This window comes from Coffea eugenioides, chromosome 10 (assembly GCF_003713205.1).
Source record: "Coffea eugenioides isolate CCC68of chromosome 10, Ceug_1.0, whole genome shotgun sequence".
NCBI classification, from domain to species: Eukaryota; Viridiplantae; Streptophyta; class Magnoliopsida; order Gentianales; family Rubiaceae; genus Coffea; species Coffea eugenioides.
Genome location: NC_040044.1, coordinates 35,765,854 through 35,836,045, shown reverse-complemented (window position 1 = coordinate 35,836,045; position 70,192 = coordinate 35,765,854). Strand labels below are relative to the sequence as shown.

At 37.9% G+C, this 70,192-nt stretch overlaps 8 protein-coding genes and 3 non-coding genes across 12 annotated transcripts; 8 read left to right on the top strand and 3 right to left on the bottom strand.

Annotated features, from left to right (window-relative positions):
- The first annotated feature begins 13,031 nt into the window (after positions 1–13,031).
- LOC113749041 lies at positions 13,032–15,493 on the top strand. Its single transcript, XM_027292681.1, has one exon. The coding sequence runs from the start codon at positions 13,190–13,192 to the stop codon at positions 15,350–15,352; it is 2,163 nt and encodes a 720-aa protein (XP_027148482.1). The 5' UTR covers positions 13,032–13,189; the 3' UTR covers positions 15,353–15,493.
- Positions 15,494–15,605: 112 nt separating this feature from the next.
- LOC113749042 (cyclin-A1-4-like) lies at positions 15,606–19,907 on the bottom strand. The gene is made up of 11 exons (XM_027292682.1): positions 19,471–19,907; positions 18,438–18,807; positions 18,216–18,352; positions 17,772–17,864; positions 17,445–17,578; positions 17,190–17,265; positions 17,036–17,112; positions 16,917–16,956; positions 16,413–16,562; positions 16,168–16,302; positions 15,606–15,953 (listed from the first exon to the last, which is right to left on the bottom strand). Exons 1-11 carry the CDS (start codon positions 19,699–19,701, stop codon positions 15,882–15,884), a joined length of 1,515 nt encoding a protein of 504 aa, XP_027148483.1. The 5' UTR covers positions 19,702–19,907; the 3' UTR covers positions 15,606–15,881.
- Positions 19,908–25,234: 5,327 nt separating this feature from the next.
- On the top strand, positions 25,235–28,204 carry LOC113750768 (putative nuclease HARBI1). The gene is made up of 3 exons (XM_027294710.1): positions 25,235–25,756; positions 27,224–27,452; positions 27,738–28,204. Exons 1-3 carry the CDS (start codon positions 25,235–25,237, stop codon positions 28,202–28,204), a joined length of 1,218 nt encoding a protein of 405 aa, XP_027150511.1.
- A 4,409-nt stretch (positions 28,205–32,613) lies between these two features.
- On the bottom strand, positions 32,614–32,997 carry LOC113750767. The gene has a single exon (XM_027294709.1). It carries the CDS (start codon positions 32,995–32,997, stop codon positions 32,614–32,616), a length of 384 nt encoding a protein of 127 aa, XP_027150510.1.
- A 21-nt stretch (positions 32,998–33,018) lies between these two features.
- On the bottom strand, positions 33,019–33,360 carry LOC113750766. Its single transcript, XM_027294708.1, has one exon. The coding sequence runs from the start codon at positions 33,358–33,360 to the stop codon at positions 33,019–33,021; it is 342 nt and encodes a 113-aa protein (XP_027150509.1).
- Positions 33,361–35,122: 1,762 nt separating this feature from the next.
- On the top strand, positions 35,123–35,195 carry TRNAF-GAA. Its single transcript has one exon. It is a non-coding gene; the product is annotated as a tRNA-Phe (tRNA).
- A 1,378-nt stretch (positions 35,196–36,573) lies between these two features.
- TRNAF-GAA lies at positions 36,574–36,646 on the top strand. Its single transcript has one exon. It is a non-coding gene; the product is annotated as a tRNA-Phe (tRNA).
- A 147-nt stretch (positions 36,647–36,793) lies between these two features.
- Positions 36,794–36,866, top strand: TRNAF-GAA. Its single transcript has one exon. It is a non-coding gene; the product is annotated as a tRNA-Phe (tRNA).
- A 3,850-nt stretch (positions 36,867–40,716) lies between these two features.
- Positions 40,717–47,434, top strand: LOC113749503 (replication factor C subunit 2). 2 transcript variants are annotated; one of them, XM_027293261.1, is made up of 12 exons: positions 40,717–40,807; positions 40,942–41,020; positions 41,156–41,235; positions 42,710–42,829; positions 42,964–43,033; positions 43,106–43,179; positions 43,616–43,736; positions 43,852–43,914; positions 44,634–44,693; positions 46,356–46,481; positions 46,560–46,643; positions 47,154–47,434. In XM_027293261.1, the coding sequence occupies exons 1-12, from the start codon at positions 40,764–40,766 to the stop codon at positions 47,250–47,252; spliced, it is 1,020 nt and encodes a 339-aa protein (XP_027149062.1). In that variant the 5' UTR covers positions 40,717–40,763; the 3' UTR covers positions 47,253–47,434. The 2 variants fall into 2 exon arrangements, with proteins under 2 accessions (XP_027149062.1, XP_027149061.1); XM_027293260.1 differs by having other exon boundaries at positions 47,135–47,434.
- A 2,280-nt stretch (positions 47,435–49,714) lies between these two features.
- Positions 49,715–50,561, top strand: LOC113750178 (chromatin modification-related protein eaf1-like). The gene has a single exon (XM_027294136.1). The coding sequence runs from the start codon at positions 49,722–49,724 to the stop codon at positions 50,355–50,357; it is 636 nt and encodes a 211-aa protein (XP_027149937.1). The 5' UTR covers positions 49,715–49,721; the 3' UTR covers positions 50,358–50,561.
- Positions 50,562–68,235: 17,674 nt separating this feature from the next.
- LOC113749782 (pentatricopeptide repeat-containing protein At1g77405) lies at positions 68,236–69,869 on the top strand. The gene has a single exon (XM_027293631.1). It carries the CDS (start codon positions 68,349–68,351, stop codon positions 69,732–69,734), a length of 1,386 nt encoding a protein of 461 aa, XP_027149432.1. The 5' UTR covers positions 68,236–68,348; the 3' UTR covers positions 69,735–69,869.
- The last annotated feature ends 323 nt before the right edge of the window (positions 69,870–70,192 follow it).

Genomic DNA, 70,192 nt, shown 5'->3' with positions numbered 1-70,192 from the left:
AATTAACAAATAATCACAAGAAATGAAAATAAACATGAGAATGAATCAATCAAAGCATTCAAAATAAAAGTAAACAACCCCTAGTCAACAAATTAAAACAAACAAGGATTCAATTGAAAGAACTAAAGAAGGTTTAGGGGTCAAATCACTATTATTGCAAATATTAGGGGTCTAAATTAAAACAAAATAAAATTAATGGCTTAATATGAAACCTACCAAAATCAAATGCTAAAATTCCCAAAAATGAATGAAAAAACCATTTGTTATAATTAAACAACAAAAATACCTATAATTCCTAATTATTTACTAAACACCAACTCAAAACTATAAATCTATCAAACAATTATTAAACCTTCAAAATTTCATCCCCAAACTCGTGAATATTCTGTCCAAGAATCAAATTAAAGATGCCAAAGGAAAACAACATGTTGAAGGGGTAAAATTGATTAGTTTTTTCAATTTATTTGGTCATAGTAGAATAAGGGGAAACTTTAAGGGTTAAAATGTAATTTCTCTGAAGTTTCCATGCAAGCTATGAAGAAAATGAGCTTCTGCAACTTTTCTTATGCTTTTAAACCTCAGCAACCTCGCGCGGCAGATTTTCACAAACATCTCAAATCAAAACCCAACCACAAGTTCTTATTCTAGGGAACAGACTCCTAGCAGAATCACTAAAACATCAACAAGACTTTCTCATTTTAGTTCAAGACAACAGATTTCGGGAAACAAAAGAAAGAAATGAAAAATAGATACAAAACTGCAAACTTGCTCAACTAAAGGAAATCTAATGTTAGTCAAATCATTCACATGCAAAGCCATGAGCAAAGTGCAAAAAATTTTTGGAAAATTCCATACAAAGCCACGAGGAAACTTTCTTTTTCAGCAACAATGTTTCTGCAATTCTGATGCAGAAATCCCATGCGAAACTTCAAACAAAACCAGCTAACCTATCACCCAAACACCCCTTAACAACTGAACACTTCAATTAACAAATGAACCCAGTGTTGATTACAAAACTTGGATTGAGGGCATGACAAAAAGCAAGGGAAAGAACAAGGAAACTTTAAAGAGGGGGAAGCTATACGCATTCAAAATAGATACTATACCCGGAGCTATTGCCTATGAACACAAACTTCAGAAAATCACATCTTGCGGCCAAATAATGTTTCAAACAGAGCTGGAGTAAATAATGTTTCAAAGTTGCAAAACAATGTCAATGTTGCGGCTTGCCGTTATACCGCATCTTGCTGCAAGTTATTCATGATAACACATTCTAAAACCAGTAGACTAGAAGTTCATGCCAACCAAGACTTCTTGTGACTAAGCAACGCATCATTTACCACATGCTGCAACAAAGCCGAGAGCTTCAACCCTGTTGCAGCAACTCTTGGCCTCTCATAAGCATTCTAACATGCTCAAACAAGAAATGACTCATTGTATCCAGACCACGAAGCTTTCTTAACCATTCTTATGCGGTTTCGTTTTTTCATATTCAGCCTAAAAGTGTTCATGCAAAATGACTCAAAATCAACCCATTGTTACCATTACCCTAAGAATACAACTACATGTTTCCTCTCTTGGCCTCTTCCTTCTCTCAGTTTCTCTCTTTGTCTTCTCCTCCAAAACCCTTGGTTTCTTCCTCACTTCCTTCTCAGCCGTAGCCTTTCTTTTTTCTCCAGCCGAGCCCTCCTTCTCCACCGCCAAGTCTTTCCTTTTTATTTTTTCCTCTCAATCTCCTTGCTGCTTCCAGATTCCTCTCTCGGTTTTTCTTTCTCTTCATGTCCCCCCCGTAGGATTTTTCTTCCCTTCCTCCTTGCTACCCAAGACCCTTTTTCCCCTATTTTCTTCTTTTTGTGTTCAGCCTTTTCTTTTCTTGCTCTCCATTTCTTCCTCTCTTCCCGTAGCCTCCCTTCAACCCTAGCCGCCAAAGCCCTTTTTTTCCCCTCCTGCTTCTTACCCGAAGCCCTTTTTTTCTTTCTCTCCTAGCCTTGTAGTTTTATCTGGTTTTCCTCACTCTCCTTCTTTTGTTTTTCTTCCTTTCTCCCTCGCAAATCTCCATTCTTTCTATTCCATAAACTCTTTTTCTTTTCTGTTTTCCCAGCCCCCGAAGCTCCTGGTTTTCTCCTTAGTTTCTGGTTTTGCCTCTGTTGCTCTGTAGTCGTCACCTTCCATCCCCTATCTCCTCCTTCCGCGGCTCTTTTTGAGGCTATTTATATGAGATAAGGGTTATCAAACCCTCATCTTAATGGTCCTCCTAAAATCTATTTTTTTGAAAATCTTAGAGCCCTTAGATTATTCTTGCCACACAAGAATTTAGAGTTTCTGGATTAAGGCCAAATGGCCTGTACTAGATTGATCCAAGGGAGCCAAAAAAACGAGTGGGAAAAGAGCTGGAAATTTGCAGCTGTATTTTGGTACTGTAGCTTTGTTCGGCTTGTACAATGAAGAAGAAGCAGCACGTGTGCATTGCACGTGCGCGTGACTCCCTTTTTTTTATTATTTTGTCTTTTTTCTTCAAATATCAATTTAGGTAAACAAACAAAGTTAAAAAAAACAACTTAAAGCAAATTGAAAATTTTCAAATGTCAATTCTATATTTTTTTTGTTTTTCAAATTGAATCTAAGAGGATTAAAACAACTTTTTTGTGAAAATTTTCTTTTTTTTCAGAAATTTAATACAAAATATCTCAGAAATAAAATAATGAACCCAATAAAAAAAGTAAAAACAACACTAACTATCACTTAATAAAAATAAAATAAGATAAAAAATAAAACTAATAATAAATTTAATAAATGAAATTTTTTTGGTGTCTACAAATTGTAGTCAAGCAAAAAAAAGTATTATTAAAATAATGTCAATTTGATTTAAGAGGATTCCAAACTTTTAAAAATGCTCTCACTACTAAAGTCAGGAGCTTGAATTTTACCTTTAGAAATAATTTAGTATTTATCCTACTATGTATAGGTTGTTATTCCTATCATTTGTGTGAATTACTTGTGGTGTAAATGAGTTCCCTTACCTTCATTTTCTCCATCCATCCACCTGCCTCGTTGTTGCCAGCTTAGATATGGACCAAATTTAGTTCAGAAAGGGTATGTGAGAGTGTAGCTGTGTTTGGTCCAAAAGAATGGATGAGAAGTGGAGAAAAGGGAGAATAGAAGGTGGCAAGTTAGGGAGACGAGAGAAAGAGGAGACAGGGGAAGGTGGTGGCTAGTATTGACGTATTAATGGTGGGAGAGAGTGGTGATTGTGGTTGTGGGTGTCTTTTGTTGTATTTTTTAGGTGTTTTTATAAAATTTTTATGTGTTTAACATATTAGTATTGTAGATGGTTTTTTGATAAAATCTTTGTTAATCTAAAACAAGATAAGAAAACAGCATACATTTGTATTTGATTCCTTCTTAAAAGCAAAACAAACATTTTAACTTTTGCACATATGTCATGAATCAAACGGTGATAGTGTATACACTGTCAATGTATATAAGATTTACTCTTTATGGATTAATTTTTTCTACACTGACAGTGAGCGTTAGATAAATGACAACTATGCAAAAATTAAATTAACTTTTGCACACATGTCATGAATCAAACGGTGATAGTATATACACTGCCAGTGTATATAAGATTTACTCTTATTTTATTTATTAAAAAAAATAAGTTGAAAGTCACAAATGTATAGCCTCCCAGAAAATAGTTATTGGAGTCAAAATCCTTAATTAATACCCACTAGTAACTAGGTGGAATCCCACGCATTTATACCCTACCTTATTCAATTTCATACGCATAGCCAACTGTCAATAGACAAATGATCAAAAGTTAATTAAGGGTCTGTTTGTTTGGGTGGAAAATGTTTTCTGGAAAGAAAACATTTTCCACATTTTCCAGTGTTTGGTAACCAAATAATTGGGGAAAATAATTTCTCAGGAAAAAATTTTACTCCAAAGCGATGGAAAATAACTTACCTTTCCTCTAACTGAAGTTATTTTACTCCAATCGAACATCTATCGAGCGCCTCTCATGTCAAAATAAAACCACTTAAAAAAAAAGGCAAACCTGAGAGATAGATGGAGACGGAGAAAGAGGGAGATGTCGGCAACAATCTCTGATGGCGAGATGACAGGTTGGCAACCATTTCCGGCAACGGGATTGCGACGGCTACGTGTTTCAGGTGAGATTCTAGTGCTATACCAAGGGTTTTTTCTGCAGAATAAATCTTTTACATCATCTTTAGAGCGTTATGCAAGTTTCAAGGTTTTTGACTCCTTTTTTTTTCAATTAAGGATTGAGAAAGAGAGGAGTAGGAGAGATCACCAGGGCGAATTCTATACTCGGTAATACTGACTTGTCTCAAGTTAGCTTCCAATTTTATTCGAGTCTCCTAGACACCTTTCTTTTTTCACTACTAGTGCCACCAAATAAGAGGATTCATTATTAATTGAACCATTTTTTGGAGTGAAAAAAAAACCAAAATTATTGATGTGAAGATGGAATGTTATGACTTGAAAATCAATTATTCTAGTAATTAATTAAGTATAATAGGGACATTCTTTTCTAGAGAAGTTTTCAGCAGTGAGAGTAAAAGATACATGTCACAATTAGCATGGCGTGTGATTGATATTTGACAATGAATGGCCAGCAATTTGTTTATTGCTTGAGGAGAAATTTTTTATTCATATATACATTTCTGTAAGATTTTTGTAAAGTTAAATAATGAGATAAATTTTTTTTAAATTTTGCATGGAAGGAGTATGCGATTATGTAGAAAATAAAGATAAAGAGGTAAAAGTGACAAAAAAGTTGGAAAATATTTCAAAAGTTAAACAAATACTAGAAAATGAAGTAAGAAAATATTTTCAATTGGCTAACCAAACACCTGAAAATGATGAAAGGGAAATGATTTTCCTGAAAAATTACTTCCATAAAAAATATTTTCCCAAGGAAACCATTTTACTCCCAACCAAACGGACCCTAAATGTGAAATTGTAAACTGAAGCATGAGTGAGAGGCAAGAAGAAAGAAATGAACAAGCATACATCACATCTCACAAGTTCGCAAGTCCAATAGCGAAAAAAAAAAAAGAAAAAAAAAATCTTCAGTACACGATTTAATTTCAAGATAGCCAAAACTAAAGTAAACTTTGATTATAGATGCATCATGAGATATGCTAAAAAAGACATGTACCAGTAGCTATGATGATGAGATCTATCTTCAATTCTTCAATTCCATAATGACTAATGAACTGATGGCTAAAATACTAGCCAGATGCAAGTAACATTTCGACAAGAAGTTCAAATCTGCAAAAAGCTGAAAAATTTAAAATTTCATAGCCAAGTGTTCCCTGTTTTTGGAGTATTTTTCAAAAACTAGTTTTTCAAATATAATAAAAAATTTTATAAAGTACTCTAAAAGATAATCTAAAAATTAGTTTAAAATTTTAAAAAATTTTAAAAAATATCTCAAAATATATTCTAGAAACTCTTCTACTCTTAAATATTCCAAAATATTTTCTAAAAATATTCCAAAATATACTCTAAAAACTATGTTACAACAAAGTTTTTCAAAAATATCCCAAAAAATAGCTAATCCAAACGGAGCTGGACCTAAAATTACTTTTTCGTGTAACCGTGAGATCTGCTAACCAATTGCTAAAACCAACATCAATTGATATATTTCTTTCTTCTCTTTGAATTAGGCATGAGTTCCTTGTTTACATTAGATCACATTCGCGTTCCATTTACCCTTGTATTCCTATTGTAGGTTTCAGTTGTAACTTGATCTTATAAGCTTGTATTTCTATTACTAATAAATAAAAGTTAATGTCAATTTCTATTTGGGATAATTTTAAAAATTTCCCTAAGATTTTGCCTAATATCACTTAGCACATCTAGAGTTTCAAGAGTATCATTGAACTTCTCTAAAAGAAAACCTTTTGTAGCAAATTCAACCCTACATCATAAAAATATTCTTCAATTAATCATTTAAAAAGAGATGTATTTTTGTTCCAACTTTATACTTTTGTGTTGTCTTATCTTGTATTTTTTACCAAATTGATTTCTATCATCTATTTACATGGGAGAATAAAAAGATTAAAAGGGAGTATTAAATGCAACAATAATTGGTAGAATAGTATTTTTTTATTTCTTGCTTTTTCTGGATTTTTATTGGCTTACATAATTGTTAGAATAACAAAAGAAACTTAACTACAGATTGGCGTATGAAGACTATGAATGTGGCGAAGAGAGACATTTGCATTATAGAAGCTACGTCAAGAATTGTACAGCCAGACCAGAGAGGATGATAGTTATTATGTGTATACGGATACAGTTTTACTTAACAAGGTACGTTAAGCCCTTTTTTTCTTTTGGTCATTTCTAATACGAGCTAATAATAATCACATGTTAATCACTTACACGTATAGTTGTATGGGCATATATAATTAGTCATCTTTTGTATATAAAGAAAAGGGTTAATCACGAAAACTCCCCAAAAATTTAACCAGTTTTGCATTTTATCCCATAGCGTTTTTTTTTCCACTTTTTTCCCTAAACCATTAGTTAACTTTAATCTTGTGTAACGGAAATATCAAAAAGACATTTTATACCTAGGGGTTAACTCTAACAAATTCACTTAAGATATAATGCATTTTACACTTTACTCTCTAATATTATTTTTCTCTTAATTTGTATGCCTGCCCCTAAAACCACTCAATACAGAAAATATTTAAAAATATCAATATCCTTAACATAATAATAAAAACTATTATATATTTATGGATATAGGTCTTCTTAAATTTTATCTCCATAATTATAGGTTTTTAGATAGAACAAAATATCCTACTCATTTTACATACTAAGGGGAAAAATAAAAATTATTAGTGAAAAACTAAACTATAAAAATTATTGAAGATTATTTGGAATTTTTATAAATAATATTATAATACTTTTTATGATTTGATGTTTGTAAAATAAAAAGGTGGTTAACAAATAAAAAGATGATTGAGAATTGTGCTTGTGATGCAGAAAAAATTAAAAATTTAGAAAAAAATGATGTTAGGGGATAAAGTGCAAAATAAGTTCAAGAAATTACTGCCTTTAACTATTAAGAGTATAAATGTCTTTTAGGCATTACCATTACATAACATTAGTGTGAGAACCCGTATTTTCCCCTAATGTTTTTCCTAGGGTTTTCCCCTTTTATTGCATGTTTTCTGCATTTTCTGGCTTAGAAAAATTTTCTTGGTGGATTTTTATGAGTAATTATAGTTTTTAGATGATTTTTCTAGCATTGGATAGTTTTTGAAAAATTAAGTATATAGAAAGGACGTGGGACCCACTAGTGCGGAAAGTTCGGAAAAATTCGGCCAATAAGGTTAGATTCCGGATACTGTGTAAAATGTATCGGGTGTTAATGGATAAGTAGAGGAGTGTGAAGTGATTGATTTGAGAGGTGAACAAAGGATAGAAATGCAATTAATGTGATGCCAAGTGTCACCATGATATTGGTTAGGACTTAAGAGTTACTATTCATTTTCTTGACTATTTTGACTAAGTGGTTAATATCTTCAAAAAAATCACAAAAATTCACCATTTTCACCTCTTGATGGCCGAACCTCTCTAGCAAGAAGAAAGACAAAATTCTTCAACTTTCTAGCTTCCATTACACTCAATCTTCCAAAACCAACCACATAACTTAGATTCTACTCCATAAAATCTATCCTTTGGGTGCTTGTGAGTGGTCTATTGAAGTTTGTTTGAAGGTTTAAGGTGGCCAACATCTCTACATCTCTTGTCTCTTAGGTAAGTGATGTTTGCCTACTCCCTTACACTTAATGATGCTTAAATTGTGCCTATTGGAAGTGATAGTGAAGTATTTGGTGATTTATTTCTTTATTTGACTTGATTTGGGAAGTTTTCAATTTTATGAGGAATTTTCTGGTTTCATATGATCTTGATGGTGTGGTTGTTTTTGATGATTGATAATAAGGGGCTTTGACTCTAGTAGGTGTGAATTGTTGATAAATGCAATCAATTTTGGATTTGGATTGAATTGAGAAATGTTAGGGTTTCAAAACCCCTAATTCTGTCCGGTTTTGGATCATAGGGTTAGAGGCCGAATTGGACTTTTCTCAAAACATGAAAGTTGTAGGTATTGATGAGTTTGAAGTGCCTATAAAATTTCAGGGCATTTGGAGTAGTATAGAGTGAGTTATGCCGTTTTTACTGTTGCTGTTTTTGGTGAACAGAATGTGCGAACTGCGATAGTAATTGTCTGTTTTGACTGGAATTGGTTTGGATTTTGTTGTTGATGTCTTCTGATGAAATGTATCTTGATGTCTTAGCTTTCATATGCCTTTGGAATCAATGGATTTGGACCTGTATAGACTGAATTGGACTGATTACAGTTTTGTGTGATTTGGGAACCTGCAATTGCGATTCTGGCTTGGTTTTCTGCCTTTTGACCTAGTTGTGCTAGGATTTGGACTGAGTGGCCTTCTACATTGTTGTAGCCCTGTCTTTTAGCTTCGAGATGGTGGGTCTTACGGCCTCATCCGATAAGCGTAGCGCATTTTGTGCCATTACCGCATTAGGAGGCCAAAACTGTTTTTGTTGTTGGGACAAATGAGTTCCATTTCCTGATTTTCTGGTTTGCTTATATGCTTAAATATGCATAGGAAACCCTTTTGGGGTTGTTATTGACTTGGCTTTGTGACTCGTTATCGAGTCTTATGGTAATTTTTTACATGTTCTAGGGCGTGACGTTAGTGCACGACGTACTTGGGACGACGGTGCATGAAACCTCACTTGCTTAAGTGGTGAGTATACTACTCACTTAAATGTTACTACGTGGCTTTGTTATATGTGAATGTGATGCCTTGAAGGCTTATTTGGCTATTGGAAGTGATTGAGGTGAGGGTGTACTTGACCGCCCTCACCCCCTTGTGATTCCATTCATGACTGTTTACCGTTTCACTGAAAGACTGCACTTGCTATATGAGATATTGAATTCCATTCATGGAAAACTGATTTGGTGTCGTTTGGACGAATATCCAACGGCCTTACTGTATTACTGAGCTCAACCCCGTAGGTAGTCAATTGAATCGAGCCGGCGAGGGCTTGGTCGTGAAAATTGACATGCCACGGGGACTGTACTGGGGAATCTTGTAGTAATGAGACTCTTGGTTCCGGTATACTCGAGTATTACCAAAAGCTACTGATTGGAGTGCGGGCCCGGTTGGGGTATGTTTGGTGGAAGGAATGGGAGTGAAGTGGGTTCTACGGTTGGTACTCATAAACGTTGACGGAGAGTCAATGAGATTGGATCAAGAATATAAGCGTGGAAATGGGCTCTTGAGAGCCGTCCGTATCCTTTTACTGATTTGTTTTATGCCTTAATTGTGTACTTGAAATGAAAGATTATGCTTAAGTGATCTTTGTTGCTTATGTGGTAGTAACTCACTGGGCTTAAGCTCATACCGTTCCATTTGTTTTCCTTACAGGAAATGACCACTTTTGGAAATGACCACTTTTGGAAAAGGTTGTGTTAGTTGGTTGTCAAGTTGAGCTCCTGTAAATGTTTTTTTGAATGAAACCCTAATGTGTATTGGGTTCAATTTCTTTTGATTGACAAATCGATCATGTATATCCATGATGAATCGTTTTGATATGCCGCTTTGGCTTTTGGCTTGTAAATGTCACATTTCACTGTATATATGTTTGGTTGACATTTGGTTGGGTTTCGGATTAACTTGTATTTCAAACGGCAAAAGAAAATTTTTGGCTACCTTCGGCCTAGTATCCGGATTCGGACATGGCCGGCACTGTTCATCATCGGTTTCAATTTTCGTTTTTATTTTATGATTTTGTCTTGTTTACGCACGTGGGTATGTTCCGGAACGTATTAGATCGACGTGAACTGATCCGTAGTCCTGGCGAGAGCTGGGCAGGCAGTCCGCTAACCCCTTTGGTTCGCCTTAGGGGAAAGTGGGGCTGTCACAATTAGAGTTAACTAGTAGTTTAGGGGATAAAGTGAAAAAAATAACATTAGAGGATAAATGGCAAAAATAGGTATGCCATAGGGGGAGTTTTTGTAGTTAACCCTAAGAAAACCGTGAAATATGAAAAAAGGAGAGGCTTGAAACGTAACCAAAGAGAGCAAAACTAAAATAAAATTTTGCATGTAGCGACATATTTAAGGCTTTGATTTTTTATTCCTATCCAAAGTTTAGTCTCAAAATTTCTTCGAGGACATGTCCGATAAAATACTCCACTTGAAATCAATCTACTTAATCAACCTTCAAGCTCAATGTATTAAATTCCTAAATTTGTGAATCCTTTTCTTTTAATTTTCTAATAAGAGAGGGATGGAATTTAAAAAATAAAGAGGTAGAAGGGAAATTAGAGCTTAAGACCTTTTAAGTCCTAAGGTTGTGAATCAATCATATGGTTTCTCCTTTACTTTTTTCCAATTTCCCAAAATAAGGGTTACCAATTTGAAGCTAACACAAAATAGTAATTTCTTTTCAATTTCACTATATCAAAAGTAACTTTTCCAATTCCTAACACACATATATCTAGTGCATATTTTGATTTTTGAATTCAAAATGTACACTTATAAATGTATCCACTATCTTCACTTAGGTGTCATAAAAAGTTAGGCTCGCTAAATATGACTTCCGCGGCGCAATTTCAAATCCTTCTCTTTCCTCTTTCTCCGTTGCTGGTATTCTTTCTTTCTTTTTTTTGGTCTTTTTTTCAAAGGACAACTCTAATCTTGAAGTGGAGGGTTTTTTTTTTTTTTTTTGTCGTTTTAAGTTGTTAAAATACGCAATAGGACAACAATAGAATACATCTCACTAACTTAAGACCAAACAGAAAAAAAAGGGTTAATCACAAAAACCTCCCCTAAGGTTTAACTAATTTTGCACTTTACCCTCTAACATTATTTTTTTCTCACTTTACTCCCTAAACCTTTAGTCAACTCTAACATTGCATAATAGAATATTAAAAAGATATTGATACCCCTAAGGATTAATTATAGTAAATCCCCTTAAGCTATAGGATTAATTTGTTTATTTGTCCATAAAACCATTAGTCAGTTCTAATATTTTGTATCACTCAAGACAAATAATGTTTAAAAAAAATTAATATCCCTAACATAATAATAAAAATTATTAGATATTAATGATTATAGGTTTTATTAAATTTTATCTCTATAATTACAGGCTTTTTAGGTAAAGAAAAATATTTTGCTCATCTCACATGATAAGGGAAAAATATTAGTGCAAAACTAAACTATAAAGATATTATTAAAGGTTTATAGATGGGTTTGTTTGGATTGGAAATTATTTGAAATTTTTTTTTAGAATAATAGCACTTTTGGTAATTTGATATTTTTCAGATAGAAAGGTGGTTAAAAAAAGATGACTAAAAATCGTGTTTAGATGCAATAAAAAAATTTTCAAAAAACTTAGTAATCTGAATAAATTTCAATTGCGTCTAGCATGGTATATTAAAAGATCAACTCTGGAAACTTTAAACTCCAGATTAACTATGTTTTCATTTTTTGGTATTATAAAAAAATGTATACTTCTATATAAAAAAACATCTAGCTACTTAAAGAAAGGCTTAGTCTTATGCACTTTTCCAAAGAGACAGTGACAATATCCTCATTATTTTTAGACTTTTAAAAATATTTTTACATTTTATTTTTTAATAACAAATTTTGTTTGTTTTTTCCCATAATTAAGCCAAATAGCAAGATATTCTCCTCAATTTAAAAAAAAGTGCAATCATAGAATGAAATTTAACCAGGACCATATAAATAAAAGTAGGGATAATTTAGAAACCTCCCCTGAGGTTTTTCTTAATATCACCTAGCACCCTTAAGGTTTTAAAAAATCACTTACCTCCCTTACTTTTGTTATTTGTGTAACAAAATTTTTAAAAATTCTAAATTACCCTTCTACTTCTTAAATGAAAATACTCCTAGATCACTTTGCCTATTTCAAGGAAATCATCATTTAAAAAATAATTTCTAATAGTACTATCACATCATAATACTATACTACATAAAAATATATATTTAAAAAATAAGATATTTGTAAAGAAATACAATTGACTAATTTAACTCTATATGCTCCAAAATCAATTTCTTATGAACTTTATCTTTTTTTTCCAACTTCTTCTCAACTCGTGGCCAATCCTTTAAATTGTACTGATCATTATAAAAAAAACTCAAAATAAGCAAATAAATCATACTCCACTCTATCACAATTATAAAAAGTAAAAGATAACAAATTTCAATTTATTATAATTTACAAATAGAAAATTGCATAGTCATCCAAAAAATGAGTAAGAGAGAATATTAGAGAAAAGGGAAAAAGAAGAAAATGACTTTTGTTTCCTTTTTTTAAAAAAAAAAATTTAGCTCTGTTTATTTGATATGTAAATTATGTTTCAAGTGAGAGTTAATATAGTCTTTTTGCAATTACTAGAGGAGGTAAGTGATATATTTAAAACCTTAGAGGTGCCGAGTGGTATTAGAAGAAACCTCAAAGGAGGTATCTGATATTATCCCATAAAATTATTATTTTTTATTATTGTGTTAGGAATATGATTGTTTTTTGGATCTTAATTACCTTGGATGTTATCAAATATTAGAGTTTACTAATGATTTTAGTAACAAATAAATAAATTGATAAAAAAAAATTATGTTAGAATATAAGATGCAAAACAAGTTATACTTTAAGATAATTTATCATAGTTAGCTTTTAGAGGTACAGATGTTGTTTTGACGTCATCATTACACAACGTTAGAATTGACTAAGGACATAAAGTGAGAAAAAAACAATAATATTAGGAGATAAAATACAAAAGTGGCTAAAAAAAAAATAATATTAGGAGTTTTTTTATTAACCAAAAAAAAAAAAGGTGTAAATGAGAAGAGGCTAGAAGAAGTAAAGAAGAATAGACAAAGACGTGGCACAAGCATACAAACATATTATTCGGATAAAAATCGACCTTTTCACTCAATTTGGCCCCTCGTCTCATTCTCCAATCACTCACTTTCACTGAACTCCTTCAATCGTCAGCTCTTACCTTAGCAATTGCCTTTACATATATGATATGATGATGCAAAGCCCATCCATCGTTAGGTTACTTGAAGCACCATCAGACGACAGAAAATAAAATGAAACCCACAAATCCCTTCAACCTCTTCTGCTTCTTCCTTTTCATTGTTCTTGCAGTTTTGGAATTCCCTGTATCGGCGTACCATGACAGCCCATACAGTCGCAGTAGCAGCATAGTCTTTGCTACTCTGGGAAGATCAAGCTATCATTTTGATATCTATTCTCTTCCACTATGGGTCGCACCCGCTAGCTCTAACGAACTTCGGCTGACTGATGGAGTTTCCGTTAATTTCAACGGCTATTTTCCCTCGCCCTCATCAGTCTCCATGCTCTTCGGAGCACCTGATTGGACCCCGGCTGATGTCTCTCCTCCTCCTCTCCATCTCGTCTATGTTACGGAAAGAAATGGTAATTCGCATGTATTTCTCGACTCGCTTTACTACCGTGGACGCGAGCACACTGGATCGAGATCAATTCTCGAGGAAGACCCATCTGAGCCAACTCGGAGCGAGCTGACTCGTTTTCAGTTCCCTCTGGTGGGTTTGGAGGAGTCTGATGGGCGGGTTTCGATGAAGGATAAGCCGACTCTGGTGGGTGAGTATTTGATTTACGTGTCGACTCATGAGAACCCGGGTGTGCCTCGGACGAGTTGGACTGCTGTGTACTCTACCCACTTGAAGACCAGGTCGACTCGGAGGTTGACGCCGTACGGGGTGGCGGATTTTAGTCCAGCAGTTTCGCCTTCCGGGGTCTGGACTGCGGTGGCGTCGTACGGGGAGAAGGGGTGGGGCGGTGAAGTTGAGGAACTCGGTACGGATATTTATCTGTTCCTTACCCGGGACGGGTCAAGCCGAGTCAAGGTGGTTGAACACGGTGGATGGCCGAGTTGGGCTGATGATTCAACTTTCTACTTCCACCGGAGGTGCGAGGATGGTTGGTGGAGCGTTTTTAAGGCTAGTATTCTGAAAAACCGAAAACGCGGTGTTGACTCGGTGGTGACTGAGCGAGTCACCCCACCGGGTTTCCACGTGTTCACACCTGCAGCTTCGACGTCTAATGAGAGCTTTATTGTTGTGGCAACAAGAAGACCAGATTCGGCGTTTCGCCACATAGAGCTGTTCGACGTCGTTTCGAAACAATTCGTCGAATTGACCCGACCCATTTCGCCCAACGTCCACCACTTGAACCCGTTCATCTCTCCGGACTCAAGTCGGGTCGGGTACCATAAATGTAGAGGGTCAAGCAATGGGCACAAGAGTACCAACCTTATACTTGAGAACCTTAAGAACCCCCTGTCCGAAAAAATCACCCTTTTCCGGATTGACGGAGATTTCCCTTCATTTTCACCCGATGGATCGCGGATCGCGTTCGTGGAGTTCCCGGGTGTTTATGTGGTAAATAGTGATGGGTCGGGTTTGCGGAAGGTTTTCGAAAGAACTGCTTTCTCAACTGCATGGGATTGGAAAAGAAAAGGGGTGGTTTACACTAGCGCAGGACCCACATTTGCCAGTGAAAGCACTGACGTGGACATAATCTCTATTAATGTTGATGATGAAAATCTTAGCTACAAACAATTGACTAGAGGAGGCAAAAATAATGCATTTCCATCCACGTCGCCCGATGGAAAATGGGTCGTGTTCCGGTCGGGTCGATCCGGGCACAAGAACTTGTATATAATGGATGCCTTGGAAGGAGAAACGGGTGGGCTTTCTAGGTTGACGGAGGGTCCGTGGTCCGATACCATGTGTAACTGGTCCCCAGATGGCGAGTGGATAGCCTTTGCTTCAGACCGAGAAAATCCGGGTTCGGGTAGCTTTGAATTGTTTATGGTGCATCCGAATGGAACGGGGCTCCACAAGTTGATCCAGAGTGGCTCGGGCGGGCGGACGAACCACCCGTGGTTCAGTCCAGATAGCAAGTATGTTGTGTTCACCTCAGACTATGCTGGGGTGTCAGCTGAACCAATATCAAATCCCCATCACTATCAGCCATATGGTGACATATTTGTGATCAAATCAGACGGTTCTGGGATACGCAGATTAACACATAATTCATATGAAGATGGGACTCCTACATGGGGCTCCACATACATGAAGGATGATGATGTTGAACGGCCTAATGGCGGAACAACATGTTCTTTCGAGGATTGTCACTGGCTCAATATAAGCCCCAACTCTTCAAGCCTGTACTCTGCACCTGTTAAACCTCAGTGTTCTCATTGAGTGGACAAACACTTGCTTTTCTTGTAATCATGTACTCTTGCACTTAGCGCTTGTTCTAGTTTTTGATGAGTACAATGATGTACTGATGAGCTTATTTATGTAAATGTTGTGCATTACAATAAAGTAGATTGTTGTCCTAAACTACTTCATGTTTTGCTGCAATATGGAAACTGGAAATGACTCATGGAGGGATCAGTTGGTATCTTTCCACTTGTTGCAGGAATGAGTTTCATCTCATAGAAGACAATCAAACTAACAAACCCTCTAAAGAAAGGGGCATTACTCAAGAAGCAATTATATGGCTAATCTGTACATCAGATGTCAGAAAGAAATCTGGACCAAGTTGTTTGGTACTCGTAACAAAGATTATAGCATCGGTACAAGGCACCTGCTGGCTTTCCATGAAAAATGCCAGATTATCAGAGCACAAATCATATCCGAGAATCTGCAAAGGAGACTAATGAGTGTGATGGAATGCACTCAAATTTCGTCCAACGGATGGTTGAACGGTTAAATGTTACCCTCTCAGCTAGCTGCTCACATTCTGGAAGAACTCCGGAGGTATTGATGGCGGGCAGTACTTCTTTGCAACAAATTTGTACTGATTCAGAAAACAGAATATCAGTCAAAAAGCCTGGCAGCATTATGCAAATACACAGATTTTCAACCCTGTTTGGCTTATATTTGATGTGAATGTTCTTGGCTTATATTTGATGTGAATGTTCTATCCTACCGCTTTACTAACATCATCAGACGAGCATTATTTTTGTGCAAGCGAAACAAAAACCTTGTTGCGAGAGAAAAAACATGCACACCTTATGCTGACTGTATTTTTCTCTGATTGCAGGTAAACTGGAGTTGTGACTGCCGCTACAAAGGCTATGCAGAGCCTTGACACAGTCATGCAAATCAGAGGGCTGGTACAGAGTGTAATGCCGCAATGTGGAGTTCTGTAACAGACAACGTACCAAAAGTCAAGCAGAGAAGACGTTTACGAGTCAATAATTAGTATCTGTAAGACAACCTGTAAGTACTCTATTTTTCGCTCACAATAACATACCCAAGGTCTCTTTGCAGGGACAAGTATGTATTTGGCCAAGAAAATGGTAGAAGCTGCTATGAGTGACGGTGCATAACACAGCATACTGTACTCGAGAAGAGATAGCTCTGCAATGTAGTTGGCCAAGCACTCCAACTGTAGTGACTGAGCCTGCGACCATAAAGGGCGCACACAAAAAAGAAAGAAATGTAATTGTTGTACAAAAAGATATGTAATTTGATGGAATAGAAATGTACAAGGAAGCTTTGGTGCAAAATACATGTAAGGGTGCAAGGAAGCTGAGTTTTACTTAAATCCAAAAATAATTTAACAAGTATGAACGAGAAAGTTTTCTGGGTTAAGAAACTCTGCTCGAATTTCCTAACGAACCATTTGACAGTTAATAACTCTGCTCGTATTACTTGAGGTGTTCAAATAAGCTATACATTGGGAAACTATAAGCTGAATTCAATAGAAAAATTCCACATCCAAAATATTGTAACTTGTTTTAATATAACGACATACCTCATGGACTACCAGACCCTGAGCAGCACGAACAAATCTCCTGCAAAATAGTGCAAAATAGGGCAAAGTTAATAGCAAGATCAGCTTAATAACAATTGAGTATAAAGCATAACCATCACCTTAGGAAACATTTAACTGTAGGGGCAGTCATTTCAAACTTCAAGTAATTCAGGACAGCAGATTCCATTTCCAAAACCTGCAGAATAGACAGTGCTTAGAGGAATTCTAGAACTTCAAATCATAATAAAAGCCAAATCATAATAAAAGTCAAACCTCATCCTTAAAGTATGTGTTATCAGTTATATAGCAGAACTCTTCTACCTGAGGTGCGCAAATCTCTTCATATTTCCTGGCAAAATTAAGCATAGTTTCCTCGGTTAAAGATTAAGAAGGCTGCATTATGCACTTACAGCATAATTGCTACAGCAAAATGACATGGAGAAAAGATAGGACGGGTCTTGATCAAATAGTGCATCAGATCCAAATAAAATAGATAAAACAAGAGAAGGCCATGATGTCTTAGCATACGAGGCAATCATCATGCAAGCAACACCCAGCAACTGCAATCTTTGTCGGTCCATCACATTGCCAGATAGATAACGATCAATGTAGTTAATCGTAAGATACAATGTCTCGGGAACCAGCCTGTACTCCTCAGCAACCTATAATAAAGAAAAAGTTGTAAGAGAGCCACTTTCTTGTCACAAAACATATAAAGGCCAAGAAACATCCTATGATAGATAACGATCAATGTAATTATTCGCTATTTAGACAACTCATTCCCCTTAATGCATGAACTGAGGAAACAAGAGAAACATAAGCTAATAGGTTATCGAGATAAAAAAAAAAATTTACCTCAACAAGCCAATCTATGAGAATTGCACGCATGCTGGCATTAATGTCTTTCTGTACTCTTTCCATGAAATCTATAGCAGGCCTTTTCTTCACCTAAAATTGCATAATGAAAGAATAAGAAACCAGACATAAGTGGCTCATGAGGAAAATATTGAATTTTATATTCAAGTCAGTTGCTGAAGAGATGTCAAAAAGTTCTCTTATAAATAATATGTCTTTAAAGCTGAAGAGATGGCAAATGGTTTTATCAAAGTTGAATTTTATATTGAAGCCAATTGCTCATGAAATGCATATTACTGCAGAGTACAGGATTAACTTGAAATAGCTGATATGAAACATGCCAATGAACAATTAAGGGTCCAGCATAAGCATCTAAGTAAAACAAGTATCTTTGACATTGAATCTTTTTACGTCTTTATTTGCTTCCAAAGAAAAATTTCAAACCTCAGATGCTCGCAAGTGTTTGTATATATCACAGGCTATGGTTGCACATGACTGTGGGTCCATTAGATTGTCATCAACATCAATTATGTCATCATCTGATACCACCTCTGAAAGTGCCTCTCTTTTACATATAATCCCTGCAAGGATCAAGACAGTAATTGCTTAAGCTACCCCACAAAAGCGGTGCATTAATTTCTCATGACCACAATCAAGAAATCCAACCTGGAGATTGGACATGATCAGAGATGCAGAGTTTGGTTGATGCCTTCTTCTCTATGGAATCAACTGCAGTTATTTCATTGTTGTCCAGATACTCAACTTCAGGACTGTTCAAGGAATCACAAGTAGACATTGACTCGTCCATCGAAACAGAAAGTCCCTCTGATTGTGTTGGGGATACATCCATGCTGCAAGGGACAGGGCCGGCAATTGCAGGAAGAATTGCATCAGTTAATGCACTTTTACTGCAAGCAACTATGTTTGGTTTCATAAAGGAGGAAGCTGGCAGAGTAGCCGCTGAGATGCCTGCATTACTAATATTGCTCGTAGGAGCCCCCTTCTTGATGCTCACGATTTTAGCAGTACATGGTGCCTTCAAAATGCAAAACACATAATATTAGATAAACTGTCTTTTCTTGATCTGCATATCTTTATCGGCTGTATGACCTAGAAAAGATAAGAGTTGACAGACGTAGTTAAGGTCAACAGCTGCTAATCAATATGTACATTTTCTTCACCTCCAGCAAAATATGCTCAAACATCAAGAAACAAAATCAAGGAAAAGGAGTTGACCAAAAAAGCAGATACTAAAGTGAATAATTTTAATTAGTTTCTAATCGTTGTACACTCTACTCATGATCGCATTGAACAACTGAAACACTTTGTAGTCATATAAAAACAAAGATATTTATACATCTTTCCCGACAAATGTGGAGAAAAACTTCATCATACAAGTTTCTGCAGACTAAATTACACGCGACGCCAGAGACGGTAAAACAACCTTCGTTCTTTGCCCTTAATTCACAGAAAATCACACTAATAAATCTTCTCTATAATCCCAATTCAATTCACTCCATAATTCATCAACGTTCCTTTTTTTTTCCACATAGTTCACCTACATTCAACCCCAAAAAAAATCAGAACTTATCAAAATTAACCCAAAAAGACTAAGGACAAACCCAAGAAACTCCCATAAAACTCAAAGAAAAAGAAAACCCAGAAAATTAAATCCAAAAAAATACCCATAAAAACATACAATTTTGGAGGGCTCCGAAAGCGTGCTTCGGTTATTACTGAAATTCCCCTGTGCCCTTTGATTGGTGACGTTAGCAAGAGCTGGCCTTTTCTTGGCCAAATGTTGCTGAGAAGGCAATCCTGACGCCACCATCTTCCCCACATTGTCCGACGATGAAGACCTCTTTGCCGACGATGACGCCGTCGACGACGTGAACCGCCGGCTCTGGTTCTGCCCCGCCGCCGTCGACATCTTTTCCCCTCAACTCAATTTCGTTCTAGTGGCGAGAACGAAATTTCACGAAAAACTTGGTGCTCTTTTTTCTTTCCAAGTAAAATTGAGTAAGAAATTTACAGAGGCTTCCGTTCAGTCTAGTGTGTGTTGTGCGTGTTTTTCTGGGGAAGGAAAGTGATGAGGGTGAAATAAGGAGAGATTAGTGCGTGTCGTGCGTGTTTTATTTTGGGGAAGGGAATATCTGGGTGTTATTTAATGAGTTATCGATGATGCTTTTGAGGCGGGGAAAAGGGGTTGATTTGAATTGAGAAGAGATCTGGACCGTTGGATCAACAGGCTTGGGTATTCGTTGGGAGCGGACGACGAGTGGGGGCCAGAAGAGCTTTTTCTACAATTGTTTGAATTTGGGGAGTAAGGGTGACAGGCTGAAGAGTGACTGACCAATTATACGGAAGCATGATTCGACCTTTGAGAGTTTGTCTGTGTGGTTTTAGACTTTTAGACGGGAAGCTGTCGTTTTAGCAAGGGAGGGTTTGAAGTTGTTTAATTTTTTCTAATTTGTTTAATTTGAGGATTTTGAAATTCGAATTTTTAAAACGTTATGAGAATTGTGATTGTGTCAGGGACATATATTGCCGAGTTGGCACTTTTGCAGAGGATATTGAAAGTCTCACTGGACTTGTTTGGACAGTACTTTTGCTTTGCGGAGTTTACTACAGCAAGTTAATTTTTGAAATTCTTGTTTGGACACGTCGGACTACAAGTTTTGGTTAGCCGCGATGGTTGACCCCACAAAAGCCATAAAAGGAAGAGAAATTCTACTTGTTCACGTGAAGTGCCAGATAAACGAATTTAATGTCCCATCTAGGGCCAGACACCCATGCTTTGTCTGGCCCGTGATCCGTCCGTTGGTCTTTGTAACAAAACGACCTGCAAAACCTTCGTTTAACTCTTTTCTCCCTCAAAACAACTCTATGCAGCTCTGTCCTCCTGCAGAATCATTTCACCCCAAAATCTTAAATTGCCTAACTTGCTTGTGCGACCAAGTACCGAAGAGGAAGATTTGCAGAAATCGGTTGGCTGTGAAAGTGGGTTGATTAAGCGCTTGGTTTGTTCTAAAGGGTCTGAACGAAGAAGGAGATCGTCTGGGTTTTGGCAAGCCATAGGAGCAGACGGCGTTGTCAATACCGAACACAGAAATCAGAAATCCAGAAATCTTTTGCGGAAAATCGGAAGGCCAGACTTCTCTATCCAAGTTAAAATCAGATTTGGCAGGTATAATTTTGATATTATCATTTCCTGTCTGAGATTGGTAATATGGTTTAACTACTCAATTTCATGATTTGGCCGGGATTCTTAAGTGTGTATTTTGTAGGTCACATATACCCAAAGCCCCTCCCTCGTTTGCCCAATATATATTCACCCGCCCTTCAAAATCCTTTTTGGTTTACGCATATATATCTACATTCCCTAATATTCACAGATTACGTGTAATTTGGAAGCCAATCCCAATTCAGTTTTCTTCTTAATCAGTCGGCCCTTTTTTCTAATGTTTTGATCAGGCCATTCACTAGATTTTCAAAATGCTGAAAATGTTGGTGCTATTGCTGGTATCCGTACTAATAGTTTACAAAATTATGCTCTTCTGATTTCATATATGTTGTCAAATAGGTTTCCTTTATATAATTGAGATGAATATATTGGATCTACTAATCATGTTAAAATTTCATATTTTAAAATTAAATCCCCGATCACTTAGAAGTACCAATGACGCAGAGGAGGTTCTGCCATGCTCGTTACTTTTTGGTTGAAGCTGCTGGTACAACCTTTTCAATGAATAAAAGGAGCTCCTCTTTTCAATTAATGTCTGCATTAAGAATATACTACTCTTGCCCTGGCTTAGAATATTATTGATTAGCACTCCTAAAACATGCTAAGGGATCAATAACTTACATCATTAAATATAATTCTAAGGGATCAATTCTGTATACAGAAAAGTATCCAACCAATTCTAGTCATAGATTACCATCCGGCAATTAATTAGCTAATTGAGCAAATAAGGGGACTATGATCAGAAAAATAAAAAACATGGACGAGAAACCCTAAATCCATGTAGTTATCTGGCAATTTGTAGCATAATTTGTTTCTTAAAAGATCCAAAGGCTTATAAATAGAATGATCTTGTATAAATTTTATAGAAAACTCGACTATATCCTTTTAACGTTTTGAAGACTTTGCCTTCTATTGCCGGCCATATTCATCAGCTTACAAAGCGACAAAATGGTTTCCCAACTGATCCAAAATATCGAATGGATGCATAGGGAAATATTTTATAACCCAGTAGTAGTTCCCCATCCTTTCTTTATAATAATTGCTCATTCTCGGATATTACCTCCACATGTACCAGTGAGCATATCTGCCTGCTGCAATAAATATTCCTCAGGTGGTTTATGATCTAGTCCGAGGTCCGTGCGTGCCATGACCTTTTGGCCGAAGTAGAGCACCAGTAAATGCCCAGCAAGCGGAGGAGATCACTGTCCGGCCCTACTACTCCACCCCGTCTTTCTGAACCTTCATCCGTCCACTCCGCCACAGACTCGAACGACTACATCCAGTCCCTCGTCAACTATTTCAGAGTAAGTTTGGACTCTATCCAAGTTAACTGGCCTCTGTTCTCAAATCAGTCCATTCATCAATCCCAAATAAAAAATTTTGAGTAGTAAAAGCTAATTACCTGCGCTCTTATATTCTTAGGCAGACCAGATTGTATCTCGAACCATTCCCGAGTCCATGGATAAGTATTTGCTATTTGGTGTATACGACCATGATCTCTATTATTTTTACCGTATAATATAGTTTGTATGAGTACTTGTACACGAGCTCTTTTAAGCCTTAATATTCTTATCACTTTGTCCCATATTTAAAACATGTCTATGAATTATAATGGGTTTAAATTTATAGAGCTCGTGTCACTGGATAAATCGTATTTCTGATTCGGTGGGCATTGAAATTCGTGGATCCAAGCTTTGCACTTGCTTTGCTGCAGTGGCTTTGATAAATAGGATTTTAGCCGTACAATGAATTGCCATGATCTTGTAATCTGTCAATTGTTCTTCCTTCAACCAGATTGTTATTAATGCTTAGCAATCCGTTTGGTTTCCTTGTTTCAGATGCCACGAGACCACACCACGGCAAAGGCCCATTGGGATGAAAATATGGAGATTCATTTCTGTATGACATTCGTCGAGTGGAAAAGGAGTGGGGAGTGGAATCCAAACGTTGCATCAGAGGCCAATTGGATGAAGCTTGCTGCGCACTTGAATGCCGCCTGGGGGAAGCAATATGCATGGACAGTGTACCATTCTAAACTGGCACGGTTGAAGAAGATTTGGCGCTGCTTTGCCAAGTTAAAGGGTCTGCGACAAACTTCCGAAACTGGTATTGGTTGGGACGAGAATAGGAGGTGCTTCTTGGGAGAACCCTCTCAATGGAACAATTTGTGCCTGGTATTTTTTAATTTCGACGTAAAATTCAGTTCCAAAGCAGAACTAAAAACTTTGGCCTTATCTTTTTGCCATCATTCACTATTCGGTTACCTGTTCATGATATATTTTGATTAAGGGAACATATACTACTCTTGCCTGGTATCTATATGTTGATTAAGGGAACATATACTACTCTTCAAATGTACTTGTTGTCCTCTCAATTATAAAAAACCAGTTTACATCAGATTTGCATACTCTTGTTTCTCAGTCCTTGTTTTGTCTTTGATTCAGGAGAATAAGGATTATGGATACTTTAGATCCGGCCAATGTGTCGACAAATACGCAATCCTGCACGAGGTCTTTGAAGCAGAAACCGCCACAGGGAGTCAAGCGCAGGCATCTTCAGTACCGCCTTCAATTTACAATCCACGCAAACGAGCTGGCCAAAGTTCTGGGCAGGTTTTCTCATCGCCCCTGGGAGATGAAATCTACAATGCCGGGCAGGGGACTGGTTTCGATGAAGATACTCCAATTGCTGGAGTGAAGCGAGGTTCAAGCAGCCAGGGGATAACGAGCTCGGGCCCGAGTGCATCCCGGGGAAGCAAGTCAAGTAGAACTTCGTCTGATCCATTCGTGGAGTGTGCCAACTCACTATCCACCCTAGCGAATTCTAAGCTGCATATCAGGAGTCGCCGAGAATCTGAAAAGGATAAATTTGGACCGGAAATGGGAGCCCAGGTTGTGGAATCGTTCAAAGAACTGGACAAAGAGGTGAAGCTCGCTGCAGTTTTGGCACTCCAAGACGACAAGTGGCGGAAGACTTTCCTGAGTCTTAGTCGCGAGATGCAGGAGTTTTGGTTGCAGACTCTACAGAAACCCCCTCCTAAGGGACCCGATGGAAAGTAGACTTCACTTGGCCTTGCTTGTGTCCCTTCGGCTTAGCTTACTTTCGACTGATAGATTGGAATGAAATTGCGCTATTCATTTGACTCTTCTGGACATTGAAAAAAGATTTGTATTGGGACTTTTGGTACCAAAGCAAATTGGCTACTGCAATTTGGCTACTGCAATTGATTTTCTATGTACTGCCAATATGTATTATTTAGTTTGCATACTCTTGTCGATGTTGAGTTGTCTTTTTCCCGGTGGAATGAATTGGAACTGTTTCATTTGTAGTTATTTTGGCTTGGAGTTATATATATTATCGTTACTCCTGTATTAAACATTCAATAAGTAGCTAGCAGTTGCAGGTTGAAAGCTATGTACAGGAGTAAACCACGAGAGCTTGTCGGACTTGCCGTCTGACATATATATACTGGGTTCGCATATGTAGAGAAGTCGAAACGCATTGAACATATCATGCCTCTGGCATTCATCAGGAAGGAATTATATTCATTACTCAATTGCCGGTTACATTCTTTGGTGGTTACATATCATGGTTACTCAATTATTGACGTGCAACATTCTTTGCCAATTTTCATATACTACTCTTCTACTGCCAAATATAGATGCTCACAGATTTCGTTCCTGTCCTGGTTGGAAAAAATAACTCTTCAAATGTTAGGACTTGGTACGCAGGAGAAAATAGCAAATGAAGCACGAGTGATTTGTAACAAAAGCAAATGAAGTCATTTCTCCTCTTTTTTAATTGATTTTTCATATAACTGAAAAGATCTTCAACATATGAGTCAAGCATATGTACAGAACCTCTACACATACCATATTCATTATGCAAGGCCACCATCTACACAAAACTCCAAAAGAGAGGAGCAAGAAAGTAGATACTCCCACAGGCCTTTCCGATTTGTGCCTGGCAAAAGCTGCCCACAGGTCATTTGTTTTGGCATCCAAAGATGACCTACCGACACGGTGAAATAATTGCAGACAATAATTATTCACGTGATGTCAGGCCATTGGACCCCATGCAAAAAATACCATAGTCCGAGAATAACATACGGAAAGAGAGCATGTGATAACTCAGACCTCACACAGCTCTTATATAGCATCCTCTATTTGGGCTAAACACTACTTGTTCCTGGCAACATATTTGGTGGGAAAGGTTCCAAATGAGCGACTTCGGAGATGAGCAGGGGACCAGCTCGTCTTCGGACGAAGACGATGTTCTTTTTGCTGCGGGTGCTGCGCTGCTATTTGGACCAAATGCAGAACCATACGGAGGTCCACTCCAGAAGGTGCCATGCAGGACGTCTGCGCTGTCAGGACGACACTGGGTTGAGGAAGTGCTGTCAGGCCACCATACCCGGATCATGGATGCAACAAGGCTAAACGTTGATTCTTTCATGAGGTTATGCCAGCTTTTGGCCGAATGCGGATTTGTTCCCCAAAATCATCAGAAAAGGGTTACAATAGAGGAGGCACTTGCGATGACATTGGTCATGATGAGCCACAACATGAGAATGCGTATGATTGCTGATCGATTTAACCATTCGACGGAGACAGTACATCGAAATATTCACGAAGTCATTCGGGGCCTATGCACCTTCGCGCAATTCGCAATTACTCCAAGATGGCAGGATGAAATTCATCCGAAAATTCTTAATGACACGAGGTTTTATCCTTGGTTTGAAGTACGGTGACATTCAAAATCCTATCTCGTTGATTCAAAAAATCCTTTGTTCCAAATCCTTTGTCCTCTATATATAAAATTCTTTTTTTCAAGTATGCTGACATTCTAATATGCCAACTATTTTATTTATTCATGTTGATAGCTTATAAATGGACATGAATATTTTAATTTACATTAGGGAACCACCTAATGTTGTTGTTAAGAATTTCTACTTGTTATTGGTTGGATTTGTAATTCTGTGCTTAATATTTTAGGTCATCAAATAATTAACAAAATAAGGAAATGCCATATCTTTTCTTGTTTTCGGCAAAAGAGTTAATTTTGGGATTGGAATTTTGTCTAACAACACTAGGAGGATGAGCACATCATTTTTTTTTTCAGTAATGCCAACTACAGAATAAAATTTCAATTAGGAACCATCAGCGTCAGTGGACTTTTACAAACTCTAGATAGCAAATAAATTACAGGTTTGTCCACCGTCAACAGCAAGTCAAGTTTGGAAAGTGCAGGCCTATTGAGTTTTGCGTTCCCTGCGAAGAAGTCTATGCAAGTCTAGTATGAAAATTTTTAAAATTTAATCCAGACTCCAGAAAAAGGGAAATTTTTAACCAGACATAAAATTAACAATTGTTCCCATTACATGATATGCAGTGTGGGATATCATTACATGGTTACTTCAGGAAAAAGAGTTAGAAACAGCTAATCCTCTTCACGCATGAAAAAGAGTAACAAATGTCCAAGTTCAGAGCAGAACAAGTCTAACAAATGTCCCCTATATATATTGAGGATCAAGGCCTCACCGTCGCCTTTAGTTGACTTCACATGTCACCTAATTTTTCTTTTTCTTTTCCCCAATGTATATCACATTAATCACACATATGCAATATTAGTGGGACATGAGTGTGATGGCTGTATAAACACGGTAATCTATCTCAGAAACGTCGAAATAGAAGACATGCAATTTCTAAAATTTAATATATTAAATATATTTACTTATTTAATATATTAAATATATTTACTTATTAAATATATTTACTTATTAAATATATTTATTTGATTCTAAATTTTACTTATTAAATGTATTTATTTCGTCACAAAAAAAAATTTTAATACACTTCAGCCCCCCAAAAATAAATTCCTGGCTCCGTAGCTTTCTCACTTGTCCCTCTTTGAACCTGAACTTTTTTCATCTTTAGCACTTCCACCTATTTCCATGCGTTTGATGAACTTTGCCCAGAAATCCAGAAAACAAAAAAGTGGTTGACCCCACTGGGTACATTCTTGATGTTAAAAACCAATTGGGTAGATTTGTCATGACGTTGCAGTAGAGATAAGTCTTCTGTCAGAAATTTTGGGTGTGACATGGACGAAGAGTATGCCACTGGAGTGTTTTTTTTAAATGACATTTTAATGCAGATCCATTTCAGAATCCCGAGAATATGTCCATTTTAATAATTTAAAATTTTAGGACTGCGTCGGAGCTATTGATGGGACACATATACCTGCTTGTGCCCCAAGAGGACAACAAGTGGCATACACTAATCGACACGGTGTACAGTCACAAAATGTTTTGGCTGTGTGCGACCATGATATGCGATTTGTGTACGTGTATGCCGGTTGGGAAGGAAGTGCACATGATGCCCGAGTCTTAGATGGGGCTTTGACCGGCCCAAATCACTTCCCCATGCCTCCTACAGGTAATACAAGTAATCCCTCCCTTCACGTAAATTTGGAAAGCAATTGCATATTTTTATCCCATTCCTTAGCAGACCGAATGATATATATATTGGATCTCTTAAATTGCTGTCTTAAATTTGCCTTAGCAAGTATATTTGAAAAACCATTTTTCAATTGAACATTCTTTAGTAAATCTTCCATTCAAATTGTTTATCAAATCGTACCGATATTCAATAAATTGTACGAAAGATCAGAAAGTTCGAAATGGTCAAAGCTAATTCGTTCCTATCTCATAATTGACTTAGGAAAATATTATTTGGTTGACTCCGCGTATCGAAACTTGCCCGGTTTCTTACCACCATATAGGGGACGCCAAGCTGATGTTAGTGGTCGCAGGAGGGGGAGATTTGCAACTGCGAAAGAGCTGTTTAATTACCGGCACTCTGCACTACGGAATGTCATAGAGCGAAGTTTCGGTGTCCTAAAAAGGAGATTTGCCATTTTAAGGGGAGCCGTTCCGAACTACATGATGACAACACAGATAAATGTAGTTATTGCTTGTTGTGCCGTGCATAACTTCATTAGGGATCAACAACCGAATGACATGTACTTTGCTGACGCGGAGGAGGGAGATCTAGATATTCATGGTGCAATTCCTCCTTATCCCGAGATACAGCCATTGCATTCTCCGCCTGAAGTTGTTGAGCAATGGATTGGCATGAGAGACACACTGGCTACGCATATGTTCAATGCCTATAGAAATAGGCGATAAAATGCATGAAACAGGTGAACCCATGATTTGATATTCGCTAGAGGCGCCTACAAGAATGACCAAGTACCTTTAATAATTTGTCATGCCCGACTATATATCTTGTGACCCTAAATATGGACGTTGCTACTCGTTGTAATTCTATATTTGTAATTCTTCTATATCCTGTATGTGCCTCATATATTCTTGTTGCATGTCGTTTGCTATTTCTATCAGCAAGTCAGGAGTTTTATTTTGTAGGTCTCTAGACAAGCCTTGCTGCAAAACTTAGGGCTAATTTTCCTCGACTTAGACACCTTTCCTAATTCTCCTCCTGCAGTTTAATAGTTAAAAATTAAATAAAACAACGCATCAATTACAGGTGATTACAGGTGATTGCAAACAGAATTCCAGCATTCTCCTCCATAGATGGTGGACAGACTTGCCCGAACGTGCAAATCCTATGCAGTCTCGTCCAATTTCCATGTTACTCGTAGTACATATCGTCCTTCAATAGCTTGATGGGTTCCCCCCAGAACAAAAACAGTTTGCATTTGACCACTGCAATGTAGCTGGCCAAAAATTCATCAGGTGCCAATTCATCAGCTCTTTAATTGCCGTGAATTGTCCTCCCACGTTCCTAAAGTGAATTGAAACTGTGGGACCCGGTCAATTTCATATGTTTGGCCCATACACACCACTCTCTGCTGAAGTGCCAAAAGTATTCAAGAATCCGTCTCTCTCCTGCAGTGGGACCGGACACCAACAAATTTGACTAAGGAAGTGAAAATTCTTCCATTCCTGACAATTTCATAATTACGGTCTAAATTCTTCCCTCCGGACTGCCACAATTCAAATTACAAACTTCCAAAACAAAACATCTTCACATATTACAAATCATACAAAACAAATTTGCAATCCAAATTTTACAAATTCTTCCTGTCCAAACAAGTCCACTGACATTAGTCCAGTTCAATTTGAAGGCTAATTAGGGAACAAAAAAGAAAAAAAAAGTTTTTTGAAGCATATAGGTTAACGCAATTCAAAATTGCAATAGTTTTTTTTTTTTTGGCTTTTTTTTTGTGACATAAAGAATGCAATAGTTAGGTTAAGATGATTCTAAGGAAGAGATAGATTCAGAAAAAATCACTAAATATGAATTTTATAGCAATTCTGGTTCTTAATTTTGTCTTAAAGACAAAGAAGGCAGTTACTACAATATTTACTTGAAAAGTCTTACTAATATATGCTGAGTATTAATAAGGATATAATGACTAAATATCTACTTAATGATTAGCAAATGCTTTGAATTATCTTTTTAATTACACATTATTCAAATTTTTGACCATACTAATGGCATAATATCTCTATTTAATTGGTAAATTAACTAGAATTAAAGCCTTTAAGTAGAGGGCTGTCCAAGTTTTGACACATTTCCTCTTAAAATAAGCGATATGCTATATTAGACGTTAGTGAGGTAAGGTGGTGTGTCGAAGTTTTTTTGCCTTATTAAGTTGTACCCATGAAGTTATGATTTTGTTCATCCAACCTATTTTGATAGCTTTATTTTAACAAAATAACCATTAGTAGGCATAAATTTGCTTCAAATCCTCACCCGGCCAAAGCCATTTTGACCTGTTTTCAATTGCTTATGGAAATCAGAAGATAATAGGCCAAAACTCTTCCTATGTTGTTTCTTATTTACTTCTTGGCTCTCAACAGACTAAAAGCAGGGCGAATGTGTTTGGATTGTAAATTACTATTACGCTTTATTTACACCTTATTTGCACACACTAATTTGCTTGCATTATCAATACATTTTTCAATTACTTTTTTATCTCACATATATCATATCAAAAAAGTGCTACAGTACTTTCTTCAAAAAATTATCTCAAATAATTTACAATCCAAACACACTTTTGGGAGTAGAAGAAAATAACTTCTGTAAAATTAAAAGCTAAAGCCAAGTGTTTATAAGGAATTGAGAAAACGTCTATAACTTTAATATAAGCTCTTATAGGTATAGGCTGTTAGATCTTAACAATTTATAATCGTAAGTAACCAACAAATAGAGACCAATCTATTGCATCAATTTAGAAATTTTAGTACACAAATTTGGTATTTTTGGGTGTCATAGTGTTTGGATATCTCATTATTTCAAATAATATTTCGCTTGCATCATAAACACATTTTTCAACCCATTTTTTTATATTTTCAATCACCTTTTTATCTTGAATACATCACATCATAATAAGTGTTATAGTAATTATTCTAAATAATTTCAAACAATACTTTATCCAAACAAATTTATTGAGAAAAAAAGGATGTGTTTGGATAGAGTATTATTTGAAATAATTACTGTAGCACTTATTGTGATGTGATGTATGTAAGATAAAAAGTAATTGAAAATATAAAATAATGGATTAAAAAATGTGTTTATATTCGATGCAAACGAAATATATATTATTTAGAATAATTTAACAATCCAAACACCGGCATTATTTGCAGCCAAGGGAAGGCAAATCATGCTCAGTTCTCCTTTTGATAAAGAAGAATTTTTATTGCTAAGATCATAGGAAATCGTCAGCACAAATTGATGAACAAAGTTGAAAGACGAATACCGCAAAGACTAAACAAGTTCGTCATTTTAGTGTTAACGTGTCAATTTACGTGTAACTTTATTTGCCTCTCGTAAAATCCAACTAACATCAATGTTAGAAAGATACAGATAACCAGCACCCAAATTGTCAATTATTGGCCCTATTATAAAAATGACTTTGTTATAAAGCTTGCCAAGTGCATAAGATATTCAACTCCAGGTTCATCAGCACTTACAAACTTAATTCGATTAAAGGAGCAAAAATAAATCTTGCCATAGTGTTCCACATTGAAGAAGGAAAAAGGAAACAAGACAATAAGGCTTTTGAATTAGCTGCATTCAAATTGAACTACTAACCTTCTATGTCTCATTTGCAAGTAATTTAGGGGAAAATAGGCCTTGTTTGGATTGCATTTTTTGTAGAAAAAATACTGTAGCGATTTGATATATATGAAGTAAAAGATGATTGAAAAATATATTCACGGAAAATGTAGCAATTTTTTTTTGAAAAATTGCTGTCTAAACAAGGTCTTGATAAGAACAAGACATAATATATTCTTTGAGAGTTTAAGAAAATATCATGCTGTCCCTCCCTCTTCTTATATTTTTCTAATAGCCCTTGCGAGTTAGGTCATAGTGAATAGTATACCATGCCTTGTGACTTGCCAGTTAACTTGAAATAGACACATCATTACTCTTTTGTCCTAAAATTTGCATACAAACAAAAAAAATGCAGCGTCTAGATGTTAGGTAACGTATTTGTATTTTGTGCAAAAGACAAAAACCTCGAATAATTATATTTGAATTCATGAGAAAAATTATGTTAAATATATTTATGAATAGATCTTATATAAACTGACAGTCTATACATTATCACGGTTGGATACATGACACGTGTACAAAATTTGGGTTTCAAATTCAAATTCGGATTATGTGTCATGCATCCAATGATGAAAATGTATACACCGTTAGCGTATAAAATATTAATTCTATATTTAATATACTTGTATGTGTGCTGTATCTAATAGTTAAGCATCTAAACCTTCGTGCAAATAGATTATATCAATCTTGCACAAAACAAATGGAATCTATGAAAACGTTACAGGTTAGAGGGATTTGGGTGGCAAAAAAGTGTGTGTTTTCCACTGTGATTTCACACACATGATTCCGCTGCAACCAAAGTTTTGAAGGACGTGATTCAAATTTTGAGCCTGTCCTTGGAGGCATATAACAGTCAAATTATCATGTACATTAATTATCACAGGACTTTTTCAAATCACTCTTTTACTGTATGCCAAAAATAAAACAAATAGTACAATTATTGTCATTGTTTACTTTTTTCTTGAAAGATCAAAACATTGAATCTTCTTTCGAGAAACGACATTTGAACAATTAAACCTAATTCCAGAAGTCAACCCAAAAGCCGGCAACTCTTGGATTGCTCCCAGGGACTTAACTACCCAAACCCCAACCCCCCAAAGCCGATGTGGGATAGAAACCCCGACAGGGGCCAAGCCCATTGGACCCGCTGCTACTAAGCGGTGAAGACCCCCCCACAAGCCCAGAGAATGACGACCCAAGCAGAGTTTCTTTCTAACTGACGCAGGCAGATTACTGCCATTGTTTTTTTCTTCTTTCGAAAAACGACATTTGAACAATTAAACCTAATCCCAGAAGTCAACCCAAAAGCCGGCAACTCTTGGATTGCTCCCAGGGACTTAACTACCCAAACCCCAACCCCCCAAAGCCGATGTGGGATAGAAACCCCGACAGGGGCCAGATCAAAACATTGAATCAATTGAGAGAAACTCAATAACTCCTTCACAATATGAACTTAAAAGACATCCGGATTAAAGTGACCAGGGATCATAGAGTTGCCTTGGTGATCAGCCTGGCGCTGGTACATTCTCAAGGCATAATTCTTCGCCTCAAGACTTCTCAACTGTTCTTGATACTGAGCCACCAGTTGCTTCAGCTGCTGCACTTCTTGATTTCTTCCATCGTAATCCTTCTGCCTTTCATGCTGGATGGCCACAGCCCTTTTCAGAATCCCATTCTCTTTCACAATCCCTTCAATTTTCTCCTTCATCGAAATCTGTTCCTTGTCAAAAACCTCTGCTGCATCGGCTCGGACACGGGCACTGATGGATTTCTCTAAGCTCTCCAAGACCTTCGTGGCACGGGATCTGGCATCCTCTATGCTCGTAGCTTTCATCATCTCCTGCACCAACAGTTCCACCTATCCCGCTCCATCGACAGGAAGAATATTGCTCGCCGTGCAAACATCTCTCGACATGGTTGCTTGACATCCAAGGCGAAGCTCATGCAGCTTTTTAATAGTGGAATCCAAGTCGCTACTGCCGCATTCTTCCACTGCTTTCTCAAGATGCTCACGATCCATGTCAGGAAAAGCAATTATCGGCCGATCAAGAAGGGTTGGCGAGGTTGGCCGCTGCTGCCGCGGTGAAACCTGAACGGGATGAGGCAGGGAAAAGCAGCGGAGCTTCTTGGTGATGGGCAGGGGAGACGGCGATTGAATATCTTCCAAGAAAGATCTCTTTCGACAAACTACAGCAGTCATCGTAATTCTTTGATCGGCTCCTGATGAAAAATTTAAGTGCTTTAATCGGGCTGAGTTTGGTTTTGTATTTGGAGAATTGGAAATCCTTATACAATTCGGATTCTGATTTATGAAGAAAATCTATCCTTAATTCTTTATAATATGTATAGGGTTATCAGGTTGCGTTAGGATTTGTTATTTGGGAAAATAGGAAATTCTCTTATTTTGTCGACAAACTTCCTTTTTTTTTTCTTTTTTGTCCGATATAAAACAAAATAATTAACTATTTTCCCTTTTTTGGATAGAAAAGGAAATAATTAACTAGCTAAAAACGTACGAAATAATAACTGGTGTTTCCTAGTTAACATCTACCGAATGTGGTTGGATAGAATGTTGACCACAAATAATGAAGTGAAAGTTGGATAGATTTACTAGAAAGTCTGTACAACTGTTTCTCAAAGGGAATTTTTTTCCCCTAAGAGCTACTTAAACTTAAGTGAGTTAAAATTTTGTACTGGTAAAACAATATTGATTTGAATTACGATAATCACTTTGATAATAATTACCTAAATTCGTAATAAAAAGCAAATGAAAGTTTGGTAGTAATTTTATTTTCTTGAATCCAAATTCAGAATGGATTTGTGGACTGTCTACTTTTATTTTCTTTACGCAGCACTAGGGTGAGACTCAGGTTTGGCAATTGAATAATTGGATGGCATGGAGGAGAGAGAGGGTGGGGGTTTTTTTTTTTTTTTTTTTTTTTTTTTGGGGGTAGAGGGGGGGGGGGGGAGGTGAGGGAAGATGAACAGAGATGGTTAGCAAACCAAATTTAGTTATTAAACATTGCCCCTACAGGTAGACCGTTTAATTAGCTAGATATTGAGTTCACAAATCCGACCAACAGATCCATCTATTCATCAACTTTTTTGAAAGTTTACGAAATTAGAGTATTGTAGTAGTTAGCTAAACAATAGCACAAAATTTTTCTCTAGCGTAACGAGTGATATTTAAGAATTAATTTTTGTTACACATGACAGCGTATACGTTAATAGTTTCATCTTGAATTTGAATATCAAATTTTACCGGTGTCAACGTGGAATATATAATGTTAATATAGAAAAGATTTAATCTTATATATAATATATGTTACGTTCCTCATTGCAAGTCTCATATCCAATACAAATTGTAATATTTCACCACTCCACAGTTCATATTCTTCGATGAAATAATACATTTATCAATTTCACGCTTATCAAATAATGCTAGAGCTATGGATATTTGCACATCTCATCCTCACTTTAGGTTTTGGAAACATGAGTCCAATAATCTCCATTATTGAACTAGTTGAGATAGAACTAGTTTGGTGGTTAAGGGAGAGGACTCATATTCCCATATATTTGCCAAATGTCTCGAAGTAAAGAAAAATCTGAGTATTGGACTCCATGATGGACATTCAAAGTGAGGTCCTTCTATTTCATAATTTCATACTGGATATCAAGAAACTGAACAAGCGTTTTGATGCTGTATCCTTCTATTTTGAAGCAGCACCAAACCAGTGCTATTGGAGTTGCTATTTATTTGAAGTGATGGAAAATGAGATTTGATTAATGAAATCTTTTGATGAAATGGTGCTAAAGAATTTAACCCCCAGAGTTGAAGGTTTACATGGTTTGCGACTATGTAATGCAGATGGCCCCCTTGCGGTAAACACTGCAGTCCGTAAAGGATATTCCTCACAGAAGAGACTGACAGTAGACATTTACATAACTTCTTCAGCATCGTCGCGGGGATAGCTCAGTTGGGAGAGCGTCAGACTGAAGATCTGAAGGTCGCGTGTTCGATCCACGCTCACCGCATTTTTACTAATTCATCGAGTCAGGATCTAACCCTTGACTGGATGGATCCCCTCTTGGGTTTGGCTGAGAGTGCTCATATAGTCATATATCGATTCTCAGAAGTACCTTGTTTTGTTTTTACTTTCTTCCGGAGTTCCATGACTGAGTTTTTACATCCTTCTAGGCATGCAACTTCTTGATCATTGTTTGTTTCTTTTAAATATTTTCAACTCTTAATTAACACTCTCCCTAGTCAAACTCACACAGTTATTTTGTGATGGAGCAAATTAATCTTCCAAACACGCTAAAGAAATGTAAAACCCTACAGTTTCTTGTGTGTTTTATGTGCTTTTTACATTGCTGAAATATGCTTTTTAATCACTGAGCATGCTTGCAGGTTTTTATCTGGACTCATTTGACTGAGCTATTTGGCAATAGCTGTTTACTATAGTGACTTGTGTATTCAAATTCTGAATGTTATCTATAGTGATTGAGTTACAACCTTCAGTGTGTGAATCCAGACAATAAAGAGAATGATATTGAAGATATAGAGAGTGTTTTTGTATAGGTACGAAATTATTGCTTGGCTTGGCTTCTGAATATAAATTCTTTCCAAAGTTCTGAAGAATTCTTCCAGGAATAAGGTCAATCTATTTCTCATATTCTAGTTGATGGCTCACCTCAAACACTTAACTAACGTTTTCTTGAATTTTATCTGTCTATTTGAAGGTCTAGGTTGTGCACTTCTTGCTGGTATGTTCCAATTATAATGCTTTCCTGTGTTCCTCAGAGAATTGATCAACTTTGTTGCTACTTTCTCTCAATTTAAGAAAGTGATGGGACGTCCATAGCATCTTAGACATTGATGTCATAACCAGTGAACAAGTTCTTATAATTGTGGGTTTGGGATGGGTAAATCAACTGCATCCAATCATGCTAGGAGTATTCGAGGGAGTCATAAAAAGAGCATCTGAGTTTGTGTATCTAACTTTAAGCTATATATTTTCTACTTTAAGTGCGTCTAACTTTATTATCTCCTCGTACCGAGCAAATGCAGAATGCAGTGGATGAATTTGCTGTATGGAAACCAACAAGTCGATGTGGATGATGTACCTTCAACAATCCTTTGGAGTATGGAAATCATCTGATCAACATACTGATCTGGAGTAACCTTCATGTATAACTTTTCTGTTGGTTTAAAAGACTCGAAATAGGCGAAAGCATCATTGCTTCCAATCACCACAAGAAACAGAGAGATTTTTTATAAATGCTGCTGTGCTGCAGCACCAGGTCCAAGCTGTTTCAATAGTCTTTTTGTTGGGACTTGGGACAGGGAGAGGGTCTTGCGCTGTAAACAAAGACTGAGGGTAGAATTTTACAAAACCTCTTTAGCATCATAGCGGGGATAGCTCAGTTGGGAGAGCGTCAGACTGAAGATCTGAAGGTCGCGTGTTCGATCCACGCTCACCGCATTTTAACTACTTCATCGTGTCGGAATCTAACCCTTTACCGGATGGATCCTTTTGTGCATTATCTGGACTCCTCTATGAAATTGGGGAAACAGAGATTTTGATAGTATTTTTGTTTCAATAGTCTTTGAAAACTCCTTCAGCACCATCGCGGGGATAGCTCAGTTGGGAGAGCGTCAGACTGAAGATCTGAAGGTCGCGTGTTCGATCCACGCTCACCGCATATAACCACTACATCAGGTCTGCGGTTCATTACGTGGACTCCTCCATGAAATTGTTAACAACTACCTCCCTTCCTCCAAATTTTTGGAAATTTTGTCTGAGAATCAGAATGTTTTGACACCACTATTTCCAAAAAAAAAAAAACTACCTCCCTTCCTCCAAATTTTTGGAAATTTTGTCTGAGAATCAGAATGTTTTGACACCACTATTTCCAAAAAAAAAAAAACTAAGGTAATAAATAACAAATTAGGGTGTTTTGAAAAATCCAAACACAACAACAATTGAATTGGACGAAAATAGGGTGCTTAATAATCCTTTGTTATAAACATACATACAAAAAATTAAAATAAAATCTGACGGTAGTAAGGATTTGGATACTAGTTGTTTTTATATCTAGAAAATGGTTGGATCAAGGGTTTACAAGTTACAACTTGTAATTATTTTGTTCCATAACAAAATAATTATGACGTTTACTTCATTTTTTTCTTCTAGCATTTCAACTGTAAATGTTAATCTTCTTCTAAACAAAAGCTCAATTTTCGGTGTTTGGATAGGAGATTATTTGAAATATTATTTGGAATAATTACTGTAGCACTTTTTGTGATGTGATGTATGTGAGATAAAAAGGTAATTGGAAAGATAAAAAGATGTATTGAAAATTATATTTGTGATGTAAGCAAATAATTTCTGATCATTATTTGGCTATCCAAACACAATTATTAATATTACTTCTTGTGTCTGTACAGCAAGGACAAAAAGTTACAAAGACATGGATTTCTTCAGCATACATATACATGATCTACACAGCAAAATGTATAACCAATTAATCCCGGAGAGGAAGCATACCTTTAATTAATTGTATGAGAAAGCAGTGGATGCAGAGAGAGAAAGGGCAGGGGAATAGGGTTAGATGATTAAGGAAGAGATTATATATGCAGGAGAAAAAGGACAAGAAAAGGAGGGAGGAAACTAATAAAAGGAGAGGAAAAAAAAACAAAAGGAAACGAGTATAGGACAGGGAGTCGTGTTTATTTTGAAATATACCTGTTTCCAAACTCTTGGAGTAACAATGTGAATTTGGAAATTGAAAAAAGTCTTTAAAAAAAAATTATCGATGAATTACACATTTGAAAACAAAGCAAAATAAAATATCTCACTATTTTAATGAAAAGGAAATTGACTATTTGCCTGTTAAGTAATGCGTCCTAAAAAAATTAATGTAAAATTTTCTTCATGTTTTTACACTTGCTAGGGGCCTGAGCTGCATAACATAATCAAGACATCTTTGCTTAAGAGTTCCAAGACAAGCAAATACTTGCAAGAAACATGTGAAATTTTCTAAAGTTGGCAATGGAATTGATGTTTGCAACTGTGAGGAGTATCAATGCTCAATTGAAAATTGAGGGGAAAAGATGGAGGAAACAAATAAACAAAACAAAGCAAAGCAAAAAAAAAAAGCCTACAAGTAGGCTACAACTAGAAGTGATCACGATCCAGGTTTAAATTAAAATCAGCCTAGCAGTCCGTTGAATTAAAAGGGGATCAAATTAAGTGTTATTGAATTTTTTAAACAAAACTTAATTTTAAAAAATAAGTGATAAATTATTCACTTATTATTTAATATGAATACATTCAAATATATCAGATTTAATATTTAACAATTAAAAACTTAATAGATTCAGACGTTAAATTTCAAATTTCAATTTTATCATGCGCATTTTAAATTTAAATGTTGAATTGAATTATTACATAGGATTTTAGTACTTGAATTCAAACTTCAGTTCTTATAGAAATCCTTTTTTATGAACACAATTTTTTAATAATTTTTTTATTATATATATATTAAATCGATGTATTATACTCCCTCCTTTTTTTTATAACTGACGTTTAAGAAATTTGCTCTAGTGTACTTTTATCTGTCGTTTTATTATCCCCATACAGTATAAATTATTTTTTCACAATTTTATTTTTTTATCTCTCTTTTCCAATACAGGGTTCTTAATTACTACTCCTAGTTTGGTGGGAGTTAGTTTGCATTGCTTTTGGCCTAGTAAAACAGTACCATTTAGTACTCTAGTGAGAAAAAATATGGATGAATTGGACAATTAATGAGAGTACAAAAGGAAAGTAGTGTACAAATTTAAGCAATGAAAAACTTTTCTTAATTGATGTGCAAAACCTTAAACGTCATTTATAAAAAAAGGGAGGGAGTACGTTTTTACAAAAACTTTAAAAAACAGTAAGGGAAAATGGCCAAATTCGTCCCTAAACTTTTTTTTAATGTCAATATAATCTCTAATTTTTGTTTTCTGCCAATTTGATCCCTAAACTTATATTATGGTTTCAATTAAGGATTTTTACGGTGGCACAACCAGAAAAATCGATCAAACTCCTTATTAACCAATTAAACATGAGTATTTTAGGAACTTTAGATACCTCCTCCCTCTATTATCAGCCTCCACTGTCTGCCACCCATCTCCTCCTTCTTCTCTCACCCCACCTTTCTTTTCCCACCCGCATTCTTCTCTTTTCCCTCCCTCTATTGTTTGCCTGTTCTTAGCCTGGTGATTACTGACGTGATAGAGGGAGGGGAAAGAGAGGTGGACTGAGAGAAGGAGGAGATGGGTGGCAGGCAAGCGAGGGAAAAAAACCATTCCTAGTGTTTGCCTGGTCTTAGCGAGGGAAAAAGACAAAAAAAAAAAAATCATAACAAAGAGAAACAAGTCAGCTTCTTAGTTGGATCCGATTGCTAAATAGCGGGCCAGGCAATTAATTTAAAAAAATCTTGCGATAAGAAAGTCACCAGTATCACTCTCCTGGATCTGATGCTTAGCTGATTTTTCAGGCCCTTTTTCTACTGGTACGTGGAGCAGCAGCTGCTACTTTACTTTTACTCTCATTTTTTCCCCCGTTTTTTCTTTTGGTTGGTAATATTTTCGGAGGAGTAATTAGAATTGGGAGTTTTTGGGTTTTTTTTTTTTTTGTGTGTTTGGGGGGGGGTAGTTTGTTCCGGCAGGCGCACTCTGTCCCAAAACTGTACGCAAGTGTTTTGTGGCAATTTCTTCTTTTGCCAAAGTAATAACAAAAAAAAGGAGAACTCTTATTTGAGTTCTGTGTTTCCAATTAGCTCGTTCATTAGATCTTTCCTTCAAATCCTATTATCTAAATGGACACATGGTTGGATTACATTTATCCATTCTTTTCCTTAATCATCATTTGTTTCCCCGTTTGATCATTCTAAGACGAGAAAAACTAGTTATTGCGATTGGATTCCTTCAAGATGGAATTTTGCTGCTTAACCAACGACTTAAGCTAACTTGATGGCAAATGGTTCCCACTTCCCACAATCCCCAATCCCCCGAAGAGAAGGTCGGTAAATGGGATTTCAAAACTTTTAATTGTTCGGTGATGAATAAAGCGTGAAGAAGTCATGCCGCAATGGATTGAATATGAACCAGGCAAATTGTTCGTTAGGACCAGGCAAACACTAGGAATGGCAGGCATAATTACTGACATGAGAGAGGGAGGAAAAGAGAGGTGGGATGAAAGAAGAGAAGATGGGTGGCAAGCGGTGGAGATTAATGATAGAGGGAAGAGATATCTAATGTTCCTAAAATACCTCTGTTTAATTGGTTAATAAGGAGTTTGATCGATTTTTATGGTTGTGCCGTCGTAAAAATCCTTAATTGAAACCATAATATAAGTTTAGGGATCAAATTGGCCGAAAACAAAAATTAGGGATTAAATCGACATTAAAAAAAAGTTTAGGGACGAATTTGGCCATTTTCCCAAACAGCAATCTAAAGGAGAACTTAAATAGGCACAGTAGACAAGAGTGTAGGCCTTGTTGAAGCGGGAAAATAAGAACCAGCTTTTGTTGACAGACGAAGAAACAGAGATGGCGCCATTGCTGCAGACCTCGCAGCCCTGGGTTGAGAAATAGTAACAACTAATTCTCTTCTCTCTCTTCCACACTCAAAACACGCACAAAATCACACACTCAGTAGATACACCTTTATTTTGCTCTATTTTTTTTTTTGTTTTTGAGTAACATTTTTCGTAATAAATTGACGCAGTCGACCGAAGCAAGTGAAGGATGTAGCGCACCAAGACGAGGTCGTTCGAGTCCTAACCAACACTCTTGAGACTGCCAATGTAAATTTCAATCAATTTCATTAGCTAATTTTGATTCCTTTTCATTTTATCATTGTTTTTAGGGTTAGATTGAAAGTATATTCTTTGGTTGCTTCATAAATAATATTGTAATTTTTTTTGAATTTTTTAATATAGTGCCCTCATATGCTATTTTATGGACCTCCCGGCACTGGCAAAACCACCACGGCCCTCGCCATTGCTCATCAACTTTTCGGGTTTGAAGCTAATTACTCATGCTGAAATCCCTTTTTTTTTTTAATTTTTCCTTTTTTGGTCCTTTTTAAAAATTTCATTTTGATTTTCTGTCAGCTTAATTGCTTGTAATTATGCGATATTCTATTTGAATGTGGAAACAAGGAAATTGTAGAAATTGAGAGAGAGATTGGTTTTAAACTATATCAGTCAAGGCAAATGTATTGTGAATGACTTGAATTTCAGAAAAAAAGTATGAAATTTTCTTCCATGGTAACAAATGAAGAAGATAATATAAATCTAATTTTCTTCCATTTCTTTCTAATGGTGATACCGTTGATCTTCTTGACGTGTTAGTTTCTTCGCTTTCAGATTTTGGAGTCGCGTGGCTAATATATGTGTAGCTGCTAATGATCTCACTGATGTGAACTTAGAGAATGTTGGACCAGCTAAATTATGAGTGTAATATATGTCTGTTGAAAGTCTTCAGCTGCTTCAAACTTGTATCTAATATTTATGGTGGTAAAAAAAAAAAAATCTTTTTCATAATATCTATTTGAGTAAGTGTAGGATGATCACGAAAGAAAAGAGAAATTTAAGTAGTTAATAAATTAATAACTAAGCGTCCAACACTAGCAGGTAATTTGTGTTTTATCTAGATTTTAAGAACAATTGGCTTTTAAGTAGTGAATGAAAAGAAAATGCCAAAATCTAAGTGATGTTTAGTGACCGGAAAAGTTGAGAGTTCATGCCTCCCGGTGTATTGCTCATTGAAGTTGTCTTGTCGTGTATTTGTGCTGCTTTAACTTTGCTCTGTGTCTTTTGAGCTTGTCAATAAACATATGAGCATGTAAATCATGTATTTGCATGAAGATTGGTAGTTGACACACGCATGGGTAGAATAACTAGAAATGCTCTAACACTTGAGAATTTAGTTGTTTTTTGAGAAAAATGATAATACATTTGCCTCTACAAATTATACCTGAGTTCAGTGGTGAATGTAGCAATTTAAGTATTATCCTTTTTTCTCTGTTGGGATAGTGGGGCCGGGGAAAGGCACCTCTCTAGAAATGCACCTCTCTAGAAATGCACATGTCCTTTCTTCCATCTACTATAAAGTCATTAGGTATTTTGATCCTTTGCATATTGTGGATGGTTTACAATGAAATGCAATGGAAGCATAACCACAGTGTCAAGTTTTGGCCTTCTTTCCTTTTTAAGTTTTCTTTGTGCAGAATAGGTTCCATGTGCTGTTAAACTAATTAATGATCCCAATTTAAATGTGGCAAATTATGTCTTTGCTGGGATATTCCTTCGCCTTATTTGAAAACTTGTAGATGCCTTTTCTATCCTCTGATTAGCACATTGATATGATACATTTAGTCAAAAAAACTTGAACCAGCTTGGTTTCCTTGAGAATGTTGGTTCTGTGTACCAAATGATCACGACCTGAATTATCATCTGTCTTTTTTTGAACTCAACCATCTTCATTCACAGGCCTGAACTCTATAAATCTAGAGTATTGGAGCTAAATGCTAGTGATGACCGTGGAATTAATGTTGTCCGAACTAAAATAAAAGATTTTGCTGCAGTTGCTGTTGGTTCTGGTCGTCAAGGGTACATATAATTTCTTTTTCTCTTTGCTGTTGCATTTGTATGTATTTTAATCTGATTTGTCTTATGACTCGATTTACTCTAAGCGTATTTATGTTCATTTGGTTGTCTTCCACTAAATGCGTTCTGTACTTTAGAGGCTATCCTTGTCCCCCTTACAAGATCATAATCCTTGATGAGGCAGATTCAATGACTGAAGATGCTCAGGCAAGTATGTTAGCTTTTGTTGATTACTTATGATCTGTTGTAATATGACACAAGAGACCATTTTGTTTGCAGAATGCCCTACGACGTACTATGGAAACATACTCAAAAGTTACAAGATTTTTCTTCATTTGTAATTACATCAGCAGGTTACTTCCCTTAAATATTTTTCATTCAACTGTTGCAAATTTTCTTCTCCCTATCTCTCAGTCACCCAATGAGTCAGCCAGTCAGACTCTCTCTCTAACTCTCTCCCCCCCTCCCCTGTGTGTGTGTTGCGCACCCAATATACTCATAGATTGAAAACTGTAAATTTTGATGATTTACTTTTTGTGCTTTATTTACGCTTCCTCTATTCATCATGATTTTGCGGTACAATTCAATAATTGTCATACTGGCATACTTCAAATCAGTGTTTACCATGGAAAAACTTGTAAAAATCAATTTCTGGAGGAGTGGATCTATTAAGTGAAGAATTTGGCATGTTATTGTTGGAAAAGGAATGCTTTCCCTAAATATATGTAGCCTATGAACTGTACAGTCTCTTGGCTGTAATTAATCATTTGAAAAATATTTTTTTTGTAGGATTATTGAACCACTCGCTTCTAGATGCGCTAAGTTCAGATTCAAGCCACTAACGGAAGATATTATGAGCAACAGAATCCTTTACATTTGCCAAGAGGAAGGCCTTAGTCTTGATTCAGATGTGAGGGTTTAGTCATGCAATGCTGTTTATAAACTTTCCCTGCTTATGCATAAAGTAAATTCTTGTATTTTCCTTGAATTTATCTTATTGAATTATGAACTGGTTCTGACTGCAGGCTCTTGCAACATTAAGTTCTATATCACAAGGAGATCTCCGTAGGGCTATAACATACTTACAGGTGGGTTCATTCTTAACAATGAACATGAATTACCATGTATGGATGCATTGGTACTCAGCAGTGCCGTATTCTCAGTGCCAGAAAACTAGTAATGCCCCAAATGAAAACTTTGAGACTGTTAGATTGCTAAATCAATGTGCATTTTTGAAGTTCAATTTGTGGGTGATATGTGAGGTTGCTATAGAGCGATTTCACACTGATGAGGAAGTGGAGATCCGTTACTGTAAAAGGTCAAACATATTAATAGATTGCATCAGCCCATAACCTGGGGCACGTGTTACTTATTTTCTTATTTTGCTATACCAGTATGTTCTGCTCAAACATGTTTTTCTTTTCCTAAATTTTCTTGTTTTCAGCCTTTTCCTGTTCTTCCTATTCTGCCCTTGTATATGGAAGTACCATTTACTATTCAATTTCTATTTTTTTTAGCTTCTTTAAAGTTACTTGCATGCACTTAGAAAAATTATATGTAGCATTTTCCAATTTTGTATTTTACACCTGCTGAATATGTTTTTTTATTCATAATTAATATATTTCTTTCATTATTTTAACTGAAGGTTTTCTCATGTTCTTTCGAGATTTTCCATCTTTCTTACCTAATGGGGATTACAATCGTGATAATCGTGATTCTTTTGGCCAATGGCTTATATCTGCCATGTTTTTACTGAAATCAGCTTCCATTTGTAATGGGCTTGTTCTTTTGTTTTGGATTGTTGCAGAGTGCTGCTCGCTTGTTTGGATCTTCTATTTCATCCAGAGACTTAATTAGTGTTTCTGGGGTAAGTTGGTTACTATAGACTTGTCAAGTGTTTGTTCTAATAGCGTCTTTGAAAAAGAAACAGAGAATGGTTTCAGACTTTAATGTGTCTGAGGGCTTTAATATTTCTTTAGTTTTCTTGTTGAGTGGCTACAACTAATTTTTCGTCTGCTAAGGCTGATTTCTTATGTTGCATATTTTTACAGTGCATGAGTCATCTAACTTATCTGGTTCTGGCTTTTAATCCTAAAATCTGTCTTCTTTTTGGCCTTCTAATCCTGATAAATCTTACATCTCTTATCTTTCACATGTTGTCTAGTGCGCTTTAGTTTGTGCTGCATTGTACTAGGGCAATATGTACCCTTCTGTTCTCAGATGCATGGTTGAAAGCTTTGTTAGAGTTGTCTTCTGTCCTTGACAAGACACATTGAGTACTATGAAAGACACATTGATTGTCATTGACGTTTGCTTGACCTTTTTCTTAGGAGGTAAAATTTTTAATATTCATTATTTATATGCAGACCCTGTCAACTGAGTATGTGTTGTTAAATCATGGATATACGATTATGATTGTTTGGTAGTCTTGTACATGTGATTGCCTGTCCTGATGGTTTGGTGGAGGCTGTGGAATGTCCTTTTGGCCTTTACTGATGCAGGAGGGAGAAAGGGGATTCTAACTTCCAATTTTCTGGGGCCTTTGGCAAGGAACATGAGAATATCATCTGATCTTTAAGCATTTGAAATGGGTGGTGTTAGAAAATGGTCCAAAAGAAGCATGTAATAAAGTTTGAGGTGTCAACCTAATGTTATTAACAGTCTCCAGAAACAATAACTACCCAGCTGTAAGTTGGATTTTGCAAGAGACCAGCCCAAAAAATACCTTAGCCTTTAAAACCTATAAGTTGAGAATTGTAAGCTGGTTGGAAGTAAGTTATAGGAGATGTTGATACCACTATTTAACATGCTCAACAAGCATCTATATGATCTCCAAAATTTGAAAGAAAACTTCAAGGCACTGCTTTGTCAAAATCTTTTATCCATTTTCTTTGAAATTGAATTGCTTTACAAGATTCCACCTATATGGAGTTAGCTTTGTTACATGTAACTTTCATGCCATTATTGCAAAATGGCCAAAGTTCAGCATGAGCTTGAGTGATGGCTTGATTTTAGATCTTTCTTTCTTTTTTGTTGTGCCAAATAGGAAATGTGAAGTTGTCCTTCACATGGTTAAATTTTCAAGGGCCTTCTTTTCCCCATTAAGCTTCCTATAAATTTTAATTGCTCTCTAAGGGCTATTGTGATTAGTCTAGTAATGCTTGTCTTTAGATTTTGCCTAGAATTAGCATTTTTATTGCAATAATCTGTATGACACGCTTTTAGGATCTTTTGTGTCTCCTTGATGTCGGAGAAGGATATTTTCTTGTGGAAATTGTGATTCTGGTTATAAGGTACATCCTGTAGAGTTTAACCCCATCCCAAATACCCCAAAAAAGAGAGAGCATGCAGGGCCTTGGAGAATGATGGAAAAAGGAAGGACAATTTGATCAAAGTCCTGCTTACTGTACTCTTCATCATTGAATTTAGATTGGAGAAATATCGGATTACTGTTTCTTCGTTCAGAGTTCTCTACTGTGGTCTATGGTGCCTGCTACATGCTTGACCCTTTTGTCTGGCAAATATTCAGGTTATTCCTGAGGATGTTGTTCAGGCTCTCTATTCAGCTTGCAGAAGTGGTAATTTTGACCTTGCAGACAAGGAAGTCAAGAATGTAATAGCTGAAGGATATCCAGTTTCTCAGATGCTATCTCAGGTGCCATTTTATTTGCATGCAGCAAAATCTACACCAATTATTTTTACTTGTTAGATACTGATGTGATGCTTCTTCCAGTTGTTTGATTTAGTTGTTGAGGCAGATGACATATCAGATGAACAGAAGGCAAGAATATGCAAGAAATTGGGTGAAGCAGATAAGGTGTTTCTGCATATCAGTGAATTCAAAATTTTCAAAATGCTCAAGTGTTTGTCTGGATTTATATAGAACAGTATTAAGGAATATACCTTGACCAATTACTTGGACTCCTCGTACAATTTCCAGGATTTGAGTTTCAGTTTCAGTTTCATATGCAGAAACTTGTGGAATTCTCTAACTTTCTTGCTGGTTTTATGGACTATTGACCTGAGAGTGCAGTATTGGTAGCCTTAATATGGAACTGTGCATGTCGAATATGCTTTTCATTGTTAGTGAGCAATTTACCGGAATATTGTTTGCATGGGGCTTGTATCACTGATTTCTTGATTTTGCTTATAGTATCAACTTTCCCCACAATAGAACCAACCATAACTCAATACACAATTCCATAACTTTGGCTCTTTGACTTGGCCCCTTTCCTTTTGCTCTGAGTTGACACTGGAACATGTACAAGTTTTGACTCGTACTCATGTTTTGTCTGGTGGGTTTTTCAGTGTCTTGTTGATGGAGCAGATGAATATTTGCAGCTGCTGGATGTGGCCAGCAAAACGATGCAAGCACTTTGTAACCTGCCACAAGAATTATGTTATGAGAGTTAGGTATGAGAATTAGATGGCTAAGACATTTCGATCTGCTAGGCTCATTTTAAATTATGTGGTGCCCTTTTCTGTTTTCCAGTTTTTGTCTAAAATATTTGGTGTCATTAACTTTACTAATGATGGTTTTGCTGCTCTTTGTTATCTGTAACCCTATGGCTTGCTTAATATAGTCCTCTTTAATACTCTTGTGCATTATCCAAAATTTTGCAAGGTCCAAAATGTTTCCAGTCGTCATGTTAGTCATTGTGATATGTGAAAGCTAACCCTTGACAGTTCCCACATGCAGGACTGAACCAAAAAAAATGTCTTGGCCTTTGGTGGTCCTGAGTTGCAATATTTAAAGGATTAAAAATAGCTCATATTGCTGCTAAATTGATTTTTCTTTTTTCTATATGTTTGGTCCAAGAACTGTTTGATCAGTAGATGGTCTTTAAAGGAAGGAAAACACGGTTAAGCATTTTATATTCAATCAACAGGTAAAGGTAAATTCGGCTTTCATTTATCTGGTGAAATGCATTTTTGGCCTCTTCTAGAATGATTCTCCGTCCATATATTGCCTTCTGAACTCTCAAATATCGAAAAATATCCCTTCATTTCTCCTCCACTTGAGATGAAATTCCTGAACAATTAATTTATGGTAAAATTTTTGCAACTGATAGGAAAACTTTGAATAGAACTGTGCAAATTCTGTTAGTCTAACTTGTTAGGTACAAAGGTCTTTCAACTATACATTTCCCATTCCTCTAGTCCGCTGGGATATCCATGCGGTTCCATGCTTATGATATTAGTTGACTTTGTGAGTTTTATTCAAATCTAAGCACCGTTTAATTCAATCACCATGCCGAGGGACCATTAACGGACGTACTAATTGAGACAACAATACGAAGTTCCATTATTTGTCCTTTTTCATCCTTGATACTATTCTACTAACATTCCAAATTTCAAACTTTGCAATTGGAATTTACCCATGACACCCACCTAATTTTAGGTGGATAGATCTTTTCTAGCAATTATTTACTATTTTTCTTTAGCTGCCACAAAATTGGAATCTCTCTCTCTCTCTCTCTCTCTCTCTCATATGCGAAATATTTGCCCTATGGTAAAGTAATGATGATTCGATGTACTCACAGTTCTGCATATTTAGTTCCTTGTCATTACCTAAATGAATTTGAGGTGCAATTTAGGGATATAAATTAGGGTTAATTCCACTTTGCACCCTTCAACTATACATAAATTTCCAATTTAGTCCTTAAATTTAAAACTGACACACTTTAGTTCCTAAACTGTAAAATTTGTCCCACTCATTAAGGAAGATGAGATAGATTTTATGTCTAAGTGGATATATTTTGGAGACTAAATTCGAATAAGTTTCACACTTTGGAGATTAAAATGGATAAGTTCTATATTTCAAGGATGAAAGTATAACAAGTTTTATAATTTAGGGACTTAAAGTGTCCCATTTTAAAGTTTAAGAACCAGAGCGAAAATTTGGATATAATTAAAGGATACAAAGTGGAATTAATTACATCATTTGAAATTGGAATAGCTCAAATTACTCTTTGTAGACGTAGACATAGCGGTGAATACGGCATTGATAACTCCTGTATAGATGAAAGTGTGTATGTGACTTGAGACAAAGCTTGAGTACATGCATTTTTTAAATCATTTTATTTCCAAGTATGAGGTGATGCAATCTAAAACAATCAAGCATATTTCCTAAGCACCTTGACTTTGCCATCATGGATCTTCCCTTTTTTCCACAAAGAAGCATTTTACCAGTCAAGAAGGAAAATACTAGTATACTGACTGACATGTTCAACAAAATAATGCAAAATCACTAAAAAATGACTTATTCTTTATTCCATATGCGACACGTTTGTCCAGATAAATCATCCTTGCCTTCTTCATAGTCGTTACTAAGGTGATAATTTGAGAAGTTACCGTGTTTGGAAAGGGATTTTCTACCAAAAAAATCTTTACGTTTTTTGTGAACACGTTTTCCAATCACTTTTTTACCTCACATATGTCAAATCGTTATAATATATTTTCTACAAAAATTTCAAAAAATTGCAATCCTAAGTTATTCTTGGACACATGCTTATCCAAGCATACATTTTCTGTTGTCACTCAAAATCAAATAAAGAAAAAACACAAGCACATGGTTCACCACGTCACCTTCATATGATCATCAATCAAGAATAGGGAAAAGAAACAAACAAACAAAGGATTAATCACCTACCGATCTACTGAAAAGTCCATGCATGGTATATAAGCAAATGCAAATTGGTAATTAAAATTGTATACCCTAAAGGTCCACCAACCCCACCTCCAACGCCTTTAATCAAGCCAAGACTATGCCTATCATGATGACCATGACCCTTATCCTTCCCCAATCTAACTCCATCTATATAAATAGAGTTCAACACTCAGCACATGAGAAAGAAAAAAAAAGGGAATTTTCACAATCACTTTTTTGGGTAGTATGGCAGTGGTGGATGATTCATTTAAGAAGCCAGGGGCTGTTCCATTCAAGTGGGAGGTCCGACCCGGACTTCCAAAGGCCCAACTCCAACAACCCGAACAATATGAACAAAAAAGAAGATCTTTTCATTGCAGTCCTTCATTTGTTCTCAGACAGCAGCTGCAGGAACAACTAAAGGAGGCAGCAAACAATACTTCAGATTATGGTGCATTGCCTGACACTCCAACAAAACTTGCACCTCCACCTGCCGGATTCTGCTTTCAGGCGGAGCCCCGTACCCGATCCTTTCCGTCCCCTTCTCGAACCCGTTCGGAGCGGTACCATTTCAACAACTCCACTCTCGCACAACCCGAGAATGTATTATCCAGTGGATGCTTTCCAACATCTCCTTTTCTCATCAGCATGAAGAATGATAGAAAGAAAACAAAGAAGCAGCACAAGCTTAAGGTCCGACCTGAGTCCAAGTCCGAACCTGACAGTGCTTCGGATCTTGGAAAGTTGTCCCCTTGGTCAGTTTCAAGTAGAGCGTCCATGTCTCCTTTCTGGGATTCTCCATTTTCTTCTTCATTTTCATCCCGCCGGTCATCACCCCGGCCGGTGAACGATGCCGAGTGGGCTGGCTTTGGGCTATTTTAGAGGAAGAATTATAGAAATAAATACATTGTATTTGTGGGGAGCATTTTTATCACATATCAGTATTGGATATATATTAAGATCTTATTAGTTTCCATGTATAGCATTGCATATTAAAAATGTCACACTTACTTCGTTTCTTACTCGTAGTAAAACTTTGGAATAGAATTTTCATTTACCAAACTCATGTATTAACGTGCACATGAATATAAATCCATGCAATATCTTATTAAGGTATGAAGAATGATTATTGTAATGGTCTTTTCCTTTCTTCTTCATTTTTTTTATAGATATTGTTATGGTTTGCCATCCTAAAATACAAAGAGAGAAAAACGTTTGATGTTGTCACAATTAATATGTAAGACAAGGCTCCTTATCGGGGACTAGTTTTGCCAGGTAGGGAAGAAGATTTTCCTCCGTGATTAAAGGGCGGTATTTTGAAATTTGAAGTCCAATATTATGATGGTAGTTTTGAATCTTTGTGTACATCTTCCGGACAGAGACAACTTTCCTGGACGTCTGGAGTTTCAACTTTCCGAATCATTAAGACAGTAAATCATTTATGTTCTTACAAAAGCAGAACAACTAATGGGTTTAATTACGCTAAACCCTCATGGCGGGCCGCATTTTTTTTATTTGCTTTCCTTCATTCTCTATATTCATTCTGGTTTAGGGATGTATGTATGTATGTATGTATTTTAAGTTAATCAAGCAGTAATTTTCTTTTTGCATTAAAAATGTGGTGTAGATTTGTTGAAAGTAAATAGTGATATACGTTTAACATATACCATGCATGGTCAACAGCATTCGGTTAATAAACTACGAAAAGTTTTCAACAACAGTCACACAAACTATGATAAATTAGAAACAAAAAAGTGAGGTTAATTTGAAATTTTGTGGTGCCAATGAAGGATATATGTGTCGGCATATAGACTTGACAAACAAAAAAGGTGGAAAAGAAAGAAATTGGACCATGCATGGTACGGAAATCATTAGTCATAATCTCATATGAAACATCTTACCATGAATTTTGGCTCTTAGTCATGATGGCAAAGTGGCGATAAACAAAACTTAAAAGAGGATGAAATGCAACTTAAAGCTTACCCAAAAAAAAAAAAAACAAAATGAAAGCAGTCATATAATTTTAATACCTTAATTTGTTTTCATTTTAGTTATGCCTTTGATCTCTTATTTCAAGAAATCCCACCTAATCTAGAGTTTGAGTCCAATAAATGTAACCTAAACACTGATCTTTAGTTTCTTCTTTAAGTGTATTGTCTTATCACCAATCCCTTTTCTTAGGAGTACCTCAGCCTCTGAAGAGAACCATATACACAGAATAAAGCACGTTGAACCAGTTGAAAGCACAAATTGGCTCTTAGATAAGAGTGAGATTCCAGAAAGAAGGTAAAGTTGAGTAACATGACAGAGGTATCGCAGGTTGGGTTATTGACATTTCCAGTATAGTAGATGATATGATACATACCAAGAAAATCTTTGAAAAAAGATGTGCATTAGGGAGGATTAATGGTGAAGGAAATATGAAACGAATACCCGAACCTTGATATTCCTCAGGACACGAAAGGCACCATCTGCAAATGTTGTAAATTTCAGGACCTATTTCTGAAATTATCCCTTTATCGCTATTGTCAATTTTTTTTTTATTGCGAGGCGAGCCTGAGATGAGTTGTGCCTGCTTAATTAAGAGTGGGGAGTAGGGCTATGTACGGATGGCAGCGGATAGGATAAAATTCAATACCAGCTGGTAATCGATCCGATGGTTAATTCGATCTGAGGATTGATGAGTAATTCGTTAGGATTTGGTATTAATTAAGGGTTATTGATGGGTGACAGGTAATTTGATAAAGTGTGTATGTGTATGTATTCACCGGTTCTCAAATTTATGACCCATATTGGAATTTGCGTTTTGCAAGTGACTGTTTTTACCTACCCTAATTTAAAAAAAAAAGAGAGGTTCTGAATTTTATATGTAGTTCTAATTGCATAGAAATGTCCTAGTACAATTATTATGGTTGATTTTACACTAAATTGAGAACCTATGACGAAATAAAAAATTAATCTGCAACATATTGCAATTCTAAACCATTCAAAAATTTCTAACTTGCTCTCCCATCCTTGAATGAGTGAAGTAGTCAATTTCATTCTAAAATTGAGTACCACTTAAATTGTAGATCTAATAATTACTTTTTCTATAGTTTCTTGAACTGCCAATGAAAATGTAAATCATGATTTTTAAAAATCGATTACTTTTTTATGCGTTAATAATATAGTAATTTTTTTACACTAGCAACTTTAAATGTATATCACATGTCATATTATGTGACATAGTTTAAACCAGTTACTATAAAATAAATTATACACTGACAGTATATAAAAAAATTATTCTTTCAAAATTCCCTTCCTTTGATATTGAAGACAAAAACAAATTAGGGTTACAGAATTCTCATATATATAAAGGTAGCAATTTGCGTAGAATTTGGGGGGGGGGGGGTAGATAAGTGGATTGGATTTGGGATTTTGTAGTTTTTTCAATATATCGTTGGGAGGCGAAGATGGTGACAAGAGGGTCAGGTCGTTGGTTGAAAGAGACAGTAGAGATGAAGAAGATAATGATGATAGTGTTGATAACTTGATATAAATGTGGGGCAAATTTTGTTATTAAATCAATCAGAAGGAATATCATTTCCCTTGTTTTCACTATGTCCTTTAGGCACTGCTTCAATTGAAGGAAAGGGAAGGGAAAGAAAGGAAAGGAGAGGACTTTAACGAAAAGAGTAGATTACCTCAGTAGTTATTAAATTTTTTGTTAGTTGAGTTTTGATCACTCAACTTTTAAATGTATGTTTTTATTTACTTAACTATCAGAAGTATAAATTCAGGATTATTCTGTCTATTTTTGCCGTCAAGAGACATAACAGAGGGATAGTTTAGGAAGCACGTAAACGAAAACAACGGTACATATGGATCAAAACCCGATCAAAACCAAAAAAAAAAAAGAACGTTTAGTGGCAAAATGAAATGTTCTGTAATGAGATTAGTCCAAGACAATGTGTTTGGGATACTTCATTAATAGAAGTCAGCCATTACGTCAACAATATGGAATATTGCAAAGGGTTCCCAGAGGCCAGGATATATTTAAACCTTTTTAAGTGTTTGGAGGTCAAAGAAGAGGAGCACTAGAAAGTCTTGATTGAAGAAGATTTGAAGGTAAGAGGCAAAAGCTCTTCAAGTTTAATAAGTTGAATAATGGAAAACTGGAGAAGCAGTCACTTCTTTCAAGAAGAGTAGAAACTCAACCGGATTCACTCCATTTCTTCACTTCAAAGTACATGCCTTTTTCAAGTAATCAGTAAATTATCATCCATACTCATCTCAAAAATTTCATCTCTCTCTCTCACGTAGGAAGGACGCAAGTAGATACTGCATTCTATATTAAGCTGATTAACTGATACCCCATAATTCAAATTCCATTTGACTACAAAAACCTAAAATTTCCCACATCTTCAGGTGTACGTATAACATGGCCTTCATCAAGCATTAGATATATCTAAAAGAGAGAAAAAAAAATGGAGTATCAAGGGTAGCTGACAAGAAACCAGAAATCAAGTACGTCAAAGAAGGATCCCAGAAAATGTTATTGGATTTACTAATTTAGTCCGTAAATAAACTTAAACTTCCTTATTGTTGGTTTGGAAGCAAATTTACCAGCAATTGAAAGAGGAAGATGAATTGCAGAACGCTCCCGATGATAAGGAAAAGCTCAAGCTTTCTTAAGTGAAAAAAGGAGCTTTTTTCTTTTTTGGTTTTTAAGTAAAAGTACATTTAATATTACACTCAGGGTTTTTTTTTTTTGGGATCGTAACGGAGGGTTTTTCAAGAACATACTGTACACTCGATATGGATCAAAGTGCTAGCCTCTTTCTCTACGCTCTAATCACCTAATCCATCCTTCTGGATGATCAGAATCTTAATCGTCACAACCTCCTTTTGATGCTGATTCCTCCATTCATTCCTGCTGATTCCTTTTCTTTCTTTTCTCACCATTTGTTTTTTGGGTTTAGAGAAGAAGAAGATTCATTTGAGAAGAAATTGTTGTAATACAATTCTGTGCTTCCTAAATTGCCTCTCGATTATGTCTTTTGACTTGTGCAAGACCTTAGATTTACTAGAGTTGAGAGTGGAAATAGACAAAATGGTCCGAATTTATATTTTTGATGGTTGAGTAGGTAAAAAGGTACATTTAAAAATTGAGTAGCCAAAACTCAACTAATTGAAAAGTTTAGTGGCTATTGGGATAATTTACTCTAATGAAAAATAAAAGAAAGCAAAGCAGAGGAAATTAGAGTCCATCCATCTTTTTTGGAATGTGGAAGAAAAGGAAGGATAACTATCACACATTAGTTATGTCTTTATCCATAATTTAAAAAATTAATTTATAACATATAATAGGTTTTTTTAAAAAAATTAAAATTTTTATTAATTTTGATGTCTTCATTTTTGCCCATTTTTGGATGGTTGACAAAGAACAACTAGACCTTAATCCCTGCTCAAAAACCAATCCAAACATCAAAAAATCTTATTCATCTATTTCCGGCTAATTGATTAGAATATTGCTGTTAAAAAAAAAGTCAGACACTTACGAATCTGACAGAGGGGGTGTATAAAACTATGGGTGCCGGGGTGACACAGCCCGGCACCTGACACCCAAAATTTTTTTTTTTAAAAAAGCCACATGGGTGCCTGCCACAGGCCGGCACCTAACAGCATTATTTTTTTTTAAAAAAAACCTGTCAGGTGACTGACCAAAACAAAAAAAAAAAAAAAAAAAAGAAGCGTCCAACAGACAATGTTGTTCTTATGCTGCATTTCAGCGAAATATCCATGGCCTTTCTGCGATCAAGTTGTGGTATATGTCCGTGGGACCCGGAGTATTGGTTGGCCAGGTTTGGCAAGAAGGGGAAGCACTGGAACAAGTTCGATTAATTGATTGAATTAATTGCTTGGCAATAGGATATATTAGTTTAATTAATTGAGTGAATTAATTTAAGAGGTTCGATTAAATGAATTTAGATGTACTTGGCGAGGTTAATTAATTGAATGGATTAATTAAACGAATTTGTGCAATTAACCATTTCACCATGTCGCGCTATGCATTTTTTCTTCTTTTTTTGGTCCTTTTTCCTTTTTATATTGCACAATACATTTATATTTATAAAATTATAGTGAACATTAAAAATAACATAATAATTCTAATAAATTATTTCTCAACAATTTGGTTTAATGAATTTTTTGTATGGGAGATTTATGGAATTATCCTCACAATACAAACTAGGAAAAAAATTCAGAGCTTAAATAGATATTCTAATTAGTATGCATTATATTCCATTGGTAAAATGCAGAAATTCAATATAAGTACCAACACGGGAATGAATACAGAATCTAAAATGTTATGGTTAATTACAATTAATTCCAATAACATATATCTCATTCTCGCTTTACCCCCGTAAATTTTATTTTTGCTCACTTTACCCCCTATACAATGAAATTACCCTTCCCATATTTTAATTTTTCATTTACCTTCAATTAGCCTTTCTTTTTTCGTGTATTTTATTCTTTTTTCTTTTTCTTCTATCTTTCATCTTTTTCGATACAAAACTCCATCTTAATAGAAATTTTTAAGATGGAGTTTTTTAATTGCATTTCTGGGTTCAGATTTAAAAGACATCAAAAACTAATTTTTGATCTTTTGTATGATGCCACGTGTCACAAATTATAATTGATAATTACTAATCATATCACAATTTCATCTTACGATATTTTCTTGAGAATAAAATGAGAAACTATAAAGGAATGAAGAAAAATCAAAACTAAAAGAATATGGATACTAGATAATTGTATTTCAAATAAAGTAATTTGAATATTTTTTAATCATTTAAGAAAAAGATAGAAATTTACAATTACTCTTTTTCAATTTCAATCATTAAGATGAAGATTTTTGTGAAAAAAAAAAAGAAGATTTAAAGAAACAATAAAGTGACAAAGAAAATATAAAAGCACAAAAGAGGAAGAAAAAATTGTCAGAGAAAAAAGAGTTTATAATAGTATAGGTATAATTGTGTCCAATGCAGGATCAAGCGAGACAAAAAAATTGTTAGGAGCTACAGTGAAAAATAATATATATTTTAAGGAAATTAATTATGATTAACGCCTATTTCTTATGCTCAATTTGTAACAAGTCCAAATCAACAAAAGTACCATCCTCCTGCGTGATCATGGATTCATGGTCTTCAATGTCCAATGACCCAACAAAACTAAAAAACATCATTTTAAAGTTACTCCGCACACTTAATAAATGCTTTTGATACTTTTTTATTGGTATTATTTTTTATTGTCCAAAACTTGAGCCCCTTTTCAAAGAGTTACTCGACTCTGCTGTTATTTCCCCGGTGGATTCACCAAAAAACCCTAAGTGGCGAATTTTGTTCCAAGATAAGGAATTCTAGCGGGAAAATTACGCTAAGAATTTTTTCAAGGGACTCGCGACAGTTTGTTGGTCAACTTTCACATGCCACCTGAAGAAGTGATTTTTGATTGCTCGGGCTTTACCTCACCGGCTGGAGTGTCCTCGGGTGAGAAATGCAACTCCTCAAAAGTCACCTGCTCAAGCTGCAAAAAATGCGGGGCTAAATCCCTGGATTCTCCTCCGACGCTCTAATTAGTTACTTTTTAGAGGTGAAGTTCAAGTTACTGAGTTAAATCAGAGGTCTTACCCTTTTCTGAGGGGTCCTAGAAGTATTTATATGAGAGGGAGAGAGGATTGAGAGGATCCCGTTCCCTAGGAATTGCCACGCCCAGACTGTCAGCTTTACTTGACAGATTGGCGGCGGCAGTGGGTCCCATCAATCGTTCCGAACCCTGGCAGGTGTCGGGCTGTACCTGAGCCTGTCCGTCCCATCATCTGACAAGAGAACATGGCCAGGGACACATCTCTGACCATTGGCCTTTGGTAGAAGTCATACCGAGGTGAGCTTGTCCGGGGTCCAACATGTCGGGAAGTTCAATCCCTTCAGCGGTCTTCAACAGTAGCAGAATCAAGGTGTGCGTATTCACGTCGAACCTAAATGACCCATCTCACTAAGCCCCCCAAGCCTCGGGAAAGGCTAAATGGACGTTATTTCCCGGGGCTTTCGTATGGATACAGGAGGTCGCCATTGTGTCAGAATAGGTTCAGCGCGAGATGTGAAATGGTGACAGGATAGGTGTAAGCTTTTAAACGACAACACGAGAGGACGAGTGAGGAAAGACCAAAGGGCTGGTAGCCATAAATGAGGAGAGAGGTTGTCAGCCTGAGAAACCTAACCGCCCCCATCTTTTCACCTTCCCCCCTCTGTATAAATAGGGGGTTCCCGTCAACATTTACATTTTACCACAAGCATTCCCAGCATACCATAAAACAGCATCAGAGTAGATATCCGAAGTGAGCGTGAATTCTCCGGATCGATAGTCTTTAGAAATTTCATCATTTCTTAACCAGTAAGTTCATTTCGTCCTTCCCCTTATCAATATGGCTAGGGTAGTTATGACGCATAAAGAGACAGTGAGGCCGGACTTCAACGCAGCAGAGAGGCCTGACCCGACCGGAGAAGAGGAGAACTCGTCTTCTAGCCCGGAGGAGGCAGCTGAGGGAATAGGCGGGGATGCGCCATCCCAGGATCCGAGCGAAGCAGACTCCGAGATGGTGTATGACGACGACCTCGGGGTCGAGGTACCAAAGGACGAGAGGGTGCTGGAGCCGGCCACACCTCCGGACCTGTCAACAGTAGATTTCGGCCAACTTCCTCAGTACCACAGCGTGGTCACTCTCCAAGAGGCTAACGAGGTGATCCGCCGGTATCCCTTCCGCCCTCGTTACAGTATTTATCCACCTCGGGAGCACCAAACAGTCGAGCGGCCCCCAAAAGAGAGAGTAGCTGTCTATGTGGATCAGCTGGAAGCCGGGCTAAGGATGCCCACAATGAAATTTTTCCAGAATAGCCTAAGGTATTGGGGCGTTCGGGTCACTCAGTTAACCCCAAATGCGATTCGGATCCTCATTGGGTTCGAACTACTCTGTCGAGACCAGGGGATAGCCCCCACAGTGACTCTCTTCCGCCGCTGTTATACGATTAAGAACAGCGATAAAAAAGGTTGGTTTTACTTCGTCAACTGAAACAAGCACGTGCTGAAGCTGGTGGTGGACGCTCCTTCTTCCATAAAAGAATGGAAGCACAACTTCATTTTTGTTCCCACCGATGATTTTTCGAGGGGATTTTGGTGGAGGCCGCCCATTTCGGCCAAGGATCCTTCTCCAGGTCGTCACGAAGAGGAGAATTTTCGTAAACTCCTTGGGTCAGGCCTCAAGATCAACTGCTGGGCCTACCCCAAAGTGATCCTGGTTGAAGGCGGGATCAGCCGAGGTCTGATCAGCCCGGATCATCCCCCTTACTTCTCTACTAGACTTCAAAAATATCGTACTTCTCGTCTCATATCTTTGTACTTCTTCTTATTTTGATTCTAAATAGTAATATTTTCATCTTATGCAGTGGTGAGAGTATCCGACCTGATCACCGCAGGCACTGCTGAAGTCGCGAAGAAGTAGCAAAAGAGGAAAGTTGCTGGGGAAACCTCGGCCGCCCAGAAGAAGAAAACAGCCATCCCATCTCGTCCTTCCCCATAATCGTTCCAGAGGGCTCCCAGGGATCTACGATTCTAGAGGGGGTGCCTGCCCGGAGTGTAACCATCGCGGCTCGTCCCCCTACAAGTCGGGGCAAGCAGGTGCAAGTGTCTGGTCCCGAGGTGCCGGTTATAGGATCATCCCTATGGAACCGGCACTTCATCCAGCCTCAGGAGGCCGGGGACGACAAGAGGCATTCCGATTGGCATTGGTGCCCGGAGTAGGACGTCAGCGTCAATGACCGATGCCTGGACCCTAGCGTCGCCCAACACCTGCTAGTCCACTCCAGCTTACCAATGGATAACTCTTACGCCAAAAAGTTGATCCCAGCCGAGCTAATGCAAAGCACCTCGGTAGCTTGGGTTTCGACCTTGGCCTTCCTGTTTGAGTTGATACAGCACTATACTAATATGCTTGAGAATCAGGCCCCTGCCGAGCTACAGGATAGGGTTTACGCCTTGGAGCTGAAACTGAAGTTGGCCGAGGAGGAGAGGAAGCCGGCTGAAGAAGAGAAGACACAGCTCCGCAAGGAACGCTTGGCCGAGATGGAACAGTCCGAGACCACCGTCAATTCTCTGAAGTCCGCTTTGGAAGATGAGAAGAAGAGGTGGCTTCAGGAGGAGCAGTCATCTCAGGCCGCAATCGACAAAGCGGGAAGCTCGGCAGTGGAAGCCTTCCGTTCCTCCGAGACTTTCACTCATGATCTCGGTCAATTCACCTTGTCCAACTGTATGTTCGGCTACGCCATAGCTATCAAAGAGGTCACTCTCTTCCTCACTGCAGAACAAGTGGACTTGTTTAAGAATAAGGCGAGTTACAACGAGAACGCCCAGGAGCTCTGCGATCGCATGGCCGAGGGGATTCAAGTTGGGAGGAACCTGGCCGAGATGCGGGAAGAGTTCAACCGCGAAATGGCAAAATTTGAGCCCGGACCAGAAGGTGGCGAAGAAAATGACGGAGCAGCCATGGGGGAAGCCGAGAAAGCTACAGGCCAGGGATCTGCCGAGGCGAGAGACCCTTAGCAAGGCTCTAAGTCTCGGCCTTTTGTACTTGCAATTTTTGTACCTGTCCTTCCTTAATATTAATATGAATTTTCATATTCTATTACCTGCGCCTTCTAGTATCTTGCTTCTTTATTCGTTCACTACTTGTTTGTCCCCCTATTTTCTTTAACAACACCATGTGGTAGTGCCAAAAAAATAACTAAGTACGCAGAATAGGCGTAAGTAATTTCAAATAAGATGCAAGTGTCATGGAAAGTACAATTTGAGATTCTGGGCATATCAGGTCCTAGGTATTAAGGCACCACCTCGGTAGACCAATTTACAATATCTATTTTGGCTAACTTCGACGACGCGGTACGGCCCCTCCTAGTTCGGAGATAGCTTGTCCTCGGGCTCAGTTCGACTGACCGAATTCTTTCGGAGAACGAGATCCCCCGGGCTGAATCAAAGACTTTTCACACGGAAATTATAGTAACTAGCTAGGATATTCTTATACAGGGCTATCCGGGCTGCCGCAACATCTCTCTTTTTCTCAGAAAAGTCGAAATCAGTCTTTCGTTCTTCTTCATTAGCCTCGGCGGCGAAGGCCGTTATTCTAGGACTTGAGGTAAGGAATTCGGCAGGGATCATTGCTTCGGACCCATAGGTTAACGAGAACGAGGTCTCCTGAGTGGCCGTCCTAGGTGTGGTCCGATAAGACTAGAGCACACTAAGGAGCTTGTCTAGTCAGGAGGTTCCGAGCTGGTCTAACCTTGTCTTGAGACCGTGTAAAAGTGTTCGGTTGAAGTTCCCGGCCTGTCCATTGGCTTGAGGATGTCCAACCCAAGTGAAGTGCTGTTTAAATCCAAGTTCCTCGCACCACGTTTTGAATGGATTATCTGCAAATTGCTTCCCATTATCGGAGATGACGATTCGAGGTAACCCGAAGCGACAGACTACGTGCTTCCAGAAGAACTTCTGGACAGCTTGGCCCGTGATGCTTCTTAAAGCCTCGGCTTCAACCCACTTCATAAAATATTCCACCGCCACTACAACATAAGTGTAGTCACCTGGGTCCAATAATATCTGTCCCCTACTGTTCGAAAGGCCATGGCGACGTGATGGGGACCATGAAATTGGTTGGCTGATGATGTTCGGGCGCGTGGTGCTGACATGAGAGGCAGCTCAGGACTAATGCCTGGGCATCTTGCCGAATGGTTGGCCAAAAATAGCCAAGTAATAACGCCTTCTTGACCAACATTCATTGGCCGACATGCGCCCCGGCACAGTCCTTCATGGATCTTCCGGAGGATGTTTTCACCCTCTTCGACCATGATACACCTCAGCCACAGGCCGAGATAAGAACAGTTGTACAGGTTGCCACCTCGAAGTGCGTATCTAGCCGCTTTGCGCTGAATCTGCTTCACCTCAGCCTTGTCGTCTGGAAGAATTTCTCGTTCCAAAAAGCTAAAGAAAGGGCTCATCCAGGTATTTTCTGAGGCCACTGGGTAGACCTTCTCCTTAAGGTACCCCGGTTCAGACAGAACCTCCACGTGAACCGTCTTATTGAGAGTGGAGAATGCAGTGGAGGCGAGTTTTGATAAGGCATCAACTCACCTATTCTTTGATCGGGGTATCCTTTGAATGTCGAACAACCCGAAATAGGCTGCCAGTTGGTGAACTTTAGAGAGGTACCGTTGCATATTTTCTTCTCTAGTTTCGTATTCTCCCAGTACCTGGCATACCACGAGTTGGGAGTCACTATAAACTGAGATTTGGTTGGCACCAAGTTTTGGGGCCAACTGCAATCCCGCGATGAGCGCTTCATACTCAGATTCATTGTGTGATGCGGTAAAATTGAACCGAAGTGCGTAAGAGCATGTCTCGCCGTGAGAATTTTCGAGGAGCAGACCGGCTCCATTACCATCACTAGTGGAAGATCCATCCACATATAAGGTTCACTTTTGGGGTCCGGCTTCAGTCACAATGGCGTCTTGGCTCACAGGGAAGGTGAGTTCGGCCAAGAAATCCGCCAACGCCTAGGCCTTGATAGCAGTCCGGGGCTCATAGGTTATGTCGTACTCCCCTAGTTCAATAGCCCACTTAGTGAGCCGTCCGGATGCCTCGGGGCGCGACAGAATCTGCCTAACTGGTTGATCAGTCCGCAGGCTTACAAGGTGAGCTAGGAAATAAGGCTTTAGTCTTCGGGCCGTGTGGACTAACCCCAACACGAGCTTTTCTGCTGGGGTGTACCGGGTCTCAGGGCCACAAAGAACTCAACTGACGTAATAAATGGGTACCTGAACCCCATCGTCCCGAATTAGAACGGCGCTAACAGTCTCGTCCGCGGCCGAGAGGTGAAGGTATAAGGTCTCCCCAGGACGAGGTGACGTAAACGTGGGGAGGTGATGAAGGTATTCTTTCAGCTCTTTGAAAATCTGCTGGCATTTCGTAGTCCACCTGAACTTGTCACCTTTCTTGAGTACTTTGAAAAAGGGCAATGCCTTGGCCGCGAACTGCAACAGGAATCGATTCAGGGCGGCCAAGCGTCCGGTCAAACTTTGCACTTCGCGAGAGGTCCGCGGTGAAGACATTTCTTGAATGGCCTTCACCTTGTCAGGGTTTGCCTCTATACCGCGCCGAGACACTAGGTACCCCAAGAATTTGCCCGAGGTCACACCGAATACGTACTTCTTGGGATTCAACATCATCCGAGTGCCTTGGAGGACCCCGAGGACCTCCTTCACGTCGGACAGGAATGCCGAGGTCTCCTTGCTCTTGAGGAGGACGTCGTCGACGTACGTCTCGACATTTCGACCTATCTGAGTTTTGAAGACTCAGTTGATAAGCCGTTGATAGGTGGCCCCGGCGCTCTTCAGTTCAAAGCGCATGGTCGTGTAACAGTAGACCCCCTGATCTGTGAAGAAAGTTATTTTTTCTTGGTCCTCTTCACTCATGCCTATTTGGTGATATTCTTTGAAGGCATCCAAGAAATAGAGAATCTCATATCCCATCGCCGAGTCAACTAGTGTGTCTATTCTCAGCAACGGGTAACAGTCTTTCGGGCAAACTTTATTCAGATCGGTGAAATCCACACACATCCTCCATTCACCGGTGTCTTTTTTGATCATTACCGGATTGGACAGCCAAGTGGGATATTGAACTTTCTTGATCATCCGTGCTGACATGAGCTTGTCCACCTCTTCCGTTACAGCTTTGCTGCGTTCCGGGCCGAAGTGTCTCCTCTTCTGTCTTACTGGCCGGGCTCTAGGGTCAACGTTCAGCTCGTGCAACATAAGTTGGGGAGGAACCCCGACCACTTGCTCGGCTGTCCAGGCAAAGACATCCTGGTACTCCCTAAGGAGTTCGATCAACCCGCTTTTGATCGGTTCGGACAAGTTTGTGCAGATGCGGACGGTTTGATCGGGGTTAGTAAGAGTCAATATAACATCCTCGACCTCGTCTCCGGTCTCCAGCCTTTGAGGCTTCACGGATTGGTGAGGATCGATGCAGTCTATTGACAGAATGTTAGACCTCCTGCCCTCGGTCCTCGGCTCAGACGTCGACGAAGACGCAGCCTGCAAGGTAGCGAGGTAACACTCTCGTGCGGCACAAACATCGCTGCTAATCTCAGCCATTTTCGCGAGAGTTGGAAACTTGAAACTTAAGTGGTACATTAAGCACACAACTCGCAAAGCGTTCAAGGTGGGCCGACCCATAAGCAGGTTGTATGGGGAATTGGCCCTGACCACCACGAAATTAACCGGGATGATTCGGCACCGAGGTTGATGGCCGACGGTCACCGTTAACGTGACCATTCCCTCGGGGTGGACAACGTGTCCCCAAAAACCCACAAGAGGTGTCCTGACTGGGCTGAGCTGCTCTCTTGTCAGATTTAGATTTTCGAATGTTCGATAGTACATGATGTCTACTGAGTTTCCTGGATCAACGTACACTTTCTTGACGATGTAATTGTTGGCGAGTACCTCGATCACCAAGGCCTCATGGTTGCTGGATGCGGCCTGGACGGGATCACTTGAGCCATATGTGATCACTTCAGACAGCCGAGAACTCGGCCCAGTTACGTCTAGGTTAGCATGTCTGTAGGATCTCTTCCGGGTTAGACAGCCTAACTGTCTCCTCCCGTCGGACCACCGGCTATGGTGTTAATAACTCCAGCGATATTGGGCCCATATCCGGTGCCATAACCGGGCCCATGACTAGGAGACCCATCTCGGGGGGCCTCCTGGCATCCTTGGGACCCTCCAGGGGTCAGCAACTGCTTCTTCCACCTCGCCTGTCATCTCGGCGTTGGTCGCCGCGGCTTTTGCGACGAGATTCGCTCCTATTGCAACTCGCATCCCGTCGGACAAATTGTTTTAGGTAACCCTGCTTAATGAAACGCTCTATCTCCTTCTTGAGGTCATCGCAGTTCTCTGTCTCATACCCAACATCTCGGTGGTATAGACAGTACAGGTTAGGGTTTCTCCTCTCCTTTTTTCCGTTCATCTTTGGAGGAGCTCGCCCAAATCCATTTTGGTCCATCACAGACAGCACACGGGATCGGCTGGTGTTCAAGGGAGTTAACTCAGCTTCCGATACCGGCTGCTTTCCCTTGGCTATTCTGTCGAAGACGCTCCGGCGGTCTAGGTCGGGGCTCTGGAAACCACTGCTGTTTCCGGCCTCACCTTGATTTGACTCCCTCCGCCTGGGGTCAGATCTCGGCCGAGCTGCTTGGGCTTCTTTCTTCATACAATTGAGGTCTTCGGCTTGTATGCCTTTTTCAACTTTCAACTAGAGATCTTGGAGCGTGCGAGGATATTTCTTGTGTATCGCGGTGTGGAACGTTCCGAGCACAAGTCCATTAGTAAAGATAGCTATCGTCACCTGCTCGTTGGGGTCGGGTATCTGCACGCTCTCGTCCTGAAATCTATGCACATAAGACCTAAGTGACTCGCCCGGGTTCTACTGTATATTCAACAGATACGCCGAGATCTTGGTCGTAGGTCTGGAGGATACAAAACGATGAAGGAATTTTTCCACCAGTTCCCCCAAGGTGGATATGCTCCTCGGCTTTAGGCCCCAAAACCATTTTCGAGCTGTCCCTTGCAAAAACACCAGGAAAGCTTGACAAATAACAGGGTCGGGGATGCAATATAATCGGAATGCCGAGATGACCGCGTGAATATGGTCTTCCGGATCACCTCGACCGTTGTAGGATGCTATTGTGGGGAGTTTGAAATTTGACGGAAACCTCTCCTCGTTGATCTCATCTGTGAAGGACGGAACTCTCAGGTAATCCACTCCGGACCTTCCCAGGGCCGGGGTTCTTCATCAGCCCTCCTTTGTAACAAATCTCGCGAAAAAGCCTTGGATAAAGAAGCAATTTTGGAAGTAGCTTTAAACATGGCTCGCTTCGAAGTGCTCCTGGCCAAGTGTCTTCCATCAGATTCCTCATCAGATAGAGGCTCGGGAGATTCATCTAATTTTCTCTTGGAGGACTCGGCCTTTTGTTTGCCTTGCCTCTTAAAGTACCTCCCTAATTTCTCAAAGACTTTAGGATTTTCTACCACAAATTTGGCCATCTTGGCCATGGCTTCTTCGTTTGCAGGCTGGGGCCCTGGGGATCCCTGTCCCTCGGCCATATCTTCTTCCTGGACCGCAGTGCTCGGCTGAGCCCCAATGGTGAGAAGCTTCCTACTCCTAGAACGCGCGGGCTTCATTCTGAGATACCTTCGTTCCCACAGACGGCGCCAATTGAAGAGGTGATTTTTGATTGCTCAGGCTTTACCTTTCCGGCTGGAGTGTCCTTAGGTGAGAAATGCAACTCCTCAAAAGTCACCTGCTCAAGCTGCAAAAAATGCGGAGCTAAATCCCCTGATTCTCCTCCGAAGCACTAATTAGTTACTTTTTAGAGGTGAAATTCAAGTTACTGAGTTAGATCAGAGGTCTTAACCTTTTCTGAGGGGTCTTAAAAGGATTTATATGAGAGAGAGAGAGGATTGAGAGGATCCCGTTCCCTAGGGACTGCCACGCCCAAACTGTCAGCTTTACTTGACAGATTGGCGGCGACAGTGGGTCCCATCAATAGTTCCAAACCCTGGCAGGTGTCGAGCTGTACCTGAGCCTGTCCGTCCCATCATCTGACAAGAGAACATGGCCAGGGACACATCTCTGACCCTTGGCCTTTGGTGGAAGTCATACCGAGGTGAGCTCATCCGGGGTCCAACACGTCGGGAAGTTCAGTCCCTTCAGCGGTCTTCAACAGTAGCATAATCAAGGTGTGCGTATTCACGCCGAACTGAAATGACCCATCTCACCACCAGAATTGTCCTTTAACCATTAAAATCTCTCCGCAAAGCTTTGTAGGAACGTGTTCCAGTGCTTCCCCTTCTTGCCAAGCCTGGCCAACCAATACTTCGGGTCCCACGGACATATACGACAACTTGATCGCAGAAAGGCCATGGATGTTTCGCTGAAATGCAGCATAAGAATAGCATTGTCTGTTAGACGCTTTTTTTTTTTTTTTTTGGTTAGGTACCGGGCTGACACAGTCAGGTGTCGGGCTGTGTCAGCCCGGTACCCATGGGGCTTTTTTTAAAAAAAAATTTTGGGTGTCAGGTGCCGGGACATAGTTTTATACACCTCTGTCAGATCTGTAAGTTCTGAATTTTTTTTTACAGCAATATTCTAATCAATTAGCCTCTATTTCCTTTCTTTCCTTTCCTTTCTTTTTTTTTTGTGTAAGTCGGAGAATTCGAATCCGAGACCTCTTGCTTATATTCTCTCCCCCCGTACCACCCAACCCATCCCTCCCTCCCATTTCTTTCCTTTCCTTACCATTCCTTCAAAACAAATAATGCCTTAAACTACAAGCATTTGCCTTAAACTATTTTGCACGATTTTAAATGTGGAATGATAACAAAAGGGCTTCTTTCTCTTGAACGGCATCGTGTCTTGGCTGAACCCAAAAAAAAAAGATTTGTTCCCTCTCTTCACGTATTCTTTTGGTCATTTATTTACAATCGAATCAAGGGATTACACAATTATCAATGGCAATTCCACCATGCAGTATAGACACTAAAACAATATATGTAGATATTCAAAAAATAAATGTAGACCTTAACATAATTTTTGACACAAATTTCAAGCAATAAGAAAATTTGTACTATTTTTACATGTTATCATATTACTGTCTTTATTTCCTAAAAGGTATAAAAAAGGGAGTTGGCTTATGAATATGAGTAGCATGACTAGGTGGCTAAATTTGGAATTTCATCTTAACATGTTAATATTGTACATATTGAGTTGGGTTACTGGTACATTGGTTTTGTTGCCATATTACATGGAAGCAATTGGAGGCCAGTGAAGTTGCATGTCTGTCTAAAATGCTCCAAATGCAAATTTAGTGTATTTTTTTTGTACTATGTCTAAAACCATGTACCCCACCTATGTTTTGCTCTTTGCAATAGCTGTTACATTAGTTTTCTACCATGCAATCATCTACTTTTGCTAATGTAAATAGTGCTTTTGTCTACTCTTTTTATCTTTCTATCCTGTAATGACCAACTTTTGATCATGTACATACTGCTATAAAACAATGTACTTATGTATTCTGAACTATAACTCTTTCATCATCAAATTTGCACACACCCACTCTTAATTCCACACACATAACTAATAACTTTAGCAAAAACTGGGCACCCTCATGCATTGCATGAGATACAAATAAACTAGTATTACATTAGTGTTTACATTTATTCTTATACTGTTTACATTACACATTATTATCATAAGCAGTTGTAGATGCCTCGTACCCCTCCGTCCCAATTTCCACATGGACGGGTTTCAAAAGTTTTATCATAAACCAAATTTCTTAAGGTGTAAACAAATTGAAATAGTGTAAATAAATTTAAATAGGGTATAAATAAATTTGAGTAATGCATTAAAAAAGTTTAGAATTATCATTTTATCCTAAAATAGAATGGTGGAGCCATATCTTGACTCCACCAACTCAGAAGTCGGACTTTTTTCTTTTTCAAATAAATATTTTAAATTCAATATTTCCTTCTTATAATTTATTTTACCTTATCATCTAACACAGCCTCCTCAGAGTCACGTCCGGTTAAACAGTGCAAGTGCCCCTTGCCCCGACGGCACTTTTTGGTCATTTGGCTGTTCTTCTACTTTTTTTTGGCTGTTCTACTACTTTTACCAACGGAGGAGGAATCATCACTACCATTTTTTTTGGGGCAAAGAAATAGTACTGCTACATGAATGATGAATCCTTCAGCACCTCTTCATCGTTCTCCCTCTCAAACTCCTTTTGTAAATCAAATTTTGGCTGCAATAATAAAAAACCAACCTTTTGAAACAAGCATTTCAACCTCAGCCTCAGTGCAAAACACCCCACAAGCCAAAATTCCAATTTGGACAACAGAAACAGTTACTGAAGTTCTAAGATTCATCCCAAGATTCCTGTTTCAATCCCCGAGATCAATTGGCAGTCAAAAGGGCTTTCGCCACCGGGCACCACTGAGACAAAGAAGCCTTAAGATTGAATCATTCAAAGCTCAAAAGGGTATACTCGTTCTTGGCCCTGCTGCTCATAGAAACCAAGAAAAAATCAATCTTGGATTGAAAAAAGCTACTGACTTTTACTATTGGGTTGAATCCCATTTTGGGTTTATTCACAGTGAGTTTACTTGCAAAGAAATGGCCCTTGTTTTGGTAAAGGGGATTAGCTTAAAACCCCTTTGGGAATTTCTTAGAAAGATGTCAAGAAAAGGGATTGTTAATACTTCTATTATGACTTGTGTCATTAAGGTTTTGGGGGAAGAGGGATTGGTTAATGAAGCATTGGCTGCATTTTATAGGATGAAGCAATTTCATTGTAAGCCTGATGTTGTTGCATATAATACCATGATTCATGCCCTTTGTAGGGTTGGGAATTTTAAGAAAGCTAAGCTTTTGTTGGAACAAATGGAGTTGCCAGGTTTTAGATGTCCTCCTGATACCTTTACTTATACAATTTTGATTAGTTCTTATTGTAGATATGGTATGGAAACTGGTGTTAAGAAAGCCACCAGGAGGCGTTTGTGGGAGGCGAATCACTTGTTTCGTATAATGATGTTTAAAGGGTTTGTTCCTGATGTTGTGACTTATAATTGTTTGATTAATGGATGCTGTAAGACTTATAGGATAGAGAGGGCATTGGAGTTGCTTGATGATATGATTAAGAGAGGCTGTTTGCCTAATAGGGTTACTTATAATTCTTTTATCAGGTATTACAGTGCAGTGAATGAAATTGATAGGGCAATTGAGATGCTGAAGAAAATGAAAGAACTGAATCATGCAACCCCAACAACTAGTTCATATACTCCGATAATTCATGCTTTCTGTGAAGCAGGAAGGGTTGTGGAGGCATGGGATTTTCTAGTTGAGTTGGTAGAGCAAGGATCAATTCCCAGAGAGTATACATATACGTTAGTTCAAGATGCTTTAAAGTCTTCAAGTCAGATCAATGTTTTAGACAGAAAATACTGCAAGAAAATTGAAGAGGGTATTCAGAACAGAATCACTCAAGTAATGAAGATGAAACCAATTTTGAAGCGTGAAACCAATCTGTACCCATGGAAATGTCTGGAGATGAATGTCATGTAAAGTGTAAACAAAAGGATAGAGATTTTATTGTCTGATATAAGTTTCAATGGTTACATACAATGTACTTTTGGTTGTTAAAATTTGTTTAACCCAGGGCCAAATATTTCAGTAATCAAAGGCAAGGACACTTCTGCTTGTTGCTTGTGCATTGGTTTAGCTCTAACAGTATTCTGCTTGATTGTATTACTTACCACCTTGACAGGATTTTTGCTTGCTTCTCTCTCCTCTGCCCTCAAGATAGGTGTGAATGTGGCAGTGAAGTGTGGCTGTGTCTGTTGTTTCAGAAAATGTTAGATCTTGCTAAGTAAAGCTTGGAGAGTGCAAAACTCTGATTTGTCATACACTGGTGTGACTTCTTTTGCATGTTATGGGCAGACTGCGTTCAAGTCATTTGCTGCAAATTGCAGCTGAGAAGATATACCTGTTAACCCATAAAATGCAGATTTTCTATTACCAAA

What these genes read in the sequence shown, in the direction of transcription:
- LOC113750768 (XM_027294710.1), top strand. Translation starts at nt 25,235, where the DNA reads ATGAGCGACTTCGGAGATGAGCAGGGGACCAGCTCGTCTTCGGACGAA. An exon ending in GGTTTTATCCTTGGTTTGAA is followed by an intron (nt 25,757 to 27,223) that starts GTACGGTGACAT and finishes TTAAAATTTTAG; the next exon opens with GACTGCGTCGGAGCTATTGA. An exon ending in CTTCCCCATGCCTCCTACAG is followed by an intron (nt 27,453 to 27,737) that starts GTAATACAAGTA and finishes TAATTGACTTAG; the next exon opens with GAAAATATTATTTGGTTGAC.
- LOC113749042 (XM_027292682.1), bottom strand. Translation starts at nt 19,701, where the DNA reads ATGTCGACGGCGGCGGGGCAGAACCAGAGCCGGCGGTTCACGTCGTCG. An exon ending in TTTCGGAGCCCTCCAAAATT is followed by an intron (nt 18,808 to 19,470) that starts GTATGTTTTTAT and finishes TGCATTTTGAAG; the next exon opens with GCACCATGTACTGCTAAAAT. An exon ending in AACACTTGCGAGCATCTGAG is followed by an intron (nt 17,865 to 18,215) that starts GTTTGAAATTTT and finishes ATGCAATTTTAG; the next exon opens with GTGAAGAAAAGGCCTGCTAT.
- LOC113749503 (XM_027293260.1), top strand. Translation starts at nt 40,764, where the DNA reads ATGGCGCCATTGCTGCAGACCTCGCAGCCCTGGGTTGAGAAATA. An exon ending in TTTCTCAGATGCTATCTCAG is followed by an intron (nt 46,482 to 46,559) that starts GTGCCATTTTAT and finishes TGCTTCTTCCAG; the next exon opens with TTGTTTGATTTAGTTGTTGA. An exon ending in AATTGGGTGAAGCAGATAAG is followed by an intron (nt 46,644 to 47,134) that starts GTGTTTCTGCAT and finishes TGGGTTTTTCAG; the next exon opens with TGTCTTGTTGATGGAGCAGA.
- LOC113750767 (XM_027294709.1), bottom strand. Translation starts at nt 32,997, where the DNA reads ATGATGAAAGCTACGAGCATAGAGGATGCCAGATCCCGTGCCACGAAG.
- LOC113750766 (XM_027294708.1), bottom strand. Translation starts at nt 33,360, where the DNA reads ATGACTGCTGTAGTTTGTCGAAAGAGATCTTTCTTGGAAGATATTCAA.
- LOC113750178 (XM_027294136.1), top strand. Translation starts at nt 49,722, where the DNA reads ATGGCAGTGGTGGATGATTCATTTAAGAAGCCAGGGGCTGTTCCATTC.
- LOC113749782 (XM_027293631.1), top strand. Translation starts at nt 68,349, where the DNA reads ATGATGAATCCTTCAGCACCTCTTCATCGTTCTCCCTCTCAAACTCCT.
- LOC113749041 (XM_027292681.1), top strand. Translation starts at nt 13,190, where the DNA reads ATGAAACCCACAAATCCCTTCAACCTCTTCTGCTTCTTCCTTTTCATT.